The sequence below is a fragment of the Vanellus vanellus genome (genome assembly GCF_965231255.1).
Source record: "Vanellus vanellus genome assembly, chromosome: 1".
NCBI lineage: Eukaryota > Metazoa > Chordata > Aves > Charadriiformes > Charadriidae > Vanellus > Vanellus vanellus.
The window spans coordinates 86,470,264-86,526,572 of record NC_138905.1 but is presented as its reverse complement, the minus strand read 5'-3'; the positions used below and the strand labels follow the sequence as shown (position 1 = coordinate 86,526,572).

Here is a 56,309-nt window from a genome sequence, read left to right as displayed (position 1 = left end):
TCCATCAGTCCACAGACAGAGCCTGCATGGCTCCTTCTCTTAACAGATGTGTACTTCACAGAAAATTGTTGCCAGTGGAAGCAGCCTGAAGCATTGACTTCAGGAAGTATTGACTGTAGCCAGTCTATTAATTGTCACTTAGGAGTTCAGGGCATCAAAAAAGAAGGAAAGTCATCTTTTGGCCAAGGAACAGCACAGAAGTTCCAATTAATTCTTCTGTAGACAGTTTTCATTTTCCTTTGTGCACAAGGGGCACAGGAGCAAAATGCATCTGCAAGTTATTATCTGCTGTAAGTAATACAAAACTGACAGGGGAAACCCTCAAACATGAGTATTTTTCCTCTCAAATGGTTTCGAGAGTTGAAGAGTTTTGGGGAATGGATGATCTATAGTGTTCATATATTCTCACCTCTGCTTTCCACAATGCAGCACGCCTGCGCTTGCACAGCACACAGCAATGTTATCCTCAGGCCAGCAAGAGAAGAGGGCTAGGTTGCACAGGTTTCCCTGTCCAACATTTACATTGGTTTTGCCCCATTTTCTTTTAAAAATGGTTCTTAGAAAACGTCATCTCTCTCCCCCATTTAACCTTGTCCTGTTTCTTCTCAACAATTAACAGTCCAACAGTAGATCAATTTGACCTTTCTTCCTTGGAAATCATTCGACCTGTACAGCAAAGTTTGTTTTGCACAAAGCAGTTTCAGTCATACAACCATTTGTATCCCCCCTTGCGCTTGTGTTGCTAATAAAGGTTTATATTTGGCATGGACAGCCAGCATTGAGTTGTTTTCTGTTATGTGTCAACAATCCTGTTAGGCCTCACGTAGGAATTACAACCCGGCAGCTCTGCAGCAGCCTGCAAGACCCAGCTACCAGATTAGCTCAGCCTGGCACAAGTTGTGGTAGGACTCCACCTGTTTTTGTCAAAGCACACGCAATGGAAGAGCTCATCATCTGTGCAGCAGTACATGTGCCATGCTGAGCGAGCGATGACTGAAAACTCAGGCATTATTTTCTGTTGCTTGTAACCATCCTGGTTCTATCCCTGGTGGGTGAGATAGAAGCCACAGAATTGGGGAGGGAGGAGTGTCAGAGGGGAGTTGGACTAGAAAATACACAACCTGAAGTAGAGGAAGAACAGCAAACAGCACTCTGTGTTCAGGATGGAATAACAGCATACCCCAAGACACAGGTCTCTTCTGGGACATTGCTACAATGTTATTTCTGTTGTATGCTTCTGGAAACTGTTCTGCAGAGTCCTGCTCCACTGTGGTCCATCTTCCTGCCAGTTCCACCAATTTTTAAGTGCAAGATTAAAATTAGGCAGCAACAGGGCTATGCGGAAAGTATCTCAGAATACAGTGAAACCAAACTGTTCACTCCACCTGTAGGGACATGAGTCTCCCCAACTCAGCTGGGCCCCAAGGGAAGGAGATAAAAGCAGCTACTACTTCACCTGAAGGGTGTTCCGGTGATCAGAAAGAGCAGCTTTCAATTTTGGGAAACAGAAACCTGGAAGCAGCAAGAAACAACATACTGTGATCTAGTTAACAGCCCCAATAAGATTCATCCTCATTAGGAAAGGACTATGAGACTGATGAGAGCCCAAAAGGTCGCACCAACTAATTTGCCAGAAGCAGTAGTGATTGCCCACTGGGGTGGGTGGCTATACATCTCAGCATCATGAGATCTGATAATTTCTTGAGGTTACAGTCCAGAGCTAACAAGCTTCAAGACAACTCCTTGCTTTAGTCCATCAGTAGATGGTCCCTACACTGTCAGCTCTCCACAGCTGACAAACTCAAGCCCTGCTGCTCTGAACACCGCTATTACTAAAGCACTATTATGACTTGAGAGCTCCTGCCAGAAGGGTCCAGTTGTACACAAGCACTTAGTGTGACAGAGGAACACTTAAAAATGCTTCTCAGTGGCGTCACTAAAATGCAGAGAAACTAGCACTGTATTTACAGTTGGAAGACAGAGTGGTCAGAGAAGCAAGACAGCTGGTCCAGATCAGGTCATACCATTTCACTGCTCCATGCGTAAACTTTCACAGCTATCAAACACAGAGGACAGAAGCTGTTGTCTATAAAGCTTATATAAATCCAGGGATCAAAATTGCAAAGAAAAGGTAGGGCTTATTATGTAAAGATCCTGTCCTTTTACCACACAGAGCTACTTCAACAACAGTCCTTTTGATCCAAGGGCAGGACACTCCTTTCCTCTACACAAAGTTTTTTCTCCCAGTTCAGGCCTCCCTTGGATAGGGATAGAACAGCAAGTTTTCAACAGCCTGCAGGATCTTTAAATGTTACCATTTGCTAAAGAGAGGTCACTGAATTATATTTGCTCTGACTCAAGCTGCCATAAGGATGAAGGGACAGCTCCATCCATTACGCGTGTCCAATAAAACATCACACAAGTGAGAGAAGATACTAGATGCAAAACAGCAGGTGAGCCTGCTGCTCCCATCCTAAAAAGCTGAGTTAGGCAAGGGGCAAGCAGAGATGGGGAAAAGCAGAACACCAGCAGCATGTGGAAAGGTTCCTGCCCAGGCCTTTGCACATGAGCAGCCTGGGGGAGCAATGGCATTTTCCAGACTCCGTGTAACAGCAAGTGGAACATAACCCCCAGTCCATGTCTTTCAGTTGTGCGGTACCCAAAATAGCATGGCACTCTGCACAAGAGAGAAGTGTGGCATTTCCCCAGCTTATTATGGAATGACAAAGCTCCAACAGCACCACAGATCCATGGGTAAGACAGATTCCTCTTATTGCCCAGTTCACAGCTGCTTTCTTTGCTATGTCACAGCCATCTCTGGGATCACCCTATCCAAGAAGGTGGAGACAAGCAATGCTCTTAACTGGGGTTTGCTGGAGCTATCACCTCTCGACACCTTATTAGTACCAGTTGTGGTTCTTCTCACACGTCTCCAGTCCTCAGAACAGGAGGTGGTTTGTGAGAAACTGCTTGGTAGAAGAGCAGCAGCAGAGCAAAGGCAAACAAAAGCCTACTTTAAAAACGCACCTAAATGGGAAAGAAGGCCCTTGCCTGCTCCCTAACTCAATTCCTCCATCTGCAGTTCCTGCACTGTGATTCTGCTAAGAACTCAGAAGTAATCACTAGAGCAGTTGTAAGAACAGGCCAAAACAGAGACTGAGCTCAGATATTCTCTCCATCTATGTCCTCAGTGCTCCTTCACAGTCACCCATAAAACACTTTAGCTAGCAGAGAACACAGAAACTGGCAATGGAAGGCAAATGAACAGGACACTGGACTCTTGCTGTTCTGGCAGCCTCCTCAGCTAAAAGCAAATCAACCCACCAACTTCATTCAAGTCAGACCAACTTCACTCAAGCCTACAGCCAAGCACATCCCTCCACAGAACCCAGCCTGTACACCCTTTGCTGTCTGGAAGCTTTGACAGAGAAGGAAAAAAGAACATTCTTGTCTTCATTAGATGCCCAATTCCAGTCAGAGAAGAGTTTGTGCTGATAATAAATATGTCAACCTTCACGTGACTTGTTATATGGGATCCTGGATGACAGTGTAATGGGCAGAGGAGTCCGTTCCAGCAGGGTCCTGACACTGCGAGGGGCTGCTCTGCTGCTGTTTTTCAGGAAAATACAGTGTTTTGTGAATCAGATCTTTGACAGCAGAAACATCGTCTCTTTCTACAGAAAAGAGAGGAAGACAGTTATTAGAGAGTGTCAACAGGCAGTATGAAAGCCCCTCTTCCTCAAGTACCTGGAACTCTAGTTCCCAGCACATCACCTGCCAGCAGCCCTTCCCCTCTTTTTTCCTGTACATCCTTCACCCTTTCTGCACTTACCCACACCCAGCTGCTGCAGGAGACTTCCAAACTCTGGGTCACAATCCAGGATTTTCAACAGGTTGGTGGACTCCATTCTCTCCAGCTGCACATCCCAGTAGATGTAGATCTTCTGATTAAAGCTGACATAAACCAGGCAGGGGCTGTTGCTTCCTCCTTTGCATGCATAAAGGCCTGCAGAAAGCAAAAGTGTGGAGATATGACTATTTCCAAAGGAACAGAGAAAGCAAATAGGTAAGTTCTCATGACGAGTACAAAAGCTGTTAGCAGAAAGCAGCGAGCGCCTGAGGCTAGGGGCACAGTCATCAGTTTGGGTATATGAAGTCCCTTAAAAACAGTCTCTAAACTGTTATTAATGAACGGAGATTGGGGATTTGCAAGGTGGTTCTTGCAGGTCTGAGAGAGGGGACTGAGTAAAGCCAAGGCTTAGGCTGGTGCTGTGGGGCTCCTTATCTCCACCTGAGAACAGCTTAGAAGTCTGCAAATTAAAAAAGCAGTGGGGAAGACAAGATACCACTGTAGCACTCCCCCCCCCAAAACCCAAACCATCATAGGCAAACCTCAGCATCACTTCCGCTCGCTCCTACTTTTCCCAGATGCCACCAGAGGAAAGACTAGCTGAGCCTTCTGCAGTATACATACAGGGAAATTATTCCCCACTGCAGATGGACAAAGGACTCCAGGTCTCCCAGAGGGCAGCAGTAGCTCTGAGAGAGAAATGCTGCAAGGGCTGGCTTTGCAGTAAGGCTCCCCACCTGCACAGAACGCACTGACATTCTCATCTGCTTGAAATCTGGCAACAGTCCGATTGTGGTCGATGATGTACGTCTGACCATCCCATGCACAGGCAATCACCTCCTCATGCCCATTGCCCTGCAAGAACCGTAAGATTGCATATTAGCACACACATCAACTATTCCCAGAAGCAGTAAGGAATCTTTCCTGCTTGTCCAGAGACAGAACACTAACGTCTGAACAAGATGTCACTTTTGGATGCCTTGTCCAGACATTTTGCACTTGTCCGGTCTTTTTGCACTTGGAGACCATCTCCCTATTGTAATCCTTATGTATCATAAGAGGTTGTAGACAATCGGGGTACTAGCAATGTGCAAAACTATTTAAATTTGCAGTAAGATAAAAGAGCAGCTGAGGGATGAAAAAGTTTATAGCAGGATGCTGGGCTCACTACGTCAAACAGGCAGACACAACTCAACCTCTTGCAGGTGGACAGACTGGCATGAGTGCAGAATGCACCGGCACAGTCAGAGCACTCCGTGTGTCATCCTGAGATAGCCCCAGCCTTTTTCAGCTGAGTCATACCCCCTTTGCCTTTCCTAAATTCATATACACAAAGCCACGTTGAGTTTTTATCTTCAACCCTCCCAGCCCTATTCACAGACACTCACAGTAACATCCAGTTTTGCCAGAGCAAACAGCTGGTGATCAACCTGCACAGACCAGAGCAGTTTGTCTGCTCCCTCCATGAGTTTCAATGTCCCTGAGGGGAAAAAAAATAAAGATTGTCTTGAAAACATTAAAAGGGAGCAAGATGTTTGATAATACTGGGCCCTGCACACTCTTTCAACACTTAGGGTCTGAAGGCAGAGGGTTGGGCCCATGGCACAGGCTGTGGTTCGTAATAGATAGCAGTCTCAGTTCTGGGAAGGACAGTAGTCCACTATCTTGTCATCAGTAACTGGAAACAACAAAAAAAAAAAATGGCAGCTCTGCTAATTGGATTGTGCTCTAAGAGGAAAACTGCCCAAAACAGGCTCCCAAAGTACAGTACATCAACAGATCTCACATGATACAGTGAGTAAACTAGAAGCTTCTCACCATGTCCCACAGATCATGTGATCTCAAGAGAGCATTTGACAGGTACCACTTGAGAGCTGGCTGGCTAATAGCATGGGCACGGTCTCTTGGCTGATAAAACCATACTGTACCCTTAACTCACATACCATTTTTCTATCATGCAGAGATACTGTGATAACATGGGCAGGGTGGGGGGTGGCCTTGAGAGAGTGGAACATGAATCTATTCTCACAGTGCCCTCCAGCCTCGGTAAGGCTCATGAATGAAATACAGTGAGGCAGGAAGCCTTGACAGATGCAGATGCTTCAGAGTTCAGGCCCCAAGAATAACCTGAAATTCCCTAGCATCATTGGGCAGGTGGACATCTGGCCCAAACAGGCCAGACTGCCTCTGTGGGAAGAGAGATGGACAGCATCTTGTCTCCACACTGTTGGTTTCTGGACAGAAATCCTGTGTTTGGTTCATTAAAGTCAGTCCTATTGCAGCCTGTCCTATCACTTCTCAGCCAGGGGCACAGCAGAAGAATGTGGCTCCAGGCCTGTGTGAGTCCAGCTCCTCTCTTGCAATACTCAAGGTCCAGCATCCATTTCCTTTACTGTTTTGGAAAACAACCCCAGTCCCTTCAAGTACAAGGACACATCTCTGCTGTGGTTTAGAGGCTCCTGTCTACACGAATAGCACTTGTTGAAGAAGCATCTCAAACAGTTGTTTGACCATTGGGTAAGCAGGCAACTTAGGAGTCAGAAGATGAAAGTTCTAGTCTCACTCTCCATCTCAAGCTTTCATTGTACCTTTGGGCCAATGACCTAGCCTCTTCATTTTCCTGGCTGCTCGCTACAGCATGGCTTTAATACTTCTACTCCCATAGGCCATAGGACCATACAAGTAATTAATGTTTGTAAAATGCTTTGAAATCCACAGATGAATAGACTGTACCAAGGGAGAGAGAAAGACAGATATTAACAACAGATAGAAAACACAAGTTTTCCTTGAGAGAACAAGCCCGTGCAATATCAGACCCAATTCCGTAAGGAACAGAAAGACATGCTCAGCTTTAATGTGTCTCATCATATCCTCAGAGACAGGCATGTTACCACACACCAGGTTTATGGAAGACTTCATCACAGCGACAACTCTTACCTTGGCTCCTGTCTTAGATTTCATGCCTTCATGGAAAACATGTCAGTAGGAAGCCAAGTCAAATCTCTTGCCTGACTCAAAAGGCATTACAGAAGCCCAGTTCCCCCTTGTTTCAAAACCAAAGGCACTGAGCCCTTGGTTCCCTGCTTTGAACCAGTGAAAGGCCTTGGTTGCCCCGCAGGCCTTTCTTCCAGGAAAGCGGTAGGACTTACCATCCAGAGTACAGAGGGCAAAGAGACCCGAGCCACTATTCTCACTGGAGGAGCCTGTAAGTGCAGAAGAGAATTACTGGAGTTGATGCTGGTTTATGAGCATGGTCCCCTCCCTCTCCTGAAAAAAAGATCCAAAACAAGCTGATCCATCCTGCCTCCTTTTTTGACCAGCCTTGACACTTTGCTTAGTGGATATCTGCAGATTCTTACAACCAATTGTACTACATGCTGGCTTTTATTTGTAGGGCACTGGCATCTCAAAACCCAAGACCTTTGGTTTGCACTGATATAGGCATGACTGGCTCTGCTGGCTGCTCCTAGCAGTCAGTCTGTACCACATATGCACTTGCAGGCTCATGGCAGTTCTGATTTTAGTGGGCTGCATCACATCCCCGTCAGGCTCCAAAAATGCACAAGCACAGGCAGGACCATCACAAAGGACAAAGTGAAGAACAGCTGACGCCAAACAAGTGTATTACAACTGTACCCTCACTGTTTCTTTCAAGAACAGGAACATGGCCTTCAGCTGCTCTGGGAATGTGCAGGCTAAAAAAATAAAAGGTCCTGCTAGAAGGACAAAGCGTCAGTCACATTAATACAATAGCACCTCCATGGCAACTCCTCAATGAGTCTGTGGAGATCATGCTTCCAACTCTACGGTTTTTGCTACAGCAAAACCGTACAAAAGCTGTGATCCTCTCCCAGCAAACACTGGTCAGAACATAGAGATCCCTTGCTTTATGATCAGGTTACCCATGTACCTCATGCTCATCTACACACTCAGCCCTGGCTTTCGTGGGCTATGCTTATACAGCTGTGAACTTCCTGCGAGCAGTATCCTCTCCCACAATTGTGTGCAGGACAGCACTGACAAATGCGACTACTTAAACCTGAAGAGGAGACTGCACTGACCAATGGGCTGCTTCAGCCCTTCACTACACTCTCTACCTAGCTACCAGACAGAAAAGACATGTAAGGTCAGGTTTTAAAAGTGGTACCACATTTGGTAGGGGAGTACCAGAACTGTATTCAACTACAGCTGCATTTAATTAATGTAGGAGACACACTGGCTCCCTGAGGTCTGCAGGAACCCAGGAAACCTGGCAGTCAGGGACAAGCCAACAGACCAGAAAGGAAATAGGCAGTTTCACCAGAATGACCTAATGCTGCAAGCCTACCTCCACAGCTCCAAGCTACAACACCCTGCATGCTCCTGACACAGACCACCCTATTTCCACAGATCAGCTTATAGCAAACAGTCAGTAGGTTAAGTGCCCGATTGCCCCTAGCTGACGTTCATCCAGACAGGATCTGATCCAAAAGATCTGCTCTGTTCACCTTACAAACTGGGCAACATGACACTCTCCAGCTGTTTCATTACTGATGGTCCAGCATCAGTGGGCTTTTCACAACCTTCTCTTCACCCATTATTCTGCATGTCTTCATTTTTCACAGACACCTCTCATTAGATGCAAGGCTTTGCATGCAGTGAAAAGAATAGATTTCACGCTCTGTTGACCATGTTGCTCATAGCAGCATCTGAGATGCTGAAAACATGACAAGCTTGGGAACTGGGGAGGGGGGTACTCTGGGTAAGGGGAAGAGGAGGGGCTTCAGTGGATTGCTCTTCTCCCCCAGATCTAATTACATTGGACAGCCTAAATTGTTCTCAGACAGGACTGCAGAGGGTAATACTTGAACAGAGCAAATGCAGCTGGATTCCAGCCAGCTGCAGACAAGATAAAGTGATCTGCCCTGAGAATTTTCTGCCTTCTTGTATTATGCCCACACATTCCAAGGAGGGGGGGGTGAAAGCTACTTATTTTCCACAGGTATCAAAACATGATTCAGCAGGTACACCAGGCACAGATCAGAGCACAAAGCAGTGAGCTCTGGGAGGGAAGATGAGGGAAGCAGTGGCAGTGTGTAAGAAAAGTCTGGACACAACAGCAGCGTGTCAGGGCTGAGAGAAGCCAGCAGCTGTGGAGAGTTTAGATACAACAGCTGAACAGAATACATTAGAAGAAGACAGAGGACAGTGATATAAACAAAATATGGAAGAAGCTCTGGAGGGATTGGGACTGCATAGGTAAAGGAAGAGCAGGTTATAGCTGCCAGGTATTGGGAACCAAATGCTGAAAATCACAAAAGCAAGAACAAAGATGAGGCTGTGGAAAGGAAGAGATGCATCTAGGTAATAAGAAGAAGGCACAAGCTGCAGCCATGCAAAAGCAAAGATCAAGGACATTTGTAGGACCAAGGCACAGCAGCCGTTCAGGACAACTACATGCAGGCCAGTGGAGGCTGCAGAGAAACTGCTGTGCTAGGTGAAGAGTAAGAACTACCTAGTGAAGGACGAAAGCTATGAAAAGTTCAAATGCAAATATCCAGCTGTCTTTTCTTTGGTAGCTGGCTAACAGAAGTCAAGTTCCCTCTGTTCTTGCAGGTGCCTCCCAGTGTTATTTTTCAACCACGGGAAATCTGATTTCATGCTGGACTGATGTATTGAAAAACTATCAGGGGCAACTGTTGGGCCAGAGACCCCAAGCTCCTAATCTCTCACCTCGGCCAATGCTACCAATTAGATGAGTAGAAACATTCTTGTTGTGAATCCGTCCAGACGTTTGGTGTAGAATAACATCTCGAATAGGGGTATCGCTAGGAAAAGAGAGACAGACATCAGGGACAGGTTAGGGAATCATGCCTGGGACTGTGCCAGAACAATCTCAAAAGCAGTGTACTCCAAAGCTCTACAGATGCAGAAAGTCACAGAGTTTGTGCATAGGTTAGCCCTTTAATGGTAAAGGCCAACGAAAAGAATGCATGTCACCCCAGATATGAAAGGAACTCACTAACGTTTAAAAGACAAAACCAGAATGACTTGATGCATCAGAAAACTGGAAAGAGCTCAAAAGAAAAAAAAAAAAGAAAAAAAGAAGAAAAAAAACTCAGTAAAAAAAATGTATTCTAATCAAGGCAAAAAAAAAAAAAATTTTTCATTAATGTCATGTAAGCCTGGCTGCTTTTCACTCAGCAAGTGTCTGCCCGGGGTTGAACAGGTTGGCCAGAGATCATGCCTGAGCCTGGCTGCTGGCTAGGAGGGTACCATCCCACTAAGGTCTCCAAGACATCAAGGAGACTTGCCTAGCTCCCCTCCTGCTGTACTTTTCTGTGTCTGCCTTAGACTCTCACAGAACACCACAGAAACACCTGAATTCTCCACAAGGATCCCTCCAGTGCCAAGGACAACCACCTCACTGCTCATCCTGATTGCTCTGGTTGTGATTTACAGCACTGGCTGCCAGGGGTCTCATTAGTAAAACCTCCAATTACCTCACCTGGAACAAATGAGTGAACAAACCCAAACTGTCATCCTGGGCTTCAGACTAACTGGGCTTGGCCCAGCCTTTCAGTTGCTACCCTTCACACCATTAAATAGGCCACCAGATTGCCTACTACTCTTTCTCTGGAGATCTAGGTCACTCATGTCCCTGCCTTAGCCACCAGTACCGCCCCCCATCAGTGAGCTAGTTTTGCCACTCTCCTTGCACAACGCAAGGAGAAGAGAGCATGACACAATGAAAGCAGTATTCATCTTTGCGCAGAGGCATGAAGAGCGTTCACGGAAGCTTGGGTGCAGGTGGGCTTAAGTCATGAACTCCCAGCAGCACAGCAGGTCACTGAAGCAAGGACAAACGACAGCACCCGCCCCGCCCCCCGCAGAAAGGTGGTGCGGTGGTGCCCCCTTGTGACGGGCATCTACAACGGAATCTCCTCATACAATCTCCATCTATCTCATGCAGTAATATTCTTCACCTGCTTGGGGCAGAGCTGTCTCTTCCCTCTGCCGTGGCCTGCTGCTCAGAGTCCCAGGTGCAAAGCAGAATGGCATAACCACAGCCTGGCTGAGACACCATCAACTCCGGTGAGCCATCAGGGCCTGGGTTCACAGAGAGGCTGTCCACCTACACTGGCAGAGAAAAAACACAGACAGAATTGAACTGAGCAACTTTAAACACATCAGAAAGGTTCACTGTGCTCCTTGTACCTAAACTTAAAATATGACAGGTTCTTCTCATAGACCTGAGCAGGAGCTGACAAATTCAACTAGAAGCAAAATGTCCAAGTTACAGTAAAAGGTTATGTTTCCCTACCACTTCAGAACACACTTGTATTTTCCACTAATGCTCTCCAGTTGGGTGAGAGCAACTGACTGCTTCCCAGACCAACCCAACAGCTGCTCTGCAAGATGACCACTGGGCAAATCTCCTTTCAAGCAATCAACACAACTGCTTTGTTCATAGGACTGAGATTTTGTGCTTGTTCCCTTGGGAGAGCCACCTCTTGAAGACTGTATGACAACTCCTGCTCTAAACACCTTGTTTCCTTACCTGACCTTCTAGCAGCCATTTCTTCAACAGGAGCAGCTGTCCAGAGACATGGTCTGAATTCTCTGACAAGTCCTCCCAGCGGAAGGCACGTACCACCCTGTCAGTGTAACCCACCACCAACTCACACTTCCCATCTCCATCTGCAGGGAATACAAGGAGATAGATGGACTCTCTCAGGCTTTCATGGCCGCAACATTCAGAAACCACTGCGCTGGTTTCCATCAGGCAGCATCCCCGAGGATCCCAATCCTGTAACGAGAACTCACACTTCAGGAAAATTCCTGAAGCTTTGCTTCTCTCCTCCGTGACTTGGCTGTGGATTGCTTATTAGACCACCTGTTTCAGCAAGATAGTAGTTTCCTTCTGAGTCCCACACAGTTTCTCACTCTCCCCCACGACCTCATACCCACACACTCCCTCACCCTGCACTCCCACACCAGCTTCCCGGCTCACCAATGTCACTGATCAGCATGACTTTGGTGTTGGCAGGAATGTGTTGCTTGAACACTGGCTTCTGCTCTTCTACTGCTGCCAACTCATGGTGGCCTGATGCATCTGAGTGTTTTGAAGTTGCAGTCAGGTCAAAAAGATGAAACCAACCTTCTGCACTCACCGCCACCACGAGATTCTAAGAGGGAAGAGAAAAGCTGTTTGATTTTTCTTATTTTAGAAACTGCAGAAGCTGTCCCACAGCAGCGTGAGGGAAGATATGAAGGTAGATCCATCAATGACTGCTACAGAGGGAACAGGAGAAGGTTTTTGGCCAGCATACAAACTACTCTGATACTGCAAGGTCTAAACTTCTTGTTATCCTTGTCAGACCAGGATATCAATCTGATGTGTGCACACAATCCCCAAACAACATGTGGCTTTCTCAATGCTCACTTCAGCTCTGCTCCTCACTGGACCACACATAGCTACAGTATTTTAGGCAGGTTGCCTGAACTGGGACTTTTAGACTCAGTGGTCCTGGTTTAACCCCCAGAAATAGCAGTCCAGCAAAAGGAGTCATATGAGACCCAGTGGAATTTGCTTGGGAGTCTAGACTATTCTGTGGCTCGGTCTTGTGTAGATGATGTTAAATGCACACAGCCAAGCGGCAGAAGGGCCACAGCCCACAGCAGGGAATAGCACAGAGCAGGGCAAAAGCCACTGAGGAAAAGGAGCAACCCTCAAACCACCAAAGCCTTGTGGCACTCACACAGGGGGACATGCAAATCAATAGTGCTTTCTTAAGACAGGATGGGTTTCCTTGCTCACCAAAACCTGCATATAACTCACAGACAGATACAGGCTATATGTAAACAGAAGAACAGTTTTAAAAACAGTAGTGCTAAAACTCTCTGAGCAAGGGCAGATATTGCAGAGAAAGCACCTGCAACCTGTCCTCCTCCACACTCTGGATATGACATGACCCTAATCTCCTAAGCACCTCCCCCATGTCCTACAGACACAGCTGGGAAGAGTTTGCAGATCTCACCTTTCCTTTATTGCATACATCTCCCACACCAACACATGTGAGCTACAAGAGAAAAGAAGGCCATATATGAGAGAAGGCAATGCAAAACAGCACTTTGGGATAAGCCTCTGCTCTACCCCCTCCTCTCTCATAAACTCCCTTGAACTCTAGACAGCCTTTTCAAGGACAAAGAGAGCACAGTCAGGGACAGAAATACATCTGTCATGTAACTGCCCAGAGCCCTGGGGCAAAATCCACAGTGCATAGGAGCAGGGTCAAGGTGGGACAAAAGCCCAGTCCTGTGTTTTTTCAGTACTTTGCTCATCAATTCTTGCCCATGGGGCTAGCTGCGGGCAAAAGCAGGGTCTTGCATAACTATATGAAAGGCATCAGAAACAGTTTGGGCTGCCATTCCCCTCTGGCCTACATATTCCTAGGCAGTGGTCAAGGACAGCTAGCTGCACATACAGCAAAGGTCCTAACTATTTAAAAACTTTGTCAAGAACTGACCATTCCTTGGCAAGATCGCACAGCCCACGGTTTGCTGTCATCATTCTTGTAAACACAGAGTTTCCCATTGGTGTCTCCCACCACTAACTCGTTCAGCTGTAGAAGAAAATTGGGTTAGTAAGAAGAAATTCACAATTACAGTAACAGTATTCCCACACAGCAATAAATACAGAATTCATATCTAAAAATCACTCTGTGGGAAGAAGCAGCAAAGCAAGACAAGAGTTAAAGAGACAGCCTTGAGTCAATAGAGAAGGTCTGGGAAAAAATAAACCACCTAATTTTACTCTTGCAGATAAAAGGAGCTGGAGAGGGGCTCCTTAGAGCAACATCCCATTATCCACTGCTTCTCTAGCCATTGTTTCAGAGCTGTGTCACTGACTGTTTTACCATCCTGCTCTGTTAACCATCATCATCACCACCCCATCTGCCATCCCTCAATCTAGAGTTACTTGATCTCCTCGAATCACCTGGGGAAGGTGATGGCAATTAGGAAAACGTAAGCATCCAGAAAGAGGCTGCAAGAATACTTACAATAGATTTACACAGGATGCTCAATCTCACTGATAAAGGGGTAAAGGTCTTTCAGAATGATGATTATTTCTTTAAAGACAACTGCTAAAAGTCACCAATCACCCTGCCTGATAAGCCTACTTGTACTATCCCATCTTCTGCATCATGCCTCTGTGTATTTAAATTGTGTGCATTTCCTAACTCCCTCCATGTTAGCCCACATAAAACAAATTTTCCCATAAGAAGTTGTGTTATCATCCACTGCATTGCTAGCCATGACACTTTTCAGGATAGCAGGATAGCGCTGTAATAAAATTTATTGAGGAGAAGAAGGACCAGTTTATACGTGTCTGGTTAAACTAACCTCTTCCTAGTTACAGACTAATCGGACCCATCAGAAACAACCATCTGTGGGGCTGGCAGCAACATTCATGGAATCATGGAATTTTCAGTGTTGGAAGGAACCTCTAGAGATCATCTAGTCCAACTCCCCTGCTAAAGCAGGATTGCCTAGAGCACATTACTCAGGACTGCATCCAGGCGGGTCTTGAAAATCTCCAGGGAAGGGGACTCCACAACCTCCCTGGGCAGCCTGTTCCAGTGCTCTGTCACCCTCACCGTAAAGGAGTTTTTCCGTGTATTTGAATGCAACTTCCTGTGTTCTAACTTGTGCCCGTTACCCCTCGTCCTGTCACTTGGAACCATTGAAAAGAGCCTGGCTCCATCCTCCTTCAACCCACCCTATAGATACTTGTATGCCATAATAACGTCTCCCCTCAGCCTTCTCTTCTCCAGGCTAAAGAGTCCCAGCTCTGTCAGCCTTTCCTCATAAGGCAGATGCTCCAGTCCCTTAATCATCTTAGTTGCCCTTCGCTGGACTCGCTCCAGCGGTTCCCTGTCCCTCTTGAACTGGGGAGCCCAAAACTGGACACAGCATTCCAGTTGTGGCCTCACCAGTGCAGAGGGAGAGACTGACCTCTCTTGACAATTCCCAGTGCACATCCATCCATCATAGAGATCAAGGGACAATTAAACTTGGCTCTACCCTGTTTGTGATCCACTGTGCCACAGCAAAACGATTCCCCACACCACGACAGGAGCGTGCCTCTCTTTGGGACCCAAAGTTAACATCCCTATGCCAGCTACACGCCACCCAGGGCCCAGGTTTAGGGGTGCCCAGCACGCCTAACGGTGCTGGAGGCGCTGACCAGCCGCAGCCCAGAACCACCGAAACACGGAGTTCGCAGCCGACCTCTGGGCGCCCCCTGAGCCCGCCCCTGCGGCCCTGACACTGCTCAGGCGCCCCTCAAGCTCCGGGTCCCCCGACGGGCGGCAGCCCCGCCGCCGCCGCCTCCTCCTCCCCGCACCGTTTCACCTTCCTTCGCTAGCCGCCACCGCCGCCCCTCGCTCTGCCGCCGCGTATCTCCCACAGCGGCGGGCAGCCCCCGGGTGCTCCCCAGACCGGCCAAGCCCGGCTCCCCCGCCCCACCTGTGCGCGGCGCGGCGGGCCGCTGCCGACCTGGCTCCAGCTCGCCACACGCGCCGCGGGCGACAACTGCGCCCCCTCCCGCGGCCCACTGCCCCGGGCCCGCCCGAGCCCCGCCTGCACCGGGGGCGCCGCCGCCACGCGAGGGCGGAGCCCGCCCGCACCGCGCCGCCCGCGCAGGCCCACAGAAACACCGCCGCCGCCCCCCTCCCGCCGCCGCCGCCGCCGCCGCCGGACCGCGTCGTTGTCAGCATCTCCCAGGCAGATGGCGTGCGGGAAGAGGCTGCCGCCGAAGTCGAGCGCCACGCACTGCACGTAGCTGACGGACCGCATCCCGTCGCCGTCGTCGCCGCCTGCAGAGGCGGAGCTGCTGCCGCCGGCTGCCGGGCCGGCCGCCAGGCTAGGGTGGGAGGGAGCGGGGCGACGGCGGCTCCGCAGGTACAAACGCGGACGGAGCACATCGGAGGCGCGCGCGAGCGACGGGATCACGTGAGGCCGGGGGCGGGGCTTCCGGCGGGGGCGGGGCTTCCGGCAGGCCTGGCCCGGTGGAGCTTCCTCAGCGCGGCCGTTCCGCAGCCCCGGAGCCCGGCCCCGCGGCGGGCAGCCGCGAAAGCCGGGGCGAGGGGAAGGGTCTCACGCTCCGCGCTTGGAAACGCGCCTTTTTGCCTTCGGCGGAGCGGGCGCCCAACCGCCCGCCGCGTTACCCGGTGTCGCCGCCTCAACCGCCGCCTACCGCCGGGGAACGGCGGGCAGAGCGAGGGCCCGCCCGGCCGCAGGCTCCACCGCAGCCCCGCGGCCATTACACGCGATCCAGCTCGTGCCCTAACGGCAAAACCGCCTCCCTACCGCCTTCTGCAAATGAGCTGTCTATCGGTTGTTTCCACTCCCGCAGCTGATAGTGCACTGGGGCCCGTCTGTGACTTCAAAGATACTGTACTATCACAAGAATACCACGCACAGGACAAAGGATGTATAAATTGAGAGAGAGAGATGTGTCTGGTTTACAAAGTCAGTATTGTAATTGTTTATTTTATGTATTTTTCTATTAAGGACATAACGAATAGTTTATATTTGAAGTTTACATGCATGACCACTTATCAACACTAGCATGCCATCTTCTGCTGGCAACTAGACCCATTTTTAAAGACGGCACAGAACCCCCTTTCAGCTGCCTGAATAGGACACATTTAGAATCCTTAGTAGATTTACATTCTTTAAGTATTTCAGTTATTGTAGTAATAACAAAGGCAAAATGGTACTTTCAAGAATTAGAAATTTATGATTAGGACTTAACCCTACGCTTACTTTCATAGCAACAAGTTTCAACCACAGGGGCTCTTGTTTCCAGTAATGATTCCCAACAAATCAAAGTATTTCCTTGCTGGAGAAGAACTCTTGCTTGACGCTCCTGCTCCCCTTACTGTTCCTTTGCATCTAGAAATCCCCTCTTGAAACTTCAGCTGACAGACATTCTTCACACCTTGTTGTAAGCTGTCTAACATTCCCCTTAGAGGTAGTCACACTTTCATCCAAGGCGAATTAGTTTTCACATACGCAGGGCTGATACTACTGAGAGGCAGAACTCATAAAAAGCCCCTGTGGCACCTGGTACTGCTAAGATTTTGCTAAGCAAACCAAATCAGCATTTCCTTAAATGCGATGACCTACCAAGCACTTTATCCTGCCTCTTCCCCTATCCATCCCTCACCCCACTAAAGCTTAGGGCATGGCCGTGCCATGCCGAGAGCAGCACACTTCACAGCTCCCTAAGCTAGCTCCAACTCAAGCAGGTTGTTCTGGGCCTGGGGACAGGGCAGCACGTCAAGCAGGCCTTAACGCTTTGGTGACAGTTACACAGTTGCCAGGCTCAAGATGGCACTCCACCAGGGGCAGGTACTGGCCCCCTAAACAACCCCATGAGTAACTGCTTTTACAGTGCTTCTGTATCAGCAAAAGAGACCAGGAATTCAAATTAAGATTTCGGGTGTCATTCAGGTTAAACCAGGGATACTCTGCAATATACACAGAACTCCAGCCCACCCCATGACACGGAAAGACATCTTTCTCACTGCAAAAACCACATTTTTGTATTTCAAAGGAACAGATCATCTACCTTCCTCCTGCAAAGCAGGCAAAATGTTTCTGCTGCTAGAGGGTCTCAGAACAGCACAGTGGAGATGCTGGGTTTAACACTACGTAACAGAATAAACAGAGAAGGTGAGCTTGAGTACTAGCTTCCATGCCTGCAGACAAACAAAACACCCATCCCAACAAAACGGCCACACAAAATCCAAAAGCACACCCAACCCCAAACAAGACACAACATACTGCAGAAAGAAGCAGAATATCGAGTAGTATCTTTCTTGCGATATGGGGATAAGCAGACATTGGAATCAGTCAGAAGTCTGTAGTTCATTAGGAATTAGAAGTATTTGTAATGTGTTAAACCATTATCACATATCTTCTCTTCAAAGCCGGTCACTTTCAGGTATAAATAAATGGGTTTTCTTCTGGTCCAGTTTTACAATGCGGAGAGTGAAGAGGAAGGTAGCAGTATGAACAGAAAACAAGCTCTATGCATCAGTTACAGACTTGCTTTTTGTACAATTTTCAGCCATGTATTTTTTCCTTTTCTAAATATATAAGTAAATACTGTATTGATTATTGTGGGAACTTTCTATAGCAATGAATGAACAACGTAGAAAAATAATCAGATACTGCGGCTACTGTACAGCTACGTTCATGAGAAAATGCTGAATGACCAAAGGACAGTAAATTCTCTTCATTCTGTGCAAATTCCAATAAAAACCCACGAAAAGTTCAGTTTTCTTGAGTTTAATTGGAGCTTTATTACTTTAGCTGTGACTTCACAGTCTTCACCTTCAGCAATTTGCAAAGAGGAGGCATACAAGAAAGGTTACAACACTTAATGGAAGGGACTCCCTACTGAACAGGGGGAAAAGGGGGCAATGCCAAGGCAGAAGAACTGGGAGTGCCAATTTGTTCTTAAGTCTCATGTGAGGACTCCTGGAAAAGGCTGATTACTTGAAAGAAATCAAGGAAATAAATTTAGGAGGCAGAACCTGGGATTAATGTGAGCTGGAACCAGAAAACAGACAAACATCAATGGCAAAATGCAAATAAACTAAGCAGAGTAAATCCAGACAGAACCCAAACAGTAACAGAGGCTGAATGAATAAATAAAGTCCCTAGGATTAAACCAGATTTATGCTGCCACTCAGCTTCTTCAACAGACATACAAATCTGTAACTGACTGCGGCATGGTGGCTTCAGCCTCTGCTCCCCTGAAGCCACTGTCCAACCAGGTAGAAAAATAAAGGTCTAAATTCACTGGAAATTCTTTCATTTACAAAACTAATGGAATAGGGTTTGTTTTTATGCTTCTGTGTCAACTTCCGATTTATCTCCAACTCCATTCTGCTCATCTTTCATTTCTTCATCTTCAGCGTGGCTGGTTTGAAGAGTAGCAGCTGACTAAATAGAAAGACAAAGAAAATATATTCCTCTGTTATAAAAAGTTGCTAGCATTCGCAAACAATACCACAATCATTTTTTGATTCTTATCACTGGGATACCTGGCCTCCCTGCAAGACTGAACTAGGATATTAGGACCTTCAGCCAAAAGAAACCAAGTAGTCTTTGCATTTTTTCCTGCATCTAAGAAGCTTCTAAGCAGTTCAGAGGATGCTGATAAGTAATACTGGTGTTAGATGGTTACAATTCATAAGGTGGCATACATATGCTTGCCACATACTTTAAGGAAGTGTTCTCCCACAAACTGAAATTCATTAGGAAGCTTCTGCATGGAACTACTTTCATTCTGCTTTAATTTCAATGTGATTCAATTTCAGCAATTCCTGTAACCCTGCTTCCACCCCCAACTTCTATAAGGCACACTTGGGACTCAAGATACGAAGAAATATCTTTGCCAGACAACTAGTTTCATGAAGAGTGACTTCAACTTGACAACAGTCACTTGGATGTCCTCTGTAAGAGCTTAGCTGGAAGAAAAATCTAACCTGATAAGGCAGCTGCTCTAAAAGCCCCCTCCTTGTTCTATCTTCCAGTCCACATAAAAAGGTGTGGAAGGCAGAGCACCATGTAGTAAGGGCCAGAAGTCAGTTTTTCCAGTGGGACATACATAACCAACACATCCTGACCTTGCAATAATTTTAAAACGCAGTAAAGGGAGGTAGAAATGTCTTGTCTTGCTCATCTCAGAAGACAGTGCAATGAAATTGGTATTCTATCTGTCAGCCTAGCACCCTGAACCATCTGTTTTATTATGAGGTTAGATGAGAACCAGACAGTAACAAGCAAGAACATAAGCATGCACTGTTGGAGGAGGGGAACAGGAGTGGGGAAAAAGGGCCAGAATCCTTAAACCAAAATGTTACATCAACTTAGCTGCAACAAGAAACCACTGCCAAAGAACATCCAGGCACCAAAGGTCAACCTTTCATCCTTAATGTTCTGTGAAGCACACAAGAGCAAAGTCTCCTCTCCACAGAAAATCTGTTAGCTAGCAATCCTGGGCTTAAGATAAGGTGATAAACATCTTGACCTTTAAAAATTCACAATTTACATACATGAACTATTCGAATTCATGAAAAGAACTACTGATGCAAGAGTGGCTGTTGAACTTCAGCAGACCTTAAGATACACAGATGTCAGGAATTTTAGAACTCTAGTCCAAGCTGCCTGCTTAGCAGATCAGAAGACATTTGGTAAACAAACCCTCTCCTCCAGAACTCCTGAACTTCTCCCACCACCACTAATAGAGAAACCATTGGAGCTAGAATAAAGTAACGTAAATGAATTAACAGGAAAACATGTTTTCTTGCAAGAAAAGTCCCCAGGACTGACCTGGGGAGTAAGCATCTTTTGTTTGCAGTTCCACCAATCCTTTTTCATATAAAACCTCATCCATTTGAAGTAGGTCAGATGACTCCAAGGAAAAACAATGTAAACACATGCACATTCCCAAGATCATCTAACTATTGAGAAGAATGAAACAGGCCAATAGCATCCTGGTCTGTACAAGAAATAGCATCGCCAGGAGGACTAGGGAAGTGATTGTCCCTTTGTATTTCGCACTGGTGAGGCCGCACCTCAAATACTGTATTTAGTTTTGGGCCCCTGACTACAAGACATTGAGGTGTTGGAGTACATCCAAAGTAGAGCAATGAAGCTGGTGAAAGGTCTAGAGAACAAGTCCTATGAGAAGCAGCTAAGGGAACTACGGTTGTTTAATTGGGAGAAAAGGAGGCTGAGAGGAGACCTTATTACTCTCTACGGCTACCTGAAAGGAAGTTGTAGCGAGGTCAGCATTGGTCTCTTCTCCCACTAAGAAGTGACAGGAGAAGAGGAAACAGCCTCAAGTTGCATCAGGGGAGGTTTAGATTGGACATTAGGAAGTATTTTCAAAAATCACCAAAAGGGTTATCAAGCACTGGAACAGGCTGCCCAGGGACGTGGCTGAGTCACCATCCCTGGAGTTATTTAAAAGACACGTAGATCATGTAACAGTTTAGGTTGGAAGGGACCTTGTAGATCATCTAGTTCCAACCCCCCTGCCATGGGCAGGGACACCTCCCACTAGACCAGATTGCCCAAGGCCACAACCAGCCTGGCCTTAAACACCTCCAGGGATGGGGGCTCAACAACTTCTCCGGGCAACCTGTTCCACCACCTTACCACCTTCAAAGTGAAAAATTTCTTCCTAATGTTTTATCTAAACCTGCCCTCTTCCAGTTTAAAGCCATTCCCCCTCGTCGTATCACTACATGCTCTTGTAAAAAGTCCCTCTCCAGCCTTCTTGTAGGCCCTGCCAGATGCAGTATCCCAAACAATCTGCAATACAAAGACTGTGAGTCTGCCTTCTGCCAAGAATACAATTCTACGAACTGTCTTGTCTTTGGGGCCAAGGTGTCATTTTGAAGAGCACAAAGGCAGCCCTTCTGTACTTTTGGTGGGTATAGCTAGTTTCAGTAATCCACTCCTCTCTGAACAGCAGATCTTGCTGTGTCCCACACCTAGTGGAGGGAAGCCAGATTCCCAACAGCTGTGGCGATCTGGAAGGAACCTGCACAGCAGAGCCTGACAGCTGGCAACTGAAACCTGCCACATCAAAAGTGAAGATGCCCAACAATGTAATAATTCTAGTTTGGTTGCTGTATCTTTATCTTCTTGAAATTTTTTATTAAATCCTACTGAAAATTAAGGTACTGTGTGGCTATACATGACAAAGTCTAAAAGGACAGAATTAACCTAAACTCAAATATCACTATTGTTAACTCAACTAGCATTTACTAAAATTCCAGTGCAAGTTTAGTAGGAAAACCATTCATATAGTAGAATAATGCATCTTCTGACAGTCTGAATTCTGACACTTCATAATCATTCTGACATTTAAACGGAGAGCATCAACCACATCTTAATGTCTCTATTGAGAAGCAGCAAGATGGTCCTCAGAACCATCTGTACGACAGATATAAGGTCTCAGTAGATGGGCCACCCAGGCACCAGGAGAGACTGTTCTGTAGGAGGTCAGTTTAAGGAGAATAGGCACTTTTTTCAGTTCTTGAACATTATCACATTTGCATCTCATCACTTCAATTGCTTTCTGATTAACACTGGTCTGTTGCAAAATCAGTTGAAGTAAGCATTCTGTGCCATGCTTGCTACTGCTGGCTGTCTTGTTCAAACAAGATGGCCTAATCATTTTGACTTTTGGCTATTTCCAGTTTTTTTACCCCAGAGGAAGCTACTTGAGTGTTCTCCCACTGTATTTATCTGTACTAAAAAGAAAGCTGAATACCTGAAAACACTATTCCTTGTCTAACACATGACACCACATCTTGTAGTCTTCTAGAGTAGTGTTACTTACCTTTATGTCTTTGTCTGCAAGCCTTTGGAACATGTTGGCATACATCTTTTTCTCTTTCTCATGCTGCTCCCGTATTTTTTGCTGACAAGTTACCAGTTGCACTTTCGCAGCTTTGTTACTTGGATAAATTTGTATAACTTTCTGGAAATCTCCCCGGGCCAATTCAAAGTCATTGACAGCCAAGTGAGCTTCTCCACGCCGGAAGAGGCCTTTTTCATTGTTGCTATCCAATTCAAGTGCCTGCATTAAAAACAAAACAAAACCACATTCAAGAATAACTTTTCTTTTTTAAAAACAATATGCAGTCAGAATACCAGAGACTGCTAGAAACTGTACCTTCTGACGTAGATTTACGAGTTCTGTCAGAGCTTATTAATTAAGGTGAATTGAACACAGTAGAAGTAAGTACAAAGACAACTGAATATAGTAGGTTATTTGACAAAGAACCAGCAAGTCTAAGATTTAGTCCTGGCTCTAATTCTAACTCTTTGAAGGACGGACCTTTGCCAACATGACTATGTTTACTATATCTTAGTGTTTCTAATTTCTAAATACTAAATATTCTCAATGTAGCAGCCAGTTAGTAAGATATTCAAAGGACAATAATTACAAAAATAATCTGTTCTGCCAGCTGATAAGGAAGGCCAAACACCATGTGGCCTGGTATCCCTTTAAACTGTTAAAGCAAAAGATAAACCGTCAGATTGCTTGTGCAGTTTAAGAATAAATAAAGCCTTACTACCTTGTTGCAGTTCTCCAAAGCCTGGGAGTATTCCTTCAGCTTGAGATGGCACATAGCTAGATTAAGGTGGGCAGCAAGCCTCAAGCTTTTGGCTTTTGCATCCTCCTCATCAGAGAGTCCTGATTCATGCTCCAGCCACGATACAATCTTCTTATACTGTAATGCTGCCCGTTTGTATTTCCCCTCCTGTAAACAAGGCAATTCAATTACCACACAGCTCACCACAGTAACTTTGTCTCCCTCTTGTCCCTCCTGCTTACCTTGAGCAATAGATCTAAAAAAAATTATATAATTCAGACTACTCAGAAAATAACGTCTATCATCAAAAATATACTACTTCTGAAAGCCATTTCTGCATAGGATCAGGAAATCTTTAGGAATACCTCCTGGTTCCCCCAATAAAACTAGGAGTATAGGTAGGTCAGCATTGATACTTCACTCTGAACTCCCACCTTATATTCAATTTCTGATATAAAAGAAGGAACATAGGGCATTTTCAAAACAGCACAGCAATTGCTGTGTCATGAAGATAATGGGAAAGTTTGCCTTTAGCTGGTTAAATGGTTTGAAACAGCTTCTCCACACATCTATACCCAAATGAATGTTGTTCATTCACAGCACTATCCCACATCAGGAACTTAAATACTGTAAGCTTGCTACTATTCAACATACGCCCTGAAGTTATCTATAGGTACAGCAAAGAGCTCTTGACAGAGAGAACTAACTCCCTGCAGAGTTAGTTCTTTGGATATTCCAACTCTAAGGCTTTCTGGTTTGTTTGTTTAAGACACCTTCCCCTCCAGTCCTCCCTGTAAAACATCAGAGAATACCATGAACACCACTCTGAAATGACAGAAGTCGTAATCATCATTATCAGCTCATGACACGGACTAAGAAATGCTATTATTACTTGGGGACTGTAGTTTACCTTGAAGTACTGAGTGCCTCTCTCCTTCACAATGCAGCTTTGTTCCAGCTTCTCATCTGTGTTCATTTCCCAAGACTCCTTAGCCTACCCAAACAGGAACAGTTCAAGTCAATGATACAGCTTCTGCAGAAGCAAAATGGCTATGCTGCTTCCCACTAACAGTATGGTACAGATAGGTTTGGCAAAGCAGAGTTCTGCACTGCTGCTGGAAACTGGGGTAGAGCAGGAGAGACACTGACGACAGCAGACAGGGACACAGTAAAAACAAGGACAACTTCAACCAGGAGCTCCCGGTGTATTACTATCTCTGACAACAGTGGCTTCTCTATTTCAGATCACTGTTCAAGTATCCCATTGTCCTTGTTTAAGCTGCACTGGCGCTTCTTCTCCCACCTCCCACTCTCTTTGGTACTTCATCTCTCATTCCTACCTTTTCAAAACTTTTGAGTTTCACTTCATACTGTAGCTCTGCATCTGGAGGGATCTGAAATTTCTCCTTCCCAGCACTTCCAAAACCATAGCTGTAAGATTGGGGGGGGGGGGGTGTAAACAACAACAACAAGCAAACAAAAAAGAGTTTCAAAAATATCCAGACAGCCATATTTTCTACATAGGAAGCTGGATGCAAAAACCCCATGCAAATTGGGATGCCTATACAGTATTATTACAAGACAAAGGCTTGAAGAATTCTGGGTACTATTCTAAAATTAGCAAGCACAGGGTAGGAGAAAGCTGAAGAAACCTGGGGTTAATTTCATTAATCTCTACGTTACCGGTTCCTACTTTTTTTTTTAAAGTTTATGTGAAGGAAAATGAAGTTACCTCTCCATCAATGAAAAAAAATACTTTCAAGTTATACACATCTTGCTTTATATTCATGGTCTGAGACTGGATGTTTCCTTCAGAGCACATGTATTTTAATACTATTCTCATAAAAGCAACAACAACAATAAATACAGAGATTAAGTGAACAGCTGTACACTTCACATACTGCTAATCAACAGAGTAACAGTAAATGCCTATAGAAAGGCTGCGCTGCAACTCCAGTAAGAAGCTGCGTATTAGCAGGAAAGCCCACAAGATCAGATTGCTTTGCCTTTCTTCTCCTATCGGGTTCTGTTCCAGTTTAAAAAAAAAAAAAAAAAACTTAAAAATTGAAATTAATTAAATTTTGATGGAAACTATCAGTGCAAACTCGACTTGTTTTGGATGTGTTCTCACTGTAAAGAGAAAGTTGTGCTTATATCCAAGACTGTTTAAGGTTACAACATCGGGCAGTCATATGTCTGTTAGCTGTTCTTAGTCTCAGGGTGTTCTCATAATGGTCCATAGTTTGGATATAACTATGCCTTCTATCTCACAGAAATCTTGAAGGTCATTTTCCAAAAGGCTTTCAGAATACCGCTGAACATTTTCTACTCACAAAGGATTCCCGATACTCTTTACTAACCACGTCGCCTAGCTATCTGGTCAGACAGGGATGCTCAGAAGGCTCATCAGCTCCTTTCCTATTCTGAGGCTGTTTTTTAGGTATCTTTACATGCACTGCTGCGCAGTAAGATCTGTTTCATTAAGAGGGACCACAAAAATGTAAATTAAAGACAGCGACAATAGAACAATTTTTTTTTTTATATTCACCGAGATCAACGCTATAGAGATGTAAGTACATTTATTTTGGAGTGCTATTACTTCACAACCTAGTGGCAAACTGATCTTAGCTTCATACTTCTCATACATCGAACTTTTGGGGCTGATCAAGTTTTTACTGCAGCACTGAGAAAAGCTGAAAGGCATTATAACAAAACACTTAATTCTTGCCAGATGCTTAGTATAAGCCTTTCAAGTATCAAAAGATCAGAAACAGCATACCTGGGTTTGAGATAGAATACAGATTCTTCCGATTTCTCCATTTTTTGAATTGCTTTCTCCAGACCATGAGGAAGATCGTAGTTGTCACCTTCTCCAATCTCAAACCGCAATTCTCGCCTGTCAAAAACACGATCTCCATATCGGCCTTCAAACTGGACTGGTAACAAAAAACAGAACAACCGAGAGAAAAATCAGAAGACATCCATATATGGCAAGGTACAGGTAGCACAGGTAATATAGGGAGCGCCAAAGCCTCCTCCTAAACAGTCTTTCCTCTTTTAACAGCTACCTATGCATGGTGGCTACTAGCAGCAAATAGAACTTCTGCCACTAAACTTAATTAACCCTTTTTTTTTTGTTCTTTTTTTTTTTTTTCCACTCCAACAAGTGCCAGATATACTTCTGCTCTTGTTCCTCAGCAAATGGAAACACTTTATTAGGTTCATCTATCTTTTTTGATCAGATAAGCACTTTATCAGATTCAGTATCTCTGGAGAACACAGTCACTGCTGGAAAACAAACCTCAAGTTACCTAGTAGAGGAAAGAGAAGCCACGTACTCCTCCCTCTCATAGCAAGGAGTTGTAGATTGGGAAAAACATTCTGCCCTCCCACACAGTAAACCCATTTACTATTTGTGTAACATACTTACTCTCCACAAGTGCACCCTCATTGGGTTTGGAGTAGCCTTCTCCTTTTTTACGGATTCTTCGGATGATGCCACCATCTTCATCATCAGTGAGGTCCTCCCCCTTGAACTCAAAAAGTTCTATCTAAGGAGGGAAGAAAAGCCTTGCATTTATTCTCAACACATCAATTCAGGAACTCACAGAATTTGCTCTCCAGAGATATTTGAAACTATGGCTGTTTAGGAAGCCATTATCCTAGTTAATATCCTGTAAGGTAATAGATAGCTAAGGCTATGAAGATGCTCTACTCAGTAGATACTGAATGTAAACCTACTGAAGAGTTTAAGATTATATTCAGGCCTTTACGGCTTTCTTCTCCAGCAATCTTAGTCTCTCAGTACTACAAATTAGATCCTTTAATTCAAAGGACTGTGAACTTGGATTCTGAATAAAGCTTATATGAGCCACAATGCTTAGGGACTACTGCAAAAAGAGATTCTATTGGTTTCTTTTACAGTATTTTTCATAGTGTCTGCAGGCAGAAGTATGGGTAATAGTTTGGGGGGTTGGTTTTGTTTGTTTTTTCAATATGAGGGAAAAAACCTTTTGAACACATTAAGCCAGGAAGAATTTGCTCTCAGCTGCCACTCTGCAGTGCTACCGCACAGATCAGCTGTCACACCCTCTTACTCTACGGTCAACTAGATCACCAGTACCATCACTGCATCCAAGGGCCAGGGAGGTTTGTAAGAAATACAAGGACAAAAGGGGCAGGAAAATTAAATATAAAGATGCAATCATTAAGTCCTGATTACACCCTTACTTCCACCTATGGTCAAATTCAGATTAACTTTAAAGTGCTTGGATTAGAGCCCAAACTGATTCCAAACGCTTGTCCTGCAATATTAAAACAAATTCAAGAATATTTTTTCAGACTTCAGCTATTCCCCACCCGTTTCTTCATCCTCCTACTCTTGTGCCATGGGACAATAGTTTTAAAACTTCTGCATCATTCTCCCTTTCATGCCTGAACAGAGTTAGTGTTCTCTTTTTACTTGTTACATTTTCCCTTCTGGTCTTGCCTTATCATTGTGTATTGTGGGATCATTTCAGAAAAAAATTATTTCCAGAACAATGATAAAACAACAAAACCATGATCTGGCCCACCTTTAAACTTGTTGCTGCAATAAATTGTTTAGAATTTTTAAGAGCTGGTATTAATGTAAGAGGTAACGATCCCTTCACATGACCTCAGAAACCTCTAATGCAAATCACAGTTTGAAGTGGGACTACCTTGACAAGATGGAAAAATAGTCTAGTCACAAAAGAAATTTGTTGTTGCTGCTATGAAATTAAGAAAAAAATCTTTTTGCTATCCTCTGAGTAAAACAATAGTAAAAACAGTACAAAAGAGCAAGTCTTTCTAATCAGCATTGTTTAGACTAAGTACCTTTTGTAAAAGGAAGTTTGGGGCTAATGCTGTGCAAGTTCATGACACTAGACTTAATATTACCGAGAATGCAAGACAAATTGAATATTCACCAGCACAAAGAGTACTTGAACTTCTGACAGATACCCAATAACAATATTCTGGTCTTTCTTTTCAGTCTGTCTGAAACAAGCTAAGTCACTCCAGAACATCCCATGTTCTGGACCAACTGATGACCATACAGGTTCTGCCACACACCACCACCACCCTTTTTTTTTTTTTTTTCCATTTTACCTGAACAACAGTATTCTAAGGAAAAATCTACCTATTTATATTGCTCAGCAAAAGCAATCATAAGGAAGAGAAAAAAAATAACAAAACCCAAACCATAAGACACCCTTTATTTCAGGTCATAAACAAATGCTGATGTGGTGGTGATACAGCTACAAGATCTTTTAGTGGGTCCATTTCAAGGCAACTCATACAAAAATTTGATACGGTGATGGTACTTGCAAAGGAACCATGCTGACATTGTTTTAAATAATAAAAAAGAAACCTAAGAGCAGGACAAAGAAAGCGGAAACTTAAAGAGATTTTAAGTGCCTGAGAGTCATACTAGTCAGAAATCACTCCTACCTAATAAAACTTAGGTCCAGAAAGTTTTCCTAAGTTTCACCCCAGCCCCCAGTTCAGGACACACACATCACTGCTTATTTGTTGTAGCCAGTCATCTGCAGGCCATTTTGTTAGGGAAGCGCAAAACCATCATAGGCAGCTTCAATGCTTTTCTTTCTTTCTTTCTCCCTTTTCTCCTCTAACGTTACTGCGCAGGCAGGCATTAGGGGATATAAGTGGTCATGAATGAAACACTACTTTTATCTAAACAGTACCTACAAGATGGAGAGGTCAGACTGGCATCATTAAGAAAAACCTAACGGGAAGTGAAGAATCTGGATGACTCTATCAGATAGACTCAGTAAGACTCAGTAATACTCTGATGAAACAAATCACATCTTGCAGTTAGTGCTTTTATTTATCAAAAGCTTAGGTATCATCTCTTGTTGCAGGACAACAACGTAGCATCCTGTACACTAGTGCGAAGCCCTTAAGAATGCTTTATTAATGCTGCCAAGCTAGGAGGTCTTGAGCTCTGAGACACCAGTCAGTAAAAAGCAGAGAAGCTGAACATCTTCAATAATTGCTACACTGAAATTGTTTGTTTTTCCTTTCCCTCAACCAAAATGAAGCGAGTAAAAAAAGGTGGAGGGGTAGGGAAAGAAAAAACAGTAGAGTTTGCATTTGAATCATCAGGTCAGAACACAATAAATGCGTGTTAAGTGTTCTTGTCTCCCCTTCAATCCTGCCTTAGTATCACTTGCATTTGTGCAAAGTACACGGCATTCCAGCATGTGTAGTTTGATCCACTATAAATCAGCCACGAGTATCTTCAAACTTATATGTAAAAAAATGCTGTTTAAGAACAGCTTTACAAGATATTATTTTTCAACAGCCAACTGCAGAAATAATGGCATTAATTTTGGTGGACTCAAAATGAGTAAGTTCTCACCCCTTAGTGGCCTGGCATACTACCTGCTAGCAGTATTTTTTGAATCCTTATGCACAAAATACATCCCTAATGCTATTACTCACAAGTTCATAGAAAAAAGAAATGCAAATACTCTATCCAGATGTAATAAAAATACAATATCCAACTATGTTACATTCACCCTTCTTAACAGATGCTCATTGTTTCCATTACAATCTAACAGGCTTTCAGTCCCAACTCCATGAGCTGTTTTTTCTTTCAGATAAAACATTCAATCTTAGAGCAATCATGAGTGGTTAAAAACTTTCCTTAGGACTCCCAATGTAGGGGTCCCTCCCATTGATTAAGTATTTTAGAACAAAATAATTTTAAAAATCACACTGAAATAGAGTCTATCTGCCTTCTCTCAGGTGCAATTAATTTTGAAGTATTTATTGGCAAATTGATCTGTTTTAACAATATGAAAAATACATCCAGTTTCTCAAAGCATGCTCCAGGAACAGCTTTAATATCATCCTCTCTGGAAAAAATCAAACACAGGTCTCAGCATTCTGAGCAACCACTCTCACTACTGAAATAATACACAGGAGACAGCTGCTATTTCCACCCCCTTTTGGAAGGGAAGGAGGGGTAGGGGAAGACACCTTAAAGATCACTAGGTAACAAATTCTGTCCTCTGCTGGGGACGTTAAGAAATACCCATGCTAATTGGCTCCATGCTTACCAAGACACGAGGAGGCCAACTGTCCACGTGAATTGTAAAACTAGTGTTAACCAGACACCAATCTCAAGACTGCTGAATCTATCACAGGGACCAAGCATGTACAAACGACTTTCTATGATGGTAAGATTGACCAATGTAGCCCGAATCCACAGACAGGCTTTGGTAATCAACAGGCAACCTGAATCCAAACTGGTTTTATGGTGCTTTAAGGCTTATTAAAATGCTCAGCCCTACAGAAAACAGTTCATAGTTGCAGGGCTGTTCGAACATACCTTCTAGTACTTTATATGGGGTGATTATCTCTTTTCTCCCCTAAATAACTCATAAAAGACTGTGTTAACATTGCAAAAAATATAAAAAAGTATGAAAAATGTATTACTGAGGACATTAATAACTCTTTCTGTTGTTGAAAACTTCATAATGTTTAATGTATCATTACTCTGAGTCTTATAAAGTGGAAAGAGGATTAAAGATTTCATTTTTTCACTTACTTCAAAGTCTGCCTTTGAGACAGTCCTCCCCCCCAACCTGCGCTCTCCTATAGTGAATCATTCCATAACCATAAAATTAAAACTATGAACACTAGAAAACTTCTAAGTATTTTAAAGACTTCAAAATAAGGGAATCCGAGCCACTGCAGATCAGTAGCAGCCAGACTAGAACACCCACACTACCCTCACTGACCGTATTTTTCTCTTTAGAAAACCGAACATCCCAGTTTTGAAAGGGTATTACATCACACAGTTTCTACAGAGAAATATGATTTTTGTTTGTTTTTCAAGTATATAGTCTTAATCACCGTCTCTCACTTACCTCAAAAATCAGCGTAGCATTGGGAGGTATCTTTGGGGGGCTCCCAGCTGAGCCATAGGCGTATTCCGGTTTACATGTAATCCGACAGATTTCACCAACCTTCATAGTCGCCACAGCAATGTCCCATGCTTTGATCACCTCACCTATGCAAGTCAAATTTCAACCACATAATTGCTAAGCATACATGAAAGACATGATCCGCTGTGAAACTGAGCATCATCACTTTTAGGATAGAAAAACTAAGACAGCACAAATTCTGAATTACTTGTGCTCACTCTGATTTATGTACATCGGTTTTATGCCTAATCAAATTATAAATTTACCTGGGACTCCACATTTGGTTTAATTTCTCCATTCTAAGTGTAGTAATTCTTTTCCTCCCCTTACTTCCTCGCCTATAAAGAATACAAGTCATCTGAACACAGACACGGGCTGAAGAGCTTGGCACCATCTCAAGTGCGAGGAAGTAACAATAAACTCTTCGAAGAGGAAGGACTTAGGGCGAGAGATTGCCTGCTCGTATTTTGAAAACAACCCAACACAACAGCCTTTTCTCTCTGTACTTTATCAGTTGGCAAAGCGCAGCACGAGTGGTAACTAAAAGTTACATGCACTTGTAACAGAAAAGGGGAGGAAAGCAGGAGAAGTAGTACTCCTTCCAAAGCCAAAAGTGAACAGAAGCTGGAACCTCAAGTAACAAAATCCTCTCTTTTACTCGAGCTCTCCTACTTGCTGTTCCTTTCAACTCAAGCAAGCAGCCTATTAGTCTTGTAATTACAGGTACACTTCGTATCATCTCAAGTTTCAGTACACTGCAGAATTTATCTCTCAAATAAAAAAAAGCAGCAGGTAAGGAGCTGCCAGGGAAAAACTCAGATTGAGTATTAAGATTTGCTGGAACAAGGCTGTTTGGATTTTTGCATTCAAAAAATTAAGGCTTTTGATAATGAAGAGATACACTGCTTCAAGATTCATATTTTGGGTTAATTTGGGAACTTAGGGAAAAAGGGAGTTCATTTCATCATGCTGCAGCTGACAGCTGCTCCAATGCACCCTGTCCCAGTATCTGGTCACAATTAAGTACTCCTGAATTTAAGTCTTCTGCCAAGAAAACAACCAACAAAATGCACATTCTGGCCGTTTAACTACCCTTTATCACTGTGCTTCAGGACAACATTCTCACCTGGATTGCTTTGTCTGAGGTCCAGACTCATCGAGGGACTACACAGTTTTCTCATTCAAAAAAAAAAAAAAAAAAAAATCAAAGCTTTTCTGATTGGGCCATTCTAAGAGAATAAACCTTAAGCTCTGAAAACAAGTTTAAATAGCAACGTTACCATGCAAAGGAGCCACACATGCAAAGAAATCCTGTCTCAATTGTTACGAAAACTGATCAATACCAAATACAAGATATTACCTTTCCCCAAGTCAAATGAAAATTTGTCTCTCCTGTCCAGACTGGAGTCAAATTTTGTGCCGTCAAGAAGCCATCCTGTGTAATGGACAGTCACTTTATCACCTATCATCGGAGACTCTGTCCCACTGCCTTCTCTCTTGACAACCTGAGAAAAATAGTAAGCAACATTAAGATGATAAAAACTAAGTCAGCCTATTGGACATCAATTCCATTTACTTAGACGCATGCATTATCATCTTCAGTAGGTAAAAGATTTGCAGGTTTACTTCAGTTATCTGGAAATGGATTGACTATTCAGTCTACAGATGAGCACTCTTGCAAACACGGGAACCTCAGTATGGCTCTGCTGTGATATGAGAACTTAATTGGCAACAGTTGGCACCAGCTTCCAGATCTCTGCATTTATAGTTAGCAATGTCATTTACCTTTCCTCAACAAGATTTTAAATGTTCTCGAAACCTAATCAGGTAAAGCATTAGGCAGAGTTTTTTTGCTTTATACGAGTACTTTCCTTACCACCACTCTATCATTACTGCTGAGTTCAGTGTTCTAGGCAAAGCATTTAAACAAGAAAGGGAGCTTGTTCTTTTTACGCAAAGTCTATTCTAACATGTAATCTGAGATTCCTCGAGTTAAACCAGTCAGTTTAACAAAGGTTAACAGCATCACACCCCAACACAGGAACACTTAGGAATTATTATATTGTATTAATTTTGTCTCCCCACAACTCTGACACAGATTGCCAGCACCCCAATTTCACATACATCTGCAAGGACTTGATCTTCTTCTCAAGAGGTCCCCCAGCTGAGCTAGCAAAACCAGTACCAACTACATCTAAACTATACAAAAAGCAAGACTGGTCAATCTCTCTGATGTTCATTTGAAATGTATATAAGATAAGGGAATAATACTGACGTACCTCATAGGGCAAGGATAAGCAGTCTTGTCTGTAACAGAATTCCTGAAGTTCAAATTTGAGTTTTCTCCAATACTGATTGAAACTGTCTAGCTCTGAGCCAAAGTTCTGCATGACTTTAGCTAAGCAAAAGGGAACCAATGGAGGACCCTATTTGCTTGCATCTACACAGACGTGGCAAATACAGTGTTCATACAAGATAAAACATTTCTTCAAGGGCACTTGTAAGTAAGTAAAGATTGGTATCCCTCCTTTAAAGAAAAACTATAAAAATGTCATGCTTCTATACCAATCCTGTTTTTCACTGAAGGAAGCAGACCTTCCCAAATTTCAACTTATTGCAACTAACCATGGCCAATCTCCTACTTGGCCTCCCTCCCACCATCCCTGCAGCTGACTACAGGATTGAAATACCAGCAGCCTCTACCCAAAACTGTGTGCACAGCTTCTGGCAGACTTAACAAGCTGAAAGCACCTCAGTGGATGCATAAAATAAAAATAAATAAATAAAATACTACCTCCTCTGTTTCATAGGGAGAAAATGCTCAATGTGAAAAGGGATGCTTGACCTCACACAGCACACCATTCCCTTTCCCTGCACCACCTTGTGCTACAGCAGTTATTAGCATTACAGAACTAACCTACTGATTTCTCTCCTAAGGGAGGCAAAAATTCAAGCAACCACTCTCACAGAGATAAGGGAATAGAGACATAAAAAGAACATGAATCTGGTAACCAACCTAAACTACATCATGCTTAGAGATATATGTATGTGTGTGTGTAACCTGTCATTTTAAAGCAACCAACCTGAAGCCACTTTGAAATAATAACTGCATTTAATGAAAATTTACTAAGCTTTTCCAAATGCCACATTCTTGTAGTGTTATACCAAGTTAACCAACATGAAAATAATGAATATCTCATTTTCAGTATTCATACAATATTATTCTTTTCCATTTATTTAATTTTCAAGAGACTCAAGGTTCACTTTTTTCATATACTCAATATGGCAACCCTATTTTCCATAGAGATTACATTACCCTTTCAGATGGAGAAACCAGATTTTTCTGTTTATATTGTGATTGCAAATATTTCTATACTTAAATACTTAGACTAGAAATAGTGCAAGCATATTCAGCAATACCAGGTAAAACCCTCTGGATAATATTTTGATACAAAGCTAATTAACAAATAAAAAAACCTTTCCTGGAATCAGTGCAATGATACCAATACAAAATTGGCGTAGATTAGTTCAGAATTAGATCCTTGATTTCAATGGGTGTATCCTGCACTCCAGCAATTACTAGAAAAATATAATCCATGAAGGCTGGACTTCACGACCTCCACAGTCTTTTGCCTTATCAATTCACAATCTCACCTTCTTTGAGGTTTTTCACCACCTCAGTTATTTTGCCAGTATTTTCTCCCCCCTCCTTTAATAATAATAAAAAAAAAATCACCTGCACCTACATCATCAAAAGCAGGTAGCGCACGGAGTAGGCAGACACTCACTGCCTTTTACCATGCTCAGGGATCTGAGACGCAGGAGACCCGCAGGCAGCTTTCCTGGGCAGCCAATGCAGATGAGAACTCTAACCTGATACTGCGCTACGTGCAAAAAATACAAACTCTCACCAAGGCACATTAGCTGGAAATATGGGAAAGCAGTGTACAGAAGCCAGCCACACATCTTCAGTCTGGTCCCCGATACCCTTTCCTGAACCGGAGACAGCGCTTCTATGACAAACCCAGAAGGCTCTAAAGGTTAAAACCAGAATTTTGTCTTTGCTGTGGTGCCGCTTTTATTCTCCCAAACACCGCAACTCTGAAATTTCACTGCGATTCACACAGGCTTCTGGCGGTTGTTAAAGTTAAGAGAGACCGAAGAAGTTTCTAGAGATGTGGAAATAGGAAATATCTGACGGAAGAACTTAGTGCAACTCCCCCTCATGGCATAAATTTCTGCTACCCTTATAAACCGGCTTCCCGGCACAAAGGCAAGACCCCAGGCTGCCGGCGTGCTCCACAACGCCGCACAACCCCCCACCGCCGCCAGCCCTACCGCCGGCCTCACCTGCGGCCCCTTCGCAGCCACCATTCCCACCTCCCCTCCCCCCGAAGCCGAACCGAGGGGTAGCCGACATCAGGCCCACGCGTGCAACACCCCACCGCGGGTCCCACAGGCGGCAAAGGGGGGTCCGTTTACAGAGCCCTCCCCACAGCGCTGCGCGGGTGCGCCACACACGTGCCCCCGCCGAGGCACCATTTTTAATTCTCAAACCCCGCACACGTGCTGGGGGGGCGGGCCCGGACAACCCCCCCTTTCTCCACACACACACACGCCATGCGGGCAGGGCCGCACCCCGCGAACCGGGCGGACCGACCACCCCAGCCCAGGGGGGAAAAAGCCCGAGCACGGCGTGAAGCACCTCTCTCCCCCCGCCCCGCCCCCCGTCGCTCCCGTGGCGGGCGGTCCAGGCTCTAGCTCCGGCTCGGCCCGGGGCGGTGGGGGGGGGTGGACACCGGGGGGGGAGAGGCGGCAGCGGGGACCTGCCGGCCGCCGCCGCGTGGGAGCCCCCGCCACGGGCGGGCAGCGCGTGCGCGGCGGAGGCGGCCCGCCGCCCTCCCCGCGCGCCGCCGCCGCCGATGTTTAACCGTCAGGGCTGCGCGAGCCTGTGCCTCTCCCGTCAGGGGACAAAGCGGGCCCCGGCGGGGCAGGGCGCCTGGGGAAGCGCCCGCTCGTAGGCGAAGAGGGACCGGGTGCCCCCCTCCCCACCGGCCTCCGAGACAGTGCGGGGGGTGGGGATGGGGAGCGGCCGCTGGGTACCTTGAGGACGCCCTCATCCTGCTTGGGGGTGATGTCCGCCCCCTCCAAAGGAGCCCCGTCCGCTTTCATCTCCTCCGCCGTCATCCCGCCTGCCGCTGCTGCCACCGCTGCGCAGAGAAGGGCCGCCTGAAGGGGCCGGGGTCGGGGTTGCAGACCAGCCTGCCGCCGGGCTGGGGTTGGGGATAGCGCCTGGCTGCGCCTCCGGCTCCGAGCAGCGCGGGCGGGCGGGCGCCGCGCGCCTCCTTCGCTCCTGCCTTCGCCGCAGCGCCGGCCCCCGGTCGGCGGGGAGGAGGAAGGGAAGGGGAGGGGAGAGGGAGGGACCGAGAAGTTTCTAGAGAGGCTGCCGCAAAGCGGGCGGCCGTGCCAGGGGCCGGGGTGAAAGTGCGCGTCGCCCCTGGTGGCGGAGAGGCCCTCACCGGCGGGGCGGGGCGGGGCGGGGCGGGGGGGGCGAGGAGGGGGAATAATAATAATAATAATAGTTATTATTATATATGAGTTATTAAGGGAGGAGGGAGGGTGCGCTCTTACAGCGCTGGGCGCGGGGAGGCAGGTGCGCCCACCTCTCGCAGGTGGTGCAGGAGGAGCCCGGGCCGGCCCGGCGCTTAAGAGTAGAACTAAGCCCCTGCCACCGCGGTATCGGCAGCCCTCCGCAGGTCTGGGGGCTTCTCCTCTTTTCGCCCACCCCGCGCTTGCGGACGATTAGAGGGAAGTTCGTAAGAACGCGCAGAAGAGCGATAGTGCAGCCCGGGGAGCCGGGGCATCATCCCTTTGGGGCAGCCCAGGGCTGGCCAGCCCGGTAGAAAAGATGTGCTTGAAAACGGCGTTTTACTGTGGGCCAGGAAAGGTGAAGACATGCTTAGGGCACCGAGTGTAAGCTCTGTGGCTTGCCCGTTGGGATCCATCAGGGCAAGTATCGCCGCTTTGCGCCTCGACCATAACCTCGACCAATAGACAGAAATGCTCCGTCTAAACATGAAGAGCACTTGTGCAAGCGTAGAGGCATTAACAGACCGGGTTCTGGGCTTACTCAGCATCTGTACAAACCTCACGGACTGTAGGCTATTTCTGGCAAAATCCTCTGCAGCTTCTACGGATGTAAAATCAGGCCAGCGCCTTCTCAGTCATTTCGGGCGCAAATAACTACAGGGAAAGCGTTAAACGCGCCCAGCCCGCCCCGGCGAGCCATCAACGCCGCCTCCCCGGGGCCGTCCCCCGCGCACCTTTTGCGCCGTCCCCGCCGCTGGCGGCGCCTTCCCGGCCCTTCCTGAACTTTCCTTTCCCTTCTCCCCGCTTTCCCGACGGGCGCTGGGCGAGCGGGCTGCCGCCCCGCCGCCCCTCCCGCATTGAGCGGCCGCCTGCCGCAGCCGGTCCTCCGCGGCCCCCGGCTCCGAAGAAGAGCCGGGGCTGCGCAATCGCGGCCCGATCGTGCAACCCCCCCGCCCGCCCCGAGCGGAGGAGGAGAGGAGGGATGGCTGCTTTGCCGTGCGCCTCCTGCTTTTGCGTCTTAAGGCTTCTGTTAATTAGATCTTTCGGTAACAAAACGCGTCACTGAAGGTGAAAGAAAAGAGGGTCACAGGCCGGTGTGGGGCCCGTGCAATGCAGACCTTTAAGTTCAGAAAGGACCGCTGGAAAGGCTGCAGGAGGTTTGGCAGCAATACGTGAGATTGCTCAGTGAGTATGCATGTTGCATCTGTCCCGACTATGCATGCTGCCTGGAGTTGTTCTGTGCCGGTATAAAGCTGCATCCAGCATCTGCCAATGCCAAAGGAAAGTAGTAGCAAATGAGCCTAAATAAAGAACCTGTAGTTACTTCAGCAGGTGGGTGTAAACTGCAAAATCTACAGGTTTCCCCTGAAAAAAAAAGCATACTTTTCAACCCCAAGCAAACATACACTTTAGTGCACTTCCAAACTAAGTAGGGGGAAGGGTTAGGGGAGGCACAGCAAAAACATGGGGGATGATTCTTCATCTGCCCCCTGACTAATGAGTCTGTATGGTACTGAATTTACATTTTTCCAGTCAGCACTAACAAATTCTCTGCAGTCCCAGTTCATTGGGTCTGACTTCTCTTTTCACCTAGATTTTCTAATAATAAACCAACTCTATGTTGCTTTAAAATAAGTGTTAGCTGGTCATCTACCTTATGTTTGGCAATGAACTTTCTGTTCATTTTTCATTTCTGTACTTCTTCAGTTGTATGTTGTATACTTCAAAATCCAGCATTTAAAAGTTGCAGTATGTAGAAATGGTGCCAAATTAGCTACAACTGCCAAACATGCTAGAACCAAGTTTAGGAAAGTGGTATGTAGTAAAAAGGAAAGGAGACATTTTAGTGGAGGTCTCTTACAGATGTTATATATCTCATATATTTTCAGCTGTTCCCCTCTTTTCAGCATAGCAGTGCAAACTTGTACATAAGTAATTTAAACCTAGCACTGAAGGCTATGTCCTTTAGTAACTTTTCAAAGACTGCTTAGACATTGTTTAAGGGCTTTCCTTAGAGTGCAAGAGACAAACTGAAAGGGGGCTGTATGTGGAGTGCTTTATGGAAAAGGGGGCAGAGACAGTGGAAAAAAAGGCAGTGAGTGTTTTGGGTGATGTCAATGCCGTAATGCTTTCACTAAGATATGTACAGGTGGAAGGCAGGTCAGAAGAGTCTGTCTTTTAAGTCTCATTTTAAGCCTATTTTAAGGCATGCTTATAGTACCACAGCATTGGAAAGGAGCCTTAATGTTATGTCAGGCCTGTTTTCAGAAGATATACAGTAGAGACATTTTGAAACTAAAGACAAAACTGAGCAAGGTGGGGATAATACAAAGGAAAGATTTCAGAACTTGATGGGTACACTTAGGAGAGGTGAAAATGAAAATTTTGGCAATAGCTTTCAGGCAGAGCAAAAGACAAGTGAAATGATTGTCTCTAAAATAACAGAGAATAGCCTGGGCAGTAGAATATCCTGAAAAGCAACTAATTGCAGCAAAAGTCTGGTACAGCCTCTCAGGACATCTCCCAGCCTATCTAAAGCTGGTCTGCAACGTGTTAGATTTAAAATGGATAGGTGTATATAAAGACTTGCTAGAGATAACAAGGTTTGGACATAAAACATAAAAGATGGTTTAGGGCAACACAGCTCAGCTGTAGCTTTATTGACAGGTGCTGGACAGGTAAGGGCAGGACTCGGGGTGGCCTAGCCCATCAAGAAGGAAGGACCTTTGGCGTGCTGTCAAAGGGTCGACTTCCTGGGTATGTCATGGCTCAAATCACTGCACTGTATAGGTTGACCAAAGCCCTGCCATGCTGGGTTGTCGCCTGGAGGCTCCCTTCCACATTTGTGTGGATCAAGCTGGCACCAGAGACTTACATGAACGGGATAAGAAGTGAGGAATGCAGGTCTGTGCAAGCTCAAAGATGACAATACAAGATAACAGCAAACAGAGTAACCAATAAGGGAGCAACCCTGAATATTCATCTGTGGTTGGAACACAGAACTGAACCCAATCTTATCACAAGCCCTGGATGCACATTTGATTGGCTTGAAAGGGCTGAGCATGGGGCATAAGAAAGAATAAAGACAGAAGCCACATACTCTCTGTTGACTCGGACTCACTGCCAGCTGGCAGGCAGACCAACAGCCCAGCCATCAGCAGGGACGCCCCCAATGCCAACTGCCAGCGGAGACACGATTTGACCCAGTGCAGCTCCAGTGTGGTGAGGGCATTCCTAGGGAAATTAATACCAGAGGGATAGTTCACAGGACATGGGGGAGAGCAATAATTTGTGCACCCATGCTATTTGAAATAAGGCCCTGAAACAGCAGTAAATATCTCTCTAGCTGTAGTAACAAAGAACTAAGTAAACTTGTTACTTTTTTTTACTCGGCATACATTTCTTCTGAACGATTGCTCGGTTAGTCTCAGAATCTGAAAGAAACCCCGGATGCGTCTTTGTTGTTGTGTCACACTTATACTGAGTTGGAAAAGAATATGATTTGAGAGATCAGGGGTAGCTTGTAATACTTCTGCTTGTTGCATTATAAAATATAATGCTGCATGATAAAGAGGAGGAAATAATGTTCAGTTTATCTGAATTGCACATTTTTTTGTTGCAATAAGCAGTGCTACCCTTAAAGTCTACAGTAGGGCACAAACCTTCACCAGTCTAACAGTTTGTGTGACACATCTGTGATAGGCCATTAAGGATGTCAGCTGCTGCTGCCCACCCGAGTTACATCCTGCCTGTTCTTCATTCTCGGCTTCAGTGATCTGTCCCAGTATCTCTGCTTTCTCTTGCTCCTCAGCAGTATACAGCAAAACAAGTCCTGTGTTGTCCTTTTAGTTTAGAAGAGATAAAGTTGTTGGTTTTCCTTATCCTTTACCACATCAGCGCAGACTATAGTAGATTGGCACGGTCCACATGCAAAGAGCATTAGACCTCTTCGCTATTCCTTTTCAAATGAAAACAGTGGTGCTACACTCATCCCCTGCTTTAAAACCTAGCAAGATTTAAAGGGAAGTGGTCTGAGCTGTTATATAGAAGGCGTGCAAATGAGATGCAACGCCTCCAGCGCAGGATTGAAAAAGGGCTTGTATCTGCAGTTCTTGCAGATTTCTGAGCTGCGCTTCTTCCTGTTCACCAACAGATGTCAACACGTCTCTAAAACTACAGGCCATAGGACTTGTATTTCGGTAAGTTCTTGTTTTTTAAAAATTATTTTTAGGAAGATTATGATTTCTTCTCCTGTCTTCTGCGCATTACTTTCTATTATTTGGTAATTTTATTTATGTGATATGTGCTGTCCTTTTTAGATCACAGATGTAGATTCTTTAAAAGACTAAACAGCACTTTTTTGTATAGACATGTCTTCCGATTCAGTGTATCTCTATACTGATCATAGCTCATGAGCCTGCTTTCAGTTCATAGGAAGTTAGTAAAATTCATTTTAATTAAGATGTTAATTACCTTTCCAAATACAAAATGATTTTAAAATACCCAGACAGATGTCATCAGCTGCTTTCATTTTGTTCTTTCCTTGTCTTACCTTGAAAGCAATTAAGATTTGTTGGACAGATGTACGGTTAAACATTCAGGTTCTCTGTTTCTTTGCACCCTGTTAGCCAGTGAGTATACCCTTATGTGTGTATGTTAATACCACGGGAAAGGATGGGCAATCCCTGTTTTTTTTTCCTTAAAACAGAGCAGCATTTTACTAAGCTTGGAAATTGTAGTGCTTTGTAATCTACGGCTGTGAAGTGCTGTATGAAAATAATGCCAGTAACAGTAATTACAGATGGTAATTGCCTGGTTGATTCTGCAGGACTTTTACTAAAAATGTTTCGTTTGTTGTTTTTTTTTTTAGTTTTTATCCATTTTCAGTCTATTTTCTAATAACTCTTAACACTGTCATTGTAAAAAAAATAATATCAAAGTAAAGGGTTTAGTTTTAGGTAGTCCTGTGAGGAGCAGGGTGTTCGATTTGGTGATCCTTATGGGTTCCTTCCAACTCTAAATATTGTATGATTCTGTGATCTCCACTAGGTGCCTTCTTTTACCATAGTTTTGAGGAGTTCTTTAAAAAAGGTTCTTGTCCAAGTTTAAGTGTTGTATTCTCTTTTGCATGCAATCCATTGCACCTGAATTTATTGCTGTGTCTTACCACCCTTCTTGCACATTGCTTGATCTTTAAATTTCTTGGGTTTCTGCTTTAGCCCACCCCACCTTATGAATTCACAGGTGTTGAAAAGGGTGGAGCAGCATGCAGAACATACCTGAGATATTCAGTCCTGACAGTCATTGTCTCCATCTTCAGGTTAACACAAATTTGAGCCCATTCTCAAGCGGTTCAGCCTCCCAGCTATCCTGGATGCTGTTCATATGTGAGCACACACTGGCTAAGACCAAGTTCCTGATCCTCCAGCAGGGCAGAGCCCGAGCACATTACTGCCCTAACATCAGCCAAGGTTCTCATTTGTCTGCTTAAGCCAGCTCTACAGCCCACTTACTCTTGCAGTGTAGACACTGGCTTTCTTTATAAGAACATGCCATAGTACTACTTTGAAGTACACTTGCACACTTGGAAGTACACTTGCAGTTTTAATGTATATTAAATTTGCATTTGTGCTACACAGCACACAAGTCATAGAATCACAGAATCAGAATGGTTTGGGTTGGAAGGAACCTTCAATGATCACGTAGTCCAACCCTCCTGCCCTGCTGGGACATCTTTAAGTGGGTAAGGTTACTCAAAGCCCCATCCAACCTGACTTTGAACACTTCCACTGATGGGGCATCCACAGTTTCTCTGGGTAATCCATTCCCAGTGTCTCACTACCGTCATCATAAAAAAAAAAATTCCTTCCTTATATCCAATCTAAATCTACCCTCTTTAGTTTAAAAGCTTGTTAGTAATGAACAGACATAATGAATATAAATACTTTTGTCACTTCAGCAAATGCCGAACGTCAGCATTCCTCTCCTTCTTCATTTTGTTGATAAACATGTTAAGAAGCAAGAGCCCACTGATTCTTTACTGCCTACAGACATAATTGCCTACAGCATAATTGGTGCTTGGTTACTGTGTGGACAGCTAGACTGTAAATCTGAAAGAGAGAAAAGACTGGGAACCCCAAGGGTCCCCCATATTTAGGAAGAGCAGCCGAATCCCTAATAATTGTGTGTCTCTCACTCACTTAAGCTGCCTGTGTTCTTAACAAGTGATCCCACCCCAGTGGCTGTCCTGTGCCTTTTGTCCTGCCCATCTCGGATATTGAACAGTCCCATACTTTTTACTCATGGAGATCCTCACAGGCTTTACGGGGACATTTAAGGACTCCCTGCAGAGTGACCGAGCACTTGACACACAAAGTCTGTTCCCTTATTCACTCTTAGAACCCCCAAGTTGCTGTTTCCCAGAGATATTCTTCCTGAGTGGACCAAGGGATACCCTTCCTTTGTAACACATCCCTTTTGCCTTGGTGTGATGGCTTCTGGACCGCAGATGATAGAATCTTAAGTCTGCATTTAATGAAGCCCTGATCCCTTCCCATTGTGTTTTTGTCCTTTTTCCAGAGATGGAAGAAAGGCTAGGAGAGAGTTACTCATCTGACAGGATTTATAAATGTATGCTCTAATACCTACTCTGAATAGTCTCAACTCTACGGGGAGTGGGAACTGTCTGGAGCTGGGAGGTGGAAGGGGCAGGAAGTAAGACAAGAAATTGAGAGCCTTTGACTTTTTCCAGACACTGACATGGAGAATTTGCACTTCCATGTTAAGAAGGGAGGCGGCTAGGAGCCAAGATCTTCCTTCTACCACTGCATATGCCAAAAGCTAGTTGCTGTTTCCTCTTAGTTGACACAAAGGACATATAGCTCAGTCTTCTGCATCTTCCTGCAATTCTTGTTAGACCTAGGTGTTCTCTGTCTCTGCTGTGTCTTCTCCCTTCTCTCTCTAGAAAGAGGAGTTTGCCTGTAGTTGTGTCTGCTCTGGGTCTAATGAGTACACTTCCTTCCTTCTCTCTGCACTGAAATGGTTAATACAATGGTAAGGGAGAAATTGTGATTATATAGAAATTGGGAATCCTGTAATATAGGGATAATTACATTCAGTTAAGAGTTTAAATCCTCCCCGAGAAAGCCAGTCCTTTTTCTGGGTAAGCGCTGGGAAGCCCCCATACTTCCATGGAACCTGTTAACTTCCTTATGTTACCTTCCAAATCCTGTGATAAGAAGAAGGGTGGGGGTTAAGAAATAAGTGTTGGGTTTTACTGAATTTACTTCAAACCTAGTCCTGTAGGGTAGTCCTCAGGTAGAGTACAAGTTGCTGAAACTATCCACATGATTTTCCTCTCCCCTACATCATGGTCAGTGTATCAGTAGATAGGCACATGCATTGGTACGTTAGTATCAAAACCACAGAAGCCACCAGAATAAAGCTTTAGTATTTTCCCCAGCTGTGTCACTACCTTGTTGCATGATTCCTGGCAAATGACCTAAACCACTTAGATCTTGTATTTGCCATTAAATGTAGGGCTTATTCAAACCCAGGGAAACAAAGTTGGGATTCAGACTAAGCCAGCAAACAAGCACTAAATTACTGGGCCATGTAGTTTTTATCCTACGTTAATCAGCAACATCAACTCAGAAATCATATATAAAACAATAGTGGAGTCTCACAAGAGTTTGGGTCAAAAACAGGAGCTTCCAGGCAGGTCCAGAGGATAAGCAATGGGAATGATACTGTCATTCTTGATCAGGTTGCTGTTTCTGAGCACCCTGGGGCTTGTTACAAATAAATACAAAACAGGAACGCTGCTTCTCCAGGATTTCTCAATTTTCCTGTGTTTGCACGCCAAGGATTTGCTCTCAGGGTAGCCAAGTATGAAATGCGTGTGGAGACCAGAGAACGCTGCTCCAGTGTTGGCACGAGATGCTGCCAGGGAAAGGGCCAGGCCCACCCCAGGGCAGCTCCTTCCCTTGCCGTAGGCATTGTGCTCCAAATCAGCCTTGTGAATCCGGAATGACAGGAACTGGGTGGGACTAGGTCATACTTTCTACCTCAAAACCTTCCTGTTTGCACAGTCACAGCAGCCGCAGCTCAGCAGAAGACAATTTTACCAAACTTTCAAGCTCGGGGAAGCCTAACACGCGTCACCCATAGACCTCGTAGGGCTTGGCAGTTGCGGTCAGTACCACTCTCCTTACTTCGTAGATGGGAAAACAGGTAAAACAAAGCTGCAGAAAATGGAAATTATTTCCTTGGGATTACGCGGCTGTTTGGATCAGGGAACTAGGACACTAATCACCTGTGCCCAGACCCGCTCTCCTAGGTACTATGTGACTTAAACTGACAAGTTATTCCAGGGGAGCTGGTTGTCTTCATCATTGATGCTGACTGTCCTTCCCCTCACAGCACCTCTTAATACAAAAGGTAATATAAGCAAGGGCTCATAGTGCCTAAACAGAGGTAGAAAAGTACAACTTTGGAATACCATCTTGCAGCAACTGTGTGTAGTTCCGTATGTATCCAATTACGAATAAAAATGTGAACTGCATGTTTGAATTATGCCCTGTGTTGTGTTTATAAGGTCTTTTCAATTTCTGGCTATTTCCATGTAAACCACCTCTACCAGGCAAGTTCCTAATAGACTTCCTGGAGCCTCTGGCACTCTCCCTTTCCAAATAAATTGTTAATGGGAAAGTAAATACCTCCTCCACGATTCATAGTAGAATTTGTTGAAATAGTCGCTTTCTTTTCCTCCATCATCTTCATATCTTTGTCACTTCTGTTTAAATGGTAAATAGTGTGATAACAAAGCCAAACAAGCGAACAAAAAAATCCCAAATCACTGAAAAAGTTGTATCCACAAAGCTGCTTCCAGTAAATATTTCTCATTTGTTTGGAGTTCTTGCCAGACAACCCAGAAGTGAGCCCACAGAATTGTCACAGCTTTGTTACTGAGCCATACTGTAATGAATGTTGGTCTTCTCTCCACCAGGTAAGAGTGACCTGAAGATGAAACCCTCTGCTACCTATGAGCTGTTAGTGGATGGTGTTGGGCCATGGGACTTCACTGGCAGTTTTGTTCCTTGTGAGCTGCTGCTTGTTGGAGAGGATGCCTACCCTGTGCTTGTGAACTCTAAGAAGCAGGTTCTGATTGCCGTTTCACAGTATGGGAAGGGCCAGATGGTGGTTGTTTCCCATGAGGGAATCTTGGAGGACTCCAAGTTTTCCCAGTTCCTCAGAAATGCTGTGGAGTGGCTCAAGCCTTCCCCCGAGGCCCTGGTTGGGGTCCATCCTCATTTGGATTCCCTTTCCCAGCTGCTGGTCAAGGCTGGCACCAAAGTACAGGCTGGAGCAGAGCTCAGCCCCTCCCTGGGGGTGTACTGTATTGACGCCTGTGGCAGCACGCAGGTGGAAGACTTGGTTGACTTTGTAAAGGGTGGTGGAGGGCTGCTTGTTGGTGGCCAGGCCTTGCACTGGGCTAGTCAACATGGCAAGGAGAAGGTGCTGTTTGAATTTCCTGGGAACCAGGTGACCAGCGTGGCTGGCGTGTACTTCACAGGAAACGCTGCGGAGAAAGGCATCTTCAAAGTCGCCAAGAAAATTTCCAAGATCCCCTTAATTGTCCCGTGAGTATCTGAACTGCTCTCTATTTAAACAACTGATCAGGTTATGCAGGTGAGGTGTTTGTAGAAGATTCTTGAGGTGAGAGACAAGAATGATGGCAAATGCTGGTTCTTTAATAGCCAGGATGGGATGCAACTGTTGTCTTCCAATTTAAGGGGGACCTTTTTGCTGTTTGCAATTGGAAGGAATGGTGCCTTTGACTGCTTGCAGGGCAGCTGGGCCGGGCCCAGGGAATTCATTCAAAGGGGAGCGAGCCATCTTTTAGAGCAGCCTGACTAAGTGTGCACACACAGCAACACGGGGACAGGGACTGGAGGAGTAACTCCTCCTTTCCCTATCCCCAGACATGTGTATGTTCAGGGCAACTTTCCCACAGTTGAAAACCAGGTTGGAGATGGAGCACCAGACCAGCCCTCTGAGCCAGGCTCTGGCTGGCAGCTGCTAAACCTGTTTAGCCTGCTGCTTGCAGAAATTCACCTTTCTGCAGGTGAAACCCAGGGGCTGGTGCAGAGCTGAGAGGGTGGGCTGGGTGCCACCTCCCTTCTCAGCTGTGGGCAGGAAATCTCGGTTCTCCCAGTTCGTTTGGGATTCCAGTGTGGCCCCTTGGGTCCTGGAGCAGCAGGTGTAAAACTGAGGGCTGGTATGACTCGTACTGCACAGCAGACCAGGCACCAGTCCTGGGCATTGCTCTGCTGTCTTCTTCCACCTCCCCTTGCCAGCGGGTGTGCCAGGGTGTGCTTCGCCCCACTTTCTGCTGAATTACACAAGGCACAGTGGGTTCTCTGAGGAGCATGAGAGCTGGTGGGCTTCCTCTACATGGCAGCTTCAATTTCACTGTGGTGGAATCTGCAACAATTACGATAGAATTCCCTGCAAGTCTTTCCTACAAGTTTTTCCTTCACAGCCTTTTCCTTGTGCATATATAATACTAAATTTCTGTTATTTTCAGACAAATAATTGGATTTGATACTCTCTGGATGCTTAATTTGTTCCCCAAAAGAGGTATTAGAAAGCTCTGCTGTTGAATTTAGCAAAGTGCTTGGGACACAGCTAACAAATGAAGTTACATAAAATTTGCTGATTCTTGTTCCCACCTGCAGTGCACAGGTGTGTTCCCACTGCCTCAAGCACAGTGAATGGAAGAGTGAGAGGTGGAGAATTGAGCAGAGAAAACTTACATAGTGATTAACAAGACTTTAAATGGTAACTGATGGTCAATTACACCTTGTTTATGGTGTTTTTGTGGTGGTTTTGATTGGATCCAGAGCCCCAGAGGAATTTAGATACCTAATTTCCACGCAACACAACAGCTCTGTGCACCTTGGACTTCCTGTCGGCGGTTGCTTAACCCACAGAGAATCAAAGAGCACTCTAAGGCAGGTGCTATGCAATAAGCCTGGGCCTATACTCTGTGTGACAAAAGGTCTCAGTAAAGTAATTACCAAAGGAGAGCTGCAGATTTAATTCATGTCCTATGGGCATGCAGAAGGGCAGCGTCATTCATTCTTGTTGAGCTGGCTGCAATGGACACGTAATGACAGATTGTTTCTGGGTGTTGGAAGAAAACTGTGTTTCACAGAACCAGGAGAAAATGTAAACAAAGCAAATGAGAGTAATTCAACATGTGTTTCTCCATAGTGACATACAGGAGTTATATGGAAATAGCAGAGATAAGAGGTCCTTGCACAGTATAATCTCTTTATATTGTTGAGGCCAACTAGTGGTAACGTGATGACTATGTGTTAGGGCCTTGATTCATCTTCTAGTAACTCATTATTTGTCTAGCTGTGTGTCTGCCTGCCCATCTGGCCTAGCTGTGCTTTCTTCAGTTCTCAATGGTGGCAGAGGCTGGGAGAAGAGACAGAGAAATCTTTTGGGCTTCCCTAGTTGATAACGACTAAGGTGGGGTAAATGGAGAAAGTTTCTGTTATAGGAGATGTGCCAATTCCCACATCATTTGCAGTTTAAACCTGCAGTTTAAAAAAAATGAAAGATCTTCTGATTCTTGAGTTTCTGCAATGCATTTAGATTTTCAAGCTGCTCTTCAAAGTCAGAGGTCTAGAAACTTCCTTTTGACGTCTTCTTTCTTTGCTTTTTTTTTCTTTAAATGAGTTCTGAGATTCTTACAGATTTGCTTGGCTGCAAAAACTGAGGGTTTAAAAGAAGGAAAATGAGGTATTGATGGATTTATTTTTTTAACTGGAAGAACTGGCAACATGATTTACTAGGAATAGTGAGGAAGAAGAGGCAGGGATGGACAAGGTGGCCTTTTGTGGAAAGGATTCTGGGACGGGGGCTAAGCTGGACCTCTTTTGGTTTTGCAGGCACCAGGCCAACCTCAGCCTTGATGCTGAGTTTCTCCTGCGTGGTGTGTCGGAGCTGGATTTGGTGACAGGGGGCGTACCCTCCATCTTGCTGGTGCACGGCGTACTCTCCTTCCCACTCTGCCTGGACAGCTCGCACCGCTGCCTCTTAGCTGCAGCGCGCTATGGCCGAGGCCGTGTTGTGGTGGCATCCCACGAGAGCCAGCTGTTCTCCCCAAAGCTGGCCAGATTCCTGGTCAATGCTGTCTGCTGGCTGGATGCTGGGAGGAAGGGGCTGGTGGGTGTGGATGCCAGCCTGAAGAAACTGTGTAGCCTCCTCTCTCAGGAAGAGGTGAAGTCGCAGGTGTCAAAGCTGACATGTGACATCAGCGTGTACTGCTGCTCTTCTTACAGCGCCAGGGAGGCGGAGGGGGTTCATGCTTTCGTGGCAGAGGGAGGTGGCTTGCTGATTGGAGGCCAGGCCTGGTACTGGGCTTCCCAGAACTGCGGCAAAGCTGCTGTGGCAAAATATCCTGGCAACAAAATCCTCAACCGCTTTGGGCTGAGCATCCTGGGGCAGAGCGTCCAGGCAGCTAAGCACCCACCTGTGGGGCCTGGGGAGCACTACCACTTCCGCACGGCGCTCGCTCTTCTCAAAGAGCATGTAGAGAAGCATGAGGAGCTCAAGGCCCCCTTGAAGGACTGGCTGCAAAGGCTAGCACAAGACTGCACTGCCTTTCTGCACATCCCAGCCCACGACTGCCCTGCATATGCCTCATTCCACCGCATACTGACCAAAGTGCTTCAGAGAAATGGGATCCCACAGGTCAGCAGGCACTGCCCTGTCAAGAGCAACTCCAAAGAGGCAGTCCTTCTCTGCATGGCGACCCAGCTGTCCCTCACCATGACGGACAGTTCAGCCCTAGTACAGAAATCTGCTGCTGAGGTCTGTGCTGCCCCCATCACTGTGGAAATTGATGGCACAAACCCAGGTGAGGAGCATATCTCCCTTCCTCTTGAGGAATCCTGTTGCTGGGGCGCCCATCCTCAGTGCGTGTGTGTCTGAACATGGGGACAGATGTGCAATTCCACAGCGGGCTTGTGAGGAGGCTGACCTCTGTGTAGTGGCAGACAGGCTTCATTTGTGGCTAGCCCTGATTTTAGCTCTCTGAAGCACCCTGTGGAAGTCCTGCTTCCTTGCTGTATGTGCACAGGCACTTGGGGTAGAAGAGCCACCTAAAGAGGCACCTCAGGGTACTTGCACAGGACAATGGCTTGGGCAAGAAAGCCTGCTTGAGAAACTCCGGGCTCTACACTGCAGGTTGTTGTTGCCATAGTTGTGCCAGCTGTCTGTGGGGCCATCCTATGAAGAGGTAGGAGTTAAGAACAAAAGGTTTATTCTTTATCTAGATAAATTCAGCCTGAGTTATAGCACGGTTTCATGGCTGCTTGTGTCAGCATAGTTGACAGAGTGAAGGTCTGGTTTTGGGGGTGAAGAGAAGAGGCTGGAAGCATGGTCAGAACCTCTTGGGCTGACACCATCACTGAAGGCAAGGTATTTGGTAATTACACCCTGAATGATTTGTCTGAGCTTAGGCCTTGTATCTATACAACCTTGTTGAGATTCCTGCTCACAACTTAAACACAATATGTTTAAACTCTAGGTTAAATTCCACTAGTAAGGTATTATCCCCTGGACAGATTAATCTTTTGGGTTTTTGTTTTTTGGTTTTTTTTTTTTTTTTTAATTGGAATATGGTTGAGAGGAGTTGTTTGCAAACTGTTCTAATGAGATGAAGGAGATTGTTCTGGAGTGGCAGTGTCTGAGTGCAAAGGCTATGCACAGAGAAAAGATGTGGAATAACTGGTTTTAACACTAATGAGTCAGAACAAAACATAAGACAGTTCTGTGACTGTAGAGCAAGGGAAAAGAAAAGGATGGAATATTCTTCTATTGCAGCTTAAAATCTCCAGAATCTGTAATGTCAGGCCAAAGTGCTTGACTGTTGAAGACTGCTTCTCATACCTTTTAGGTAAGACAGCCTGGAGGAGTACGGGACTTTACCTCCCTGAAGGGCACACAGCAGTTATAACATTCCCTTGCCTGGTGGTCAATGCTGGTCTGAAGGTAAGCTGTCTCTAGTTTGGCTTCTATTTGCACTGATGTGTTTGTTAGATGAGCACTCAAAAATAGCTTGCAAAAATGCTTTTCTCAATGGTTTTGCTGCCTTTTCGGTCCTTTCCTACTGCTGCCACCCTGTGGCACTTTCAATGCTTTGTCATAATTTTTCACATTTCCTACTCTTCTGTTGCATTCCTCTTATTTCTGTGTGCTGGCAGGATAATTGATTATGGCTGCTGCCTGAAGGCAGCTTTATTTGTTTTTTTATCGTGCAAAGAGAACTGGTCAAGGTGATTTTCATGCCCAAGATAAGTATTTGGGCCCTTCCTTGCACCAAACTTAGTTGTGTCTCTCCAGATCTCTCATAAGGTACTTTCACAGTGCTGTCACTGTTGCTTTTGTGGCTATATCCAGATCAGATATAACCTAGTTACTTGGACCCCTGTTCTCTACAAAGTACAAAGCAGATAAATGCTTACCTGCTTGGATATTTTTTGCAGTGAGCTCCCTGCAGCTGGAATGCAAAGTTAACTCGGGTGTTTCTGTCTGATCCTGCAGCCACATGCTCTCTCTTTTACTGTATGAGGACCAAGGAAGAGACACAATTAAAGAAGCCAGCAGTAATCACATCTTTCCAACTTCTATGTTATGGGATGTGACTGGTGCTGGTGAAGGGTGAAGGAATGATCAATGCAAGTACAATGCAGTGGAAGAAATCACTGCAGTACCCTGAACTGCTGGTGAAGGATGTGGTTGACCCAGTAATAATGAGAGTATTGCTGTAAGACTGTCTGAGACAGGGATAGCACTGAACTTCACTAGCTTTTTTTATTGTACGTTCTGTTTCTGGTCACTACAGGCTGAAAGCTTGACCTAGGCTGGAGTCAGAAGGCTGCTTCTGCATGCGTGCCCTGGAAGGACAGTGTTGCAGCAGATGACTCCGAGTGTTGTGGTCAATCTGCCGGGTTGGTCTGTCAGGTTGCACTCAGAGCCCTTTGACCAGCTGTTCCTACCCTTCTGTTTGCCAGGTGCAGATTGGGTGTCACACGGATGATCTCTCTCACACCACAGAGCTGAAGCGAGCCCCAGTGGTAGTACACACCTGTGATATTGCCTGCCAGAAACAGTCTATTTCCTGCCTCTGGGGTGGCCTCATTTACATCGTAGTACCAGCAAGGAGTGACCTGGGGAAAGTGCACATCACAGTAGAAGGGGCAGTCAGAGCTCCTTTCTTCAAGCTTGGTAGGTTTCTTTACCTTGGTGCCTTTCTCCTTAGTGCTGCTCGCAGGTGCTGCTATCTCTGTGACTGAAAGGAATGTCTTAGAAATGCCTGGGTTTGGGAATACCCAGATTTAGTTTCCTTGCTTTGTTGTCCTCTGGGATTCTGGGTAAGTCACTTAGTCACTCTGGACCTGCTATGTGGCAGGAGTTAGACAAGGGAGTTGTCACTAAATGGGCAGGATTTGTCCAAACCAACATTTCTTGAGGTTGGAGTTGTCATTTCCGATGGAAACGGTTGTGTTGGAGGGAGACCGGCTGACCTCTGCCACAACAAAGCTTGCCTTGTGCTCTGCCTGCTTTACTGTGCCCCCCTATGGCCATCTTCAATCCCTACAGTAAGTCTCTCTGCTGAATTTCCCGTGTTTTCTGTCAGTTTCTCTTCTCTTCCTGCATACAATTTCTTCTTGCTCTTCTGTCAAACTAAACAAAACCTGGGTTGTTATATGAAATAGCAAATCTCTGCTGGAGAGGAAGAAATGAGATCATCAAAGGACGCTGGAGAAACCTTATGCTTCTTGTTCTCAGATGGAAAAAAGGGATCCGTTCTTGGTATGTTACTGCTCTGGTATATGCCAGTCCTCTTCTGTCTGTCTGCCATCAATAAAAGAGCCTGAGGAGACTTTCCAAGCCCAGGATGAGGATTAACTAGTTAACAGCCACTACCCCCAGTCACACAACTAACACAAACTGTTTTCCAAGATAATTTCCTGACTGTGATCTGTTTCTCCAGCTTGACGTCTAGGAGCATGCTCAAAAGTCAGAGCTGTGCTTAACTGATTTTCTGTGTTGTCAATGTAGGGGAGACCTGTGAAAACCAGTGGAAGACCTGTATCCGGCACTACCCTGCTCCCTGGGCAGAACTGGCTGTTGAGAATCTCATCCTGACGGTGCCATCTGACAGCATCCGCCACATGGAGAACCCACAGCCTCTGCTGACCCTGTGGAATGAGATCATGGCGGCAATAAGCGAACTGGCAGCCATACCAACAAAATTCCCAAGGCCAGAGAGGATTGTAACAGATGTCCAGATCTCATGTGGTAGGTACATTGCCATATGGCCTTCTGAAGGGGCTAAGAGACAAGTGGCGTCTAGCAGCAATGTCTGTTCCTTCAGGGTTATTTTGCTAAAACCAGACTGGGAACATATGGAAGGTGTCAAATGACTGTGACCCTTCCATAATTGTGAGCTACTCCATCAGGATGGAAACATGGTAAGGTGGGGCTTAAAAAAATGTATTGACCCCTTCAGATGCCTCCTTGCTCTCAAAACTGGTGGTTTCTCACTTAGTTGTTCTGCTGCCTGGTCACGTTAAGAAGCAGAGCTGCTGACTGCAGTGGCTTTGACTCACATGTAGTTACTCATTCTTCCTCCTGAATGCACTGCAGAGTCAGTAGCTCTGGGAGATGGTGACCCGATTTCTGTTTTTTCCCTGCCTTGAATACAGGACTGTTCTCGTGCATTCAGTGACAGGTGTTAAACCTGTGTGTGCCTACCTGCTGGAGATGGGCTCCAGAAAGATTATTGTGGGCAAAGCTTAGCCTGAAAAGATGTGTGCCTGAGATGATGGCAATGGGGAACTATAGAATCATAGAATGGTTTAGGTTGGAAAGGACCTTGAAGACCATCGAGTTCCAATCCCCCTGCCATAGGCAGGGGCACTTCCTACTGGACCAGGTTGCTCAAAGCCCCATCCAGACTGGCCTTAAACACCTCCAGGGAGGAACCAATATCACTGTCAAAGCCTATGAGTTTGTAGTTTTGCAGCTGATGCTCCCCCACCCCAGCTTTTCAAGTTGTGAACTGAGTGCATTTGATCTAGAGTCAAATTAGATGGTAAACGTGGAACTTTGCAATACAAGTTTTGTTCAGTTGTTTTTCCAAATAGACTGGTTAAATTCATCATCCCACAATGAGGCAAGCACTTGGTATGAACCCTGATGTCCTAAGCCTTTGCTAAGCCACATGGAAAGAATTTGTTGCACATCTTGGGAGCGTTAAGTTCTGCTATCCTGAGCAAATGCCAGTTGAAAAGATCATAGTCTGCAGACACAAAATTCCCTTCGGTTTTGGGTGGACTAAATGGTTTCACTCACATTCCTGGACCTGAATTTTTTGTGTGCCAGTGGCTGCTAAATGCATGCCTCCCCCTTATTAAAAAAGAGGGAGCTCAAGATCTTGAATAGTTCCTGCAGTAAGGGGGTTGCCATTGATATTCTCCAGCTCGGGTAGTCTACAAGCTTAGTGTTCAAAGACATCTGTGTAGGCTCTCTATATAGTGAGTGTAAAGGGCTGCTTATCCCCTCCTACAATAGTTTGAGTTTGGGGAAGTGACTCTTCCATGAAGCTCTATGAATCTTTGAGAAGAAGGACAAATCACGGATGAAGACACCAAGGAGACATGAGTAAAATCCCTCACCATGCAAGATTCTTGCCTAGCATGATGCTGGGAAGTTGTTTATAGTGTAGCTATCCTGTGAGGTTTAGAACAGGCTTAAGCCCAACAAGCTTTGCAGCACTTAAGCATGACAAACTGTGACTTCCACATGTCTCATCCAAATTGCTGACTACCAGAGTGCAGACCTGCAGTATCTGCACTCTACATCGGAAGACTCAAGCTCTGCCAGGATGCTGAATCACATTATTGTGTGTTTGGGTGGGTGTTAACTATGCTCAGTTTGTGAGAGTTCAGGTGTATTCTGGCCAATGGTCAGGCTTTTTCCCTCATCCTAAATTCTCAACTCAGTCCAACCATGAGTGTACGCTTATGTATAAAAAGGGAAAGCAGGTGAAACTGTGCTTAACTGATAGTTCAGTACTACCTTTACATTGCTTATTTGACTATTTGTTAGAGTGAAACTTGTAGTATTTCCTTATCTCACAAAGGGAAAAAATTGTCATTTATGGTCATACATGTGTGGTTTGTGAGGTGGAAGAAAGGCACTAGAGAAATGAAAAAAAAAAATACTGTCATTTATGTCTAAGAGGCACTGGAGTGAGCGCTTATGTGTTGGTACCTGTCTTTCCTGCAGGCTGGATGCATGCTGGCTACCCCATCATGGGCCACCTAGATTCAGTGAAGGAGATGTTAGACGTGAAGCACATGCAAACTGCTGGTCTTTGGGGTCCTGTCCATGAGCTGGGACACAATCAACAGCAGAAAGCCTGGGAGTTTTGCCCTCATACCACAGAGGCCACCTGCAACCTCTGGTCTGTTTATGTTCATGAGAAGGTGCTGGGGATTCCCAGGCATCAGGCGCATCAGGAGCTTAGACCACAGAGTCGGGAGAAAAGGATAAGAGAATATCTGAAGAAAGGTGCTCAACTAAAGGACTGGAAGGTGTGGACTGCTCTGGAGACATACCTGCAGGTAACTGGGAAAAGCGGGTGTATTCTTAGTGCAGTCAGTGAAGCCTGTGTCAGAAGGACGTCTGCAGCCTGGTGACTGTAGCTGTCATGCCTTCTAAGTGTTTGCTTACAATCTGGGTTCATCTCGGGTCCAGAGAGCACTCTATCTATATAGATAGAGTATCTGTTGCTGATGTCTCCTGCAAACCTTCCTTTGCCAGACTTGGGTTTAGCCACTCAGGAGAGAGCTTAGTTGAATATACAAATCTTTTTCCCTAGGAGAGAAACAGTATCTGCTTCTTGTTATGCAGCGTGGGAAAAGTATGATCAAATTTGGGCACAGCTCTTTAATCTGCTGCAGATTTTTTGTGGCACATTGGGCTAGTTGGCCATAAAAAACCTCTTGGCATTGTAAAGTGTCTAGAAGACCCAGGCTTCTAGCAGTATCCTGGTGAGTTACATGACTAGGCTCCTCTTTACATAACATAGCAAAGACCAGGGTGTTCCTATCAGCCGATTCGCTGGGTGGAACCAGTGTAGTCCATCAAGTGGCAAGGGGGCGGGTTCAGCTTATCCTCCTGCACGTGTAGCTGGATCCCTCGCTGTGGTCAAGACTCTAAATCATGAACCCTGTCCTAGATTAAAGTGTATTCTTTTGGAAAGCATGAGAGAGAGGTTTTTCCCTTCCCCCTTTCCCTTAATCCCTGCAGCAACTAGTAGTCTAACAGAGGCTGGTTAAAATCAACATGATTTTAACTGGGGACTTTAAGGTGAATGTCCATTATGATGGCTTAAGCTACTGACTGTTGGGAGTATCCCTCAGCCCCCTTGTCTAGGAGCTCTCACATTTTATGTGAACAACAAAATATTTATTGGAGTATTGATCCTGATTATTCCACATCCCAGAGGATTGCCTGGATCATCAAGCTCAAGAGTCAACCTCTGTTTTCTCTGCTGCAATGAATATCAAAATAGTTATACAGAGTGGAACAATTTCAACCAGGGAAATGAAAATTTTCCCCACG

The 56,309-nt window shown here is 45.4% G+C and overlaps 3 protein-coding genes across 3 annotated transcripts in view; 1 reads left to right on the top strand and 2 right to left on the bottom strand.

The window, feature by feature from the left end:
- Nucleotides 1-1,498: 1,498 nt before the first annotated feature.
- ITFG2 (integrin alpha FG-GAP repeat containing 2) lies at nt 1,499-13,979 on the bottom strand. Its single transcript, XM_082490034.1, has 12 exons — nt 13,360-13,979; nt 12,871-12,912; nt 11,844-12,018; nt 11,391-11,530; nt 10,816-10,964; nt 9,563-9,657; nt 7,000-7,053; nt 5,239-5,330; nt 4,588-4,705; nt 3,833-4,006; nt 3,512-3,674; nt 1,499-1,512 (listed from the first exon to the last, which is right to left on the bottom strand). Exons 1-11 carry the CDS (start codon nt 13,360-13,362, stop codon nt 3,526-3,528), a joined length of 1,191 nt encoding a protein of 396 aa, XP_082346160.1. The 5' UTR covers nt 13,363-13,979; the 3' UTR covers nt 1,499-1,512; nt 3,512-3,525.
- A 4,198-nt stretch (nt 13,980-18,177) lies between these two features.
- On the bottom strand, nt 18,178-36,376 carry FKBP4 (FKBP prolyl isomerase 4). Its single transcript, XM_082494580.1, has 10 exons — nt 36,108-36,376; nt 32,365-32,509; nt 30,948-31,090; nt 26,459-26,579; nt 25,808-25,964; nt 24,369-24,459; nt 23,939-24,022; nt 23,011-23,196; nt 22,269-22,508; nt 18,178-18,853 (listed from the first exon to the last, which is right to left on the bottom strand). Exons 1-10 carry the CDS (start codon nt 36,189-36,191, stop codon nt 18,755-18,757), a joined length of 1,350 nt encoding a protein of 449 aa, XP_082350706.1. The 5' UTR covers nt 36,192-36,376; the 3' UTR covers nt 18,178-18,754.
- Nucleotides 36,377-45,602: 9,226 nt separating this feature from the next.
- The window catches only part of LOC309674771 (TRPM8 channel-associated factor 2-like), a 13,677-nt gene continuing 2,970 nt past the window's right edge, over nt 45,603-56,309 (top strand). Inside the window, exons 1-6 of the mRNA XM_082486919.1 lie at nt 45,603-46,234; nt 48,557-49,527; nt 50,569-50,663; nt 51,686-51,899; nt 52,737-52,976; nt 54,969-55,306. Of these exons, the coding sequence (XP_082343045.1) occupies nt 45,618-46,234; nt 48,557-49,527; nt 50,569-50,663; nt 51,686-51,899; nt 52,737-52,976; nt 54,969-55,306 (2,475 nt within the window). The 5' untranslated portion in view covers nt 45,603-45,617. The remainder of the gene's footprint in view (nt 46,235-48,556; nt 49,528-50,568; nt 50,664-51,685; nt 51,900-52,736; nt 52,977-54,968; nt 55,307-56,309) is intronic.

Bases quoted from the DNA above. Each gene is read 5' to 3' on its own strand.
- ITFG2 (XM_082490034.1), bottom strand. The intron at 11,531-11,843 runs GTGAGCCGGGAA...TATTCCCTGCAG, and splicing joins CATGCTGATCAGTGACATTG to ATGGAGATGGGAAGTGTGAG. The intron at 7,054-9,562 runs GTGAGAGATTAG...CTGCACTTACAG, and splicing joins AATTGGTAGCATTGGCCGAG to GCTCCTCCAGTGAGAATAGT.
- FKBP4 (XM_082494580.1), bottom strand. From the start codon at position 36,191: ATGACGGCGGAGGAGATGAAAGCGGACGGGGCTCCTTTGGAGGGGGCG. The intron at 31,091-32,364 runs GTAATATCTTGT...TGACTTGCATAG, and splicing joins TTCATTTGACTTGGGGAAAG to GTGAGGTGATCAAAGCATGG. The intron at 22,509-23,010 runs GTAGTAAGGCTT...TTTTTAATGCAG, and splicing joins CTTTGGAGAACTGCAACAAG to GCACTTGAATTGGATAGCAA.